At 37.9% G+C, this 72,089-nt stretch overlaps 4 protein-coding genes and 1 long non-coding RNA gene across 8 annotated transcripts in view; 3 read left to right on the forward strand and 2 right to left on the reverse strand.

The window, feature by feature from the left end:
- Positions 1-9,366: 9,366 nt before the first annotated feature.
- LOC103716584 (E3 ubiquitin protein ligase DRIP2-like) lies at positions 9,367-30,508 on the forward strand. The gene is made up of 7 exons (XM_039129575.1): positions 9,367-9,511; positions 10,672-10,771; positions 12,769-12,967; positions 13,105-13,343; positions 13,431-13,481; positions 16,309-16,381; positions 29,705-30,508. Exons 1-7 carry the CDS (start codon positions 9,367-9,369, stop codon positions 29,873-29,875), a joined length of 978 nt encoding a protein of 325 aa, XP_038985503.1. The 3' UTR covers positions 29,876-30,508.
- A 6,033-nt stretch (positions 30,509-36,541) lies between these two features.
- Positions 36,542-37,710, reverse strand: LOC103716577 (PRA1 family protein F3-like). Its single transcript, XM_008804621.4, has one exon. It carries the CDS (start codon positions 37,606-37,608, stop codon positions 36,973-36,975), a length of 636 nt encoding a protein of 211 aa, XP_008802843.1. The 5' UTR covers positions 37,609-37,710; the 3' UTR covers positions 36,542-36,972.
- A 1,606-nt stretch (positions 37,711-39,316) lies between these two features.
- LOC120111714 (zinc finger BED domain-containing protein RICESLEEPER 2-like) lies at positions 39,317-40,855 on the forward strand. Its single transcript, XM_039129576.1, has one exon. It carries the CDS (start codon positions 39,317-39,319, stop codon positions 40,853-40,855), a length of 1,539 nt encoding a protein of 512 aa, XP_038985504.1.
- A 9-nt stretch (positions 40,856-40,864) lies between these two features.
- On the forward strand, positions 40,865-43,788 carry LOC120111576. 4 transcript variants are annotated; one of them, XR_005512795.1, is made up of 5 exons: positions 40,865-41,017; positions 41,109-41,358; positions 41,457-42,139; positions 42,258-42,979; positions 43,224-43,788. It is a non-coding gene; the product is annotated as an uncharacterized LOC120111576 (long non-coding RNA). The 4 variants fall into 4 exon arrangements; XR_005512794.1 differs by having other exon boundaries at positions 41,457-41,791; positions 41,869-42,979; XR_005512793.1 differs by having other exon boundaries at positions 41,457-41,539; positions 41,658-42,979.
- Positions 43,789-66,839: 23,051 nt separating this feature from the next.
- Positions 66,840-72,089, reverse strand: part of LOC103716576 (DNA-directed RNA polymerase V subunit 7-like) — a 6,449-nt gene continuing 1,199 nt past the window's right edge. The window contains exon 3 of the mRNA XM_008804620.3: positions 66,840-67,677. Coding sequence (XP_008802842.1) covers positions 67,139-67,669 — 531 coding nt within the window. The 5' untranslated portion in view covers positions 67,670-67,677 and the 3' untranslated portion in view covers positions 66,840-67,138. The remainder of the gene's footprint in view (positions 67,678-72,089) is intronic.

Genomic DNA, 72,089 nt, shown 5'->3' on the forward strand with positions numbered 1-72,089 from the left:
AAAGTCATTTAAAAGTAGACTTACAAAATTTCAAAATAACATTTGCCAACATAATTCAAATGTCCAAGCTAATCTAACTAAAGGACCATTAACTGAATAATTCGTCGGAAAATCTAACGCACTCCCCAATTCCGTGCGTTCAAGCCTCTAGATCTGAAAAATAGAAAAAAATAAAATGATGAGCTACACTAGCCCAGTAAGCAACAAAATATCCCAAAGTAGGGTCAGAGCATATCAGATCAAAATACAGGATAGTGAATGGAATAAATCATAAATAACATTGTTATACTGTTTTCAAAACTTATAATTACTTTTCCAAAATCTCTGATACCAGAATCCCAACATAATAGGCTACGGCCACGTAACCCAGTGGCAAGGGTTGCACAAGGTGCCAAATTCACTATTTTTATCCACTGATGGCAATGGTGTTGCACAAAAGTGTCAAATCTACTATATTTATCCATCGATAGTAGCCGGTGTCCCAATCCACTATTCTAATCACCGGTGGCGCGGTGTCGAAACCGGTTCCTCACAGATTACAAGTCGATAGGTCCAACGTATAATCCCCATTGGCAGGGCCAGAATAGAACATAACAGATCATAGCCATGTTGAGAATACATATATATAAAAACAGATTTCATAAATTGCCCAGTCATAGTTTACGGATTCCAGAGCATATAACAAAATTTTCAAATAAAATTTAACATGACAGACCCATTTTACTAATTACAAAATATATTTCGAAATTCAATCAATTTATCAAATAATTTAGAAAATGCACATTGAAGCATTAAGTTACTTACCTCTTCTCGCTTAACTCCTACTTCAGGTAGGCGGATCAGGTTCACCTGTTTAAATTTAATTAATTTCTTTGTTAATTTCAGAGCTAAGCAAAAATCAAAAATAATACTATTGGGTTTCGGGTTTGGGTTTCAGATTTCGTGTTCCAGATTTCGGTTTCCGGGTTCGGATCTGAACTGGGCCCAAGTTGGGCCCACAAGGGTACTACCCAACTAGGCCCAACTGGACTGGACTGGGCCCAAGTTGGGCCTGCAATGGAACAGGGCCCATCAGCCCATCATTCTGCTCACAGCCCACAGTGGCCTTCTTCTTCACCGAGCTCCCCATGAACAGGGGAGATGGGAGAACAGGAGAGGAAGAAGAAGGGGCCGGCTGGGGGGGGGGGTCCGCCAAGGCGGCCAGGGGTTGTTGCCCGGCCGACGGCCGGCCGACTGCAGTGGCGGCCGGCCGCTTCTGCGGCGACGGGCGTCGAGGGAAAACCGAGTGATCTCGGTTTGGGGCCAAAACAAAGGAAAGGAAATCAAGCATGTTCCGGCTAGATTGAAGAGCAAAAAGGGAAGACGGCTTACCGGCGGTCGACGGAGGCGGCGGATCCCAGCCGCAGGTGGCTTGATCCGGCAGCTAGCCGCAGCGACGGCGGTGGGGTTTCCAATGGCCAAACTAGATCGAAAAACAGGGGACTAAGAGAATCAAAGGAGCTAGGCTCCCGGGGTGGCTGAACTTGATTGGAGTGGTGCATGCGGTCACCGGAGAAGAAGGGAGAAGAGGGAGGAGAGGGTCGGTGGTGGAGCAATCACAGAGGAAGAAGAATGGGGGGTTTTTAGTAGGCCCCCAATTCGATCGGTGGACCGCCATGATTCTCGCGGCGGCCGTGATCAGCGGCCGCTCGTGCGGACGCGGAGCGGCCACAAAACGGCCGCGGGGCTGCCGCGGATTGTCCGCAGCGCCTCCGTTCCCGTCGCGCCCGGAGAAGGCGGAGGGGGATCACGTTTGCGATCCCCTACTCTGCCCCTTCCAAAAGGGGCGTTGGGCTGAAGTCGGCTGGGGCTACCGACTTCAGCTCAGTATCTCACAGTATAAACCATCATTTCTAGAGGACTTCACATCATTTTTTCTAGGAGAGCTTAAAATCCTTCTATATTGTCAATATACCAACAATTGAAGGCCTATAGAGGACCCCATCAAGGGCTTCAGTGGGGTTTTAGTGACATTCCATCCCAACAAGTAGTGAGAACAACGATTGTCATGGTGTTGGGAAACAATCCAATGACTGAAATATAGACAGGCGACACCGATCTTTAAAGTCTTCAACAATGGTCCCTATGAAACTAAATAAAATAATTTTTAGTCATTATGTAACCAACATTATACACAATTCGAACGACGCATGATTTTGAGTTTAACAATAATGTTCATTATAAATGCTATTTTATGTTTAGTTCATCCATACCATTTATATTTAGCCCCTGAACAAAGTTAAGAATGTGCTTTGTACATAGTTAGGCATGTTTCCGTACACAACAAACCGTGTTCATTATACACATGAATAGTCTAGAGATTAAACATAAAATGGCCATCAAAATAATTCACATAGAGAATTTTCAATCCCAAGGGATTAAACATAAAATGGCAGTCAATCTAAGGAGTGGACCTCAATGACTTCTATACCTTATCTGTATACACTATTGCAATGAATGACCAAATGAAAGGTACAACATGGTTAGATACTCTGTTGCAAGGATTATAGCTTCAATAGAACCAATATACTTTGATCGAGAACAAACTGAAAACTGTCCTCAGTTTTGAATTTTTTATCAAGGCCTGGTGGTTTCGCATGATTTCTGCCAAAACCAAACAAATTAACCTAACCACATATACTTGCTTGAGTTGCTTCAATATTTATTCTATTGCTTGCTATCATATTATAGTGATTTATTTATTTATTTAAGCTCATAGGCTATATATTAACCATCAATGTTTTTTCATTCTTTTTCTTTAGTCAAAAGAGGGGATACATCATCAACATAAGCCTTGATGGCCTAGGGCCTGTAAATAGCCCTTGTTATGTTACTTCAAATTATTATTGAAACACAATTAAATCCAATACGCTTCACAAGAAATACATATTTTAGAAGAAATAAATATGACATTCCATAGCTGCATGTGATCAGATAGCCTCTTGACCTCGATATATGAGGAAAAATTGCTTAAATTAAATATATTTCTGTGTCATATCAAAAATTGAAGAAAGGATTTAAATGAGCTCACTCCTGAAAAGCTTAAAAATGGCTGCATATAATGAAGTTTTGAACAAATGTTTTTCAAGAAGCATATAATATGTATCTGTGTTCAATACGCAAGGTATTAGAATACTTTAATTTCACTTACATGCGACACTAACTTCAATTTAAAGTTGTCGAAACTACACAATGAAACTTATATACTCTAAAATGTGGCCTTATATTCTTATCGTTATGATATGTTTACTTGGTATCTTTACTTTCTTTATTAATAGAAAACAATACATGAACTTGTATGCACAAACCTTACATTATTTTGTGTGATAATAGTGGAACGTTTGTGAAAAGATGCAGTTTAATTCCATGCTCCTAGCTTTTGCGAACAAAGTAGACTAGTACATTCGGCTTATCAAGCATTAGATTTGATCTGCTATAGATGCCCAATTTAGTGCGTACATATATGTAATTTTGACTAACCTGCAATCCAGTCGTGCTCAGTGTGTAAATGTTCCAGTCTGATTGACTGAACTATCTTGTAACAGGTGGAGATCATGTGCCAAGGTCAAACAGTGAGCCCAGTGATGACCCTGCAAAATGTAGCCGATCTGTGGTTCCAAACTCTATCATCAGATATAATCCAGGCTCCAGTTGGATCTTCAAGCGAGGACCTTGTCATTGTGTTAGTTTATCGCCGCAAGGTTCCAGCCTCTTGACTGTCTCATTCTTTCAAATCTCCAAGAACTTCAATGTCTTTAAGTGCCCCTTGCAATTGGGCCCTTGAGCTTCGTAGTTGGTCAGCCTATGCCATTGCTGAGCTGCTGTATGTGCAAACCTTGGTTAATTACAGTCTGTATTTGTGCCATTTTGTAACTGTTAATTTATGTTTACAAATTATCATATTCAATCATTAGACCATATCTTCGTTTGTCATTCTATATCCTCACCGATATGAGCTATTGTAGTTACCCCAAGCAGGGAATTTATAGATCAGCTAAGTGATGAATTTGATACCGCTAACTTATCTCATAGGTGCCATCATAAGTCCATGGTTTGAAGTTTCATTTGAAACTATAGATCTGGAAAAAAGAAGCGTCAGTTCTAGCTGCAAGCAATCCAAAGCTCCAACTTGAGTCCTTGCACTGTCTAGGCATTTCAACATTTTGCATTTCTTCCCTTTTTTAACTTGAACAACGAAAAATATTTTTCTACAATGAACTTAAGACCTGCAAGCATCACGATGTTAGATTTCAGAGTAAATTGCTGACACTGGTTGGCTATCTTAGGGCTTAAATTACATTGCCACTTCTACAATCTATTCTTAGATCGTCAATGACCTGGCACCCTATAAATATGATTTTTGGTTTTCTTTTTCTGTAGAATGTTGAATGGATGGATTGCCTCCAATCATTTTAGAGAAGTGAGGCATGAATTATCCATATCAAATACTTGGAAAAGACCTTCCGTGGTTTGAACGTGGGACCTGCTCCATTAGAAAGGGAGGTGAAACCACGAGGTGAATGACATTTGCACTCTGTGATTCTGAACATTCATTTTTGAAAAACATATTTTTGGTTGTTACAGTAAAAAAGTACGAAATTGGTATGGGCTGGCATGCAGATGGACAAGTGGGACCTTGGTCACTCATGTAATTTTAGATGCTTGATGGTGCATCATAATTGAGCAGGCAAGGCCTAGGTGTTCGTTCATTTGAGATGCTTGATTTTTGATAGGTGGTAGAAGCTTTTGCAATGCTGCTGAAGGCTGTCCTTGCTTTATAGACAGATGTAGATGGAAGAATACAAGGGCTGATTCAAGGGAGTGCATCCCTTTTGAGTCAAATTATTAGCTTAACAAGCAAATAGCTTGGAGATCAAATACCATGTGCCCGTACAATTTACTTGAAGGAAGTTCCATTCTAGAGACAGAAAATCTTGCTTTAGGCCTTTTTTCCTATCTTCAATTGAAGATAATGTATTTTGGTAGTCCTGGTACTTATGTATTTTACAAATAACTCTGTTTGAATTAATAGCATCAGGCATAACGCATTTCTTTTTGGTGATTTCAACTTGGTTGTTGATTTCAAGGAGCAAAATAGGGATAAATTGGTTGTATCATGAAGAATGATGTTGGGAAACAGATTTTAATCCGTTCTGCTCAGATAAAGGTGATCAAAGTTCAAATTACAAATTTTCAAGCAGTTCATATCATTATCCATTAGGCTCTGAGGATGACATGAGAAGATTTTGACCAACAGCTTTTCAAGTATGCAACCATACAAGATTTAACAGAAGATTTGTCTGGGCCTCACAGCTTGATTTTCTTTTTGGTGGAGTTCGTTCTTCATATCTCATTATCCCAACTGGAAGATCACCCATATAGCGAAGGAAATTATGCTGTCAACTCGTTCTGCAGTGGCAAAGAACCTGCGCCTAGGCTGAAGATTTTTCCTAGAAGCTGTTATGAAGTTATATTCAATGGAGTTCATCTTGGTAATAATGTTAGGAGTCTTCTTGGCTCGGAGAGGAAGACGGCATTACAAAACAAGGTGGCATAGGTGGTCAATTTTCCAATGATATTAGCATTGCTAGATTTTGTCCCAAACCATATGTTTAATGATTTTTTTCAATTCATGTAACTAACCTCGTCTCTTTGGTTTTCTCTTATTTTCATGCTTGGATAAGTTTATGTGTTTAACATCTCTATTAATGAGATCGTGAAATCTCAGATATCAAGAGCTTGTGCAATGCAGCTTAGCTTGGTCTGAAATCCTCTTATTTCATCCATATAAACTCCAAAATTAATATTGCAGAGTCTTATCCATCTTGTTGTGATAATATGTAACATGGTTGTAGTAAGTTGGTAGATGTGTACATGCTTATATAGATAAGGTTGCAAATGAGCTGAGCTCAAGCAAGTCAAGCATAGCTCAACTTGTTTTGTAATCAGACAAAAAGAAAGGAAGAAAAAAAAAGGTCAACTTCTTTCATGGTGGATCAGAGCTTGAGCTGGTTAATATTAAGCAAGACTCAAGCTGTTCACGAACAAAACCTTGAAGGATCTAGTGTGACCAACAGGTTTCCTGGATCTCTCATGTATATATTTTGAGCTATTTCTTTTATTTATATCTAAATATTATGGTTGAAATATAATATAGTTTATATAAATTATATTAAATTATATAAAATAAGCAAATATAAAAACATTTTTTATGGAGAAAATTATAAGAAAACTAATTTATCATATTCAAAAATTATTAATATTATCATGTTTTGAGTTTAACTGAGCCGAGTTCAAGCAAGCTTAGTCTAGCTCTATCTCAGCTGGTGCTTTTCGGTGAGTTGAGCTTCTAAATATCGAGCTGAGCATAAGTTGGCTCACAAATAGCTTCCTCATTTGACAGCCCACCCTCAATGCCTAGTGCATCTTGTGTATGCATGTGAGGATTTGTTGATATCCTTTTGAACTAAAAGATACTGTTCTAAAGATTATCGTTTCTTTTCACAGCTAGGCCCATTTCTTCTTCTTTTTTTTTTTTTTAAAGCGAGAGCGTGGTTGGTTTAGCAGATGTTTTGGTTTTGTGGTCTTTAGTATTATGTGAGGACGATAATGAAATGTTAATATTTGCTTACCTTTTCTGAACACAAAGTTGATTATCTTTCCTTTTCTCACCAAAGTTCCTTTCTGAACACAGTTTATCGTATAGTAGTCCATAGTATTACATGCAACGACAGTGGAACATTAATATATGCTTTCCTTTCGAACACAAATATTGTATTCTGAAAATTATCTTTTTCTCGCCTATATTCCTTTCACTTTTTTTAACTGAGAATTTGTTGGGTTTAGCTAGTGCCTATGTTTTAGCACCCCCTAATATTACATGCAATGATAAGAATCAAAAAATTAATATACGCTGACCTCCTTTTGAACTGAAAGATGTTATTCTGAAAATTATCTTTCCTTTTCTCTCTTACGCTCCATTCATTTTTTTTAAATGAGAGTTTGGTTAGTTTGGTAACCATTTTTGGCTTTGTAGTCTTTAGTATTGATTGCAATGACAACAACAGAAAGTTAATATGTGCTTATCTTCTTTTAAACTCAAAATTACTATTCTAGAGGCATCTTTCCTTTTTCTCACCAGTTCTCCTTTCCTTTTTCCTTTGAGAATCTGATTGGTTAGCAGTTGTTTGTAGTTTTGCAATTTTTATTATTATATGCAACGACAAAAATAAAAAAATTGAAATAAACTCTTCTTCTTTTTTTTTGAATTGGAAGTTACTATTCTAGAGATTTTGTTTCTTTCCCTTTCCTAGGTTCTTTTTCTTTGAAGTGAGAATTGGTGGGTGTTACTAATGTTTATGGTTTAGTAGTCCTCAATATTACATGCAATGACAATAATAGAAGTTAATATATGCTGATATATATATGTTGATATCCTTCTGAATTGAAAGATATTATTCTAGAGATTATCATTCCTTCTCTTAGCTAGGCTCCTTTCTTCTTCTTTAAAAAAAAATAAATGAGAGTTTGGTTGGTTTAGTTGTTGTTTTGGTTTTGCAGTCCTTAGTATTCTATGTAAGGACAATAATGAAATGTTAATATATGCTTCCCTTTTTTTAACTCAAAGTTGATTACCTTTTCTTTTATTACCAAGTTTCCTTTCCTTTTTCTCAAATGAGAATTTGGCAGATTTAGCCGCTGTTTATGATTTAGCAGTCCACAGTATTACATGCAATGACAGTAAAACATTAATATATACTTATCTCCTTTTGAACTCAAATATGGTATTTTGGAGATTATCTTTCCTTTTCTCACCAAGATTTCTTTCTTTTTTTTTAAGTGAGAATTTGTGGGCTTAGCTGTTGTTTATAGTTTAGCAATCCCAGTACTACATGCAATTATAATAGTAAAAATTTAATATATGCTTATCTTTTTTGCATTGAAAGATACTGTTCTAGAGATTGTCTTTCCTTTTCATACATAGACTCCTTTCTTTTTTTATTACTGTGTGATAATTTGATTGGTTTGGCCGTTGTTTGTGGTTTAGCAGTTTCTAATATTATATGTGACGACAGTAATAAAAAGTAAATATATGCATATCTCTTCTGGTACTCTGAAGATTATTTGTCATTTTCTTACATAGGATCCATTTATTTTTTTCTAAATGTGGATTTGGTTGCTTTAGCTAGCATTTATGGTTTAGTAAATCTGCAATGTTATACGCAAAAACAACAACAAAAATTTAATATATACTTATCTCCTTCTGAACTCAAAGTTATTATTTCTGAATATTATCTTTCCTTTTTTCGCCTAAGCTCATACCTTTCTCTTTTTGAGCGAGAATTTTCTTAAATATGTAAGCAACAATTATAGACAATTAAGGTAGTAATAGTATTATAAAAAAATTTTACAGCAGCACGTTATAATATTTATCATTTGGTTGACTAGAAAAGATATCCTTTGAATATCGTGAAGTTTCCCATACTAAATTTAATTAATCTTCTTTAGAATGTTTTGGAATGCTATTTATTACCTTTTGTTTTGCATAAACATCCTTCAACAAAATTATCCTAGTGTAATATTTTATACTTCTAAAATGACAAATAGATTTCTTAATTTGTATCCTAACACATATATATAATATTTTAAATAACAAATAAACATGCACAATTAAGGAGATTGTTTTTGGAGTTTGGACGTCTAGAGCATAACTTCTTTTAAAACACAAGTTACAAAAACATTTAATTGTTAATATATTTTAATTAATTTTATGGCAAAATAAATTTTGAGATAAGTTGCAGCACAAACAGTCCAAAACCTCCCTAAAACAGCCTACCCATACAATAATAATCTCTGGATTAGACCATCCCTAAAAAATTAAACAGGTTAGAGGATCTATTACAAGCTGGGTCGGATTCAAACCAAGTTGTCAAGATCTCAGCCGTCAATAACCGCCAGTCCACTTGCTGTCCTCCGAGGGCATTTCAACCCACCTTGATGCCACATCATTTTATTTTGTCGCAATAACTCCAAAAAGAAACAAGAAAAAAAACCACACACTCCCCCCCCCCCCCTCCTCCTCCACTCCCCAAGACCAATTCGCACTCCCAATCCCACCCAAAACCCCTTCCTTCCCCTCCTCGGCTGCTTTTCTCGACGTTCTACGCCTGCTACCCACTATAAGGAATCCCACCTTTCCTCCTCTCCTTCTGCCCGCTCACACTCTCCCCCTCTTCGGTGCCCCACGATTAACGTGCGCCTCTTGACGCCCCCAGACCGCATCCTCCGGCGAGTCAAAGAGAGACAATCGTCCAACATACGCAAAAGATGGCGAGCGTTGCTCCTGAGACGGGATCTTCTTCGATGGGAGTTCTCAAGATCAGGCGGGACCTTTTGGAGGCTTGCATGATGTGCCAAATCTGCCACAAGCTTGTCACGGACGCCACCGCTATCTCTGAATGTCTCCATATTTGTGAGTCTCCCACCTCTCTCCCAAGCTTCTCTAATCAAAAGCCGTCTCATTTTTTGGATCTGTTTTCTTTTCTCTCCTATTGATCGGTATTTTTTTGGATTTTGGAATATCGGATTGCTGATGCTTTTGGTTCGTTGATCTCATCTCTCTCCTATCGGTGGATTCTACTGTTTTCTTAATTCTTCTTTAGTTTTGTGCGATTCAAGGCTCTATTTTCTCGTCTAAATTTGGATAGAAAAAGCTTTTTTTATGATATATTGTTCCATAACACTTCTGCATAAGCTTACAGGATCATATGCATTGATTTTTTTGTCTCTGTTCTTCAGTTATATTGTATTTGATCTATCAAGTTGCCGCATTTATGCTTTGAGATTTATCATGAGCTTTTGGTTCGAAATGAAAAAAAGAAGTTTTATTCATGTGTTGGTTGACAGTTTTTAAAACACATTATCTCAGACAAGTTTTTTTCTCGACATAACACTGACTGCCGGAAGTCATTTGACTAGCTTTCTTTTCTCCATAACAAATATAGATCTGATTATCTTAAACTTGCAGCCATTTTCCATCCCAAATAATAGATCAGTGGGTTTTTTTTTTATTTGATGATTTCATTCTATAACCAGCCTCTGTAAGTGGTGTCATCATTGATGAATTTTAGTAAAGATTCAATACTTGGTGTTCTTCTAAGTGATTTTGGAACATCTGTAGACCTTGAATTATTTGTTGTTTACTAAGAGGGTCTTTCTATGCATTTTGTCACAGTGTTCTATTTTTTTCGCTTCAAATTTAGTTTAAATCAAATCAAATGCCAATTAATATCAGTACTTAAACTTCAGTTTTATCTTCTTGTTGAGTTTGGTTAGCATTGCCAATTCATGTATCTTTGTTCCATTTCAAGAAGTTCTTACATAGAACATTAGACCAAATATTACATTTGGCTTTGTTATTCTGGTTTTCCTTTGTTCATTCAAGATATAAATTGACAAATATTATAATCAATCTCTCTTTATCTCTCTCTGTTTTGTTTTTAATATAAACTTGTGCCATCCTTCAAGAAATTTCTATTACACATTAACAGAAAAATTTTCCTTACAAACGTATGTATATATGCATGTATGCATGTATGTAAATGATTCCTCTTATTTCTGTCCTTCAAGCAGTTTGCAGAAAGTGTATATTTGAGAGGCTTACAGAAGGGGAGGTAGCTTGTTGCCCTATATGTAATATTGATCTTGGTTGCAATCCATTCGAAAAGCTCAGGTAAACCTTTTATCTATTGGCATGTTGGTGTACTTGCAATTTATGTCATCCTTGTAATGTTAATTGGTGCAGTGACATCCTTTTGTTATTTTGGCTTTCTTCTTTTGCATTAAGCAATGAACTATTGATGTCATGGTCGTTCTGCAAAATAAAGTTAATCTAATTACTTCCCATTAGGCTCTAGTTAATTTGATGATCTGATTATATGAGCTTCGCAATGTAAGCTTTCGAGATTAAACCTCTCCTGTAATATTACTGCCGAAGCTCTAATGAGTGTTTTGCATACTTTCTTAACTTCTGAGAATGAGGCAGCGCAAGATCCTCTTCCCTAGGCTTAGCTCAGTTAGAAAAGGTGCAAGCTCAAACAATTTTGAGTGTTGGCTTGCTTACCTCAACAAAAACTGCTTGCAAAAGTACAGAAAGTTCATCTCATAGCATATATGAACTGAGCTTGAACAACTTATGCTTGGCTCGAGCTCAAACTGAGCTTAAGAAACCCTAGTATATACTGAGCTGAGACTGAGCAGCCTGATAGCTCGCTCAGCCCCTTTGCACTCTGAATATAGGAAATGGAATCTAGTACCATGAAAATATTTGATTTCCAAACAAGAAGTAGAATGCCTGGAAAGGAGAATAATAGAACTTAGTTGCCAAAACAAGTAAAGTATGGAAGCTCTTAGGAAGCAGTGCGGGTTCGAGATTGCAGGAAAATCCTGAAGCAGGTGTATTAACCTAAGTAGAAAATTCTGTTATAGTGTTAGAACTGCAACTAATAATGATCACCTGCTTTTCTTCTCCATCAAATAATCTCCAATACAGACTAGAGTGCTGCAAGAATGAAAGTCCTTAGATTCATGATATCATAAGTTACTACAAAATTTGTATGCTTAGATTATCAGATTTTAATGCTCATTCTATTGTTTATTCTTTAATATGGTTAACTACAAGAGCTTTGCCTATTTCCTAGCAGATCAAAACATTAATCGAAACCAAAGCAATTTCTATTTCAGCATATTATTTCTAATACTATGATCAAAGTTGAACCAGAAATTCCTTAATATTCAGATAGATGTTGCCAGACAATAGCACAAAAAACAAGAGACCATCAATGGAACATAGCATAATAGCATATTTGATAATGACAAACAACAAAACGACATATTTGTTCTGAGCAGATCATCTTGGCCATTAAATAAACATTTGGAAAAAGGATTTAGATGATGAAGGGGCCGAAAGTTAAGAGGTCCACTTGTATTGATCATAAGAGATTGTAAAGAACTCCAAAAATACAGGGCCGCCATGGTCCCTTGTTGCTATGTGATTCCTAATGGACGTTGCAAGAGTTGTTAGAATTTACCTTGCTCTCTATGTTTCAATCATGGCAACATCATAAATATGTTATTGTAGCTGTAGGCAAATATGATATCAACAAGGATCAAACTTGTGATAGGCAATAATTTTTTGAGACAATAGCAAAGACAAATATTGCAATGAAAAATATAATACTATTATGCCGTCAAAAAACTCTGGATCTGGCATTTATGGACTCCAGTTTAGCTGTACTGATTAAGTGTCGTGCTTGTTTTCCAGACCTAAAACTTGCTTATTTAAGTTCTGCACAATTTGTCCTATGTAAATAACATTGTTGCTTTTTAATGAACCTTTCTCTGCTTTACCTTTTATGTCCAAAATATTGGCAATTATCCTTTTTCAGCTTGTCAATTGCATTGATAAACAGTAAAGTCATCTGATCATCCTATTAGTATATTCGTTTTACATGAAGGGATATCTTGTTTATTATTATCTGGGAAATGTGGGAATGTACTAAAACCTTGTGGATATTGGTAACATATTCAAGCAACTCTAGGCTATGTATCCAAATTTTTTTATGATGCTATTTCGTCCTTCACTGCTATGTGGTGCAATTTGTTGAACTTCATTTATAAATTTGTGCTGATATGTAACTTTAAGCTCATTTACTAGTTGATCATATGCAGGCCTGATCACAATATAAAGGACATAAGGGAAAAAATATTTCCATCTAAAAAGGAAAAGGAAGATGCTGGGACTCTTGAAGTCCCTTCTGTTGCACTCTTGGTAGCAGAAACTCCTCGACTCGCAAGCCAAGGTGAATTCCAATCTGAAAGCTCAAATTCATTTGCGACTCGAAGAAAGACAACTCAAACTAGGAGGCAGGTAAAGGATATAAAATCACGAGTTCGTTGTAATAAGTAATTTCGAAATCTTTAGACACTCCTTTGCCCTGGTTTTGATTACTACCACCTATTTGGCTCTTTGCATTGATTCTGAAGAGTGACTCTGTTTCGATACAGAATAATTGTGATGCTGAAGACAAAGAGAATGAAGAATCATATCCGGACAGGCCTGAGCAAAGGACTCCTGTTGTTGAAGCAGATCAGGTCAGTGGTCCTGACGCTGAAGTCCCCATTTCTTCGGCGGTGGCCAGAGCTCGAAGGTTAGAAGGAGCTAGCCAAAGAAGAAGGGAGCCGGGAACCTCAGCTCTAGAACAGCTAAACCAGTATTGGTTTTCTTTAGTTGCTGCAGCTGACCTGTGAGATACTGTTACTTTGCTATAAACCATGCTTATGATCATGTTTTAGTCTCTATCATCTTTCTGATCTGTTCAAAATGGTTTTAGGGAAGGATGCTCCTCGCTGAACCAGTCACCTGCAAGATACTTGAGGCTTACGTGAGTACACTTTCTCCCATTACAGAGTCGAGCATATGTTTCCAATGTCCCTTTTGCATCCTTGACTGTTATTTTTACTGATCATTTTTTTCTTTTGATATTTAAATACTTATCTTTTGCCTAACCTTTGTTGATAATTTCCTATTGGCTTGTTTATGTACTGTGCAATGGCATGTTTAGTTATAGCATATAATGTAATTAATGAACCTAATTATACCTTCTGGATAAGTACTTTGAGATCTGTCTACCTGATGCCAGACTCCTAAACATGAGGATCTATGTAAATCTCTTTTTGTTACAGCCATTCAAGTGATCTTCCATCCCACCCTTTTTTTAACCTCTCGACCCGTATTCAAGAATCCTCGTCCCTTAGGCCTACTATATCTGACATTAATGTGCCTAAAACATTGCCAATGGTTAACTCTCTCTTTACTCTTTTGTGTTAAACAGCTCCATAATGCATAGTAACAAAGTTCAGTTCTAAAAATTCTTTTCTTCATTCTTTCCTTGGCTTAATGATTCTTTGAATTATTATGGCATTAACAAATTAATTATGCATAGTTCAATGAATCACAAATTTAATTCATGAACTATTCAGTACTCGTGCAAGAAGCAATTATGGTTTACAAATAAATTTACATACTATTTTTGTTGCTGCCATTTGTTTCCGTGCTTGTTTTAGCCTTTTCCATGATTGTTTTGAAAACTTTTTTTTTAAGTTCTTTTCATTTTTTGAATTATTTGAGTTGTTTCAAAACTGTTGGAAAATTCTCCACCTTTGGAATTTCAAAATTTTCCTCCTAGCAATATTGTTTCCTAATGCTGGAATAATGATTAAGATATCATGTAGGCATTTATGACATTCCTTCCTTACCACACACTAAATACACCTACACTAAAGTTCTCCTTTTGATTGCCCTTTTTGAGCTTCTTGTCATCCTCTTGACCGGATTATCATTTTACTTCCTATTTTCACGAAAACTGTATTACAGGTTGAGTTACCTGGATCCTGCAATTTAGCATAAAGTACCACATTTTACCCTGTTTATAAATTTCATGTCACCTTATTTTGAACCCGATCTATCATATAAATTATCACACCATTTTACATTGCTGCTATGAAATGAATAAATTCTAATGAGATGCTTAAGCAGCAAATTAAAAAATCTCAAGATTGTTTATTATTATTTGGCTTCTTTCCATAATATTAATTTGTAGAACTTTGATGGTACCCATTTAATGTTCTCTGGCACCTAAGACTCATCAACCATCACCAAAAGAATCTTAAGTATCATTCATGATCGAGCCTTAACCTAACCATTGACTATTAATAATCTAAATTAGAGGCTAAAGGTTGGTCTCGGTAAGCAGCTTTTATATTCTCATCAATATCTAAAAGCCTTATTTAAAATGTCTCAGCCTCGAGGTAAATATCGGCAATAAATTATATAAACCACTAAAGGTGGTCTCCATTAGCTGATTTCATATCCTCGTGACTATATAAAAGTGCAGATTTAAATGTATCAGCAATTTGTTTATTTTGAATTATTTGGGCTGGCTGGATAATTCTATAAAGACAGTAGTTAATAAAGAATTAGAAAATCTTATTATGAATGGAAATAAAGTAGTGTCGAACTTCAAAGGCATCCTCAAAATTAAATGATTTGGGACAAATTGGAGCCAATATTTTTCATAAGCTATCCTCAAAATTAAAAATTTGGGACAAATTGGTCCCAATATTTTTCATAAGCTTCTTGTTAAGATTCATACATAGCTCGTTGCATAACTTATAGTACTTTGTATCCACAAGCATTAATTATGAATTATGTTGACTAAGCATAACCATAAAGTAAGATCAAATTCAAATGGTTTTACTTGAAACACATCACAAACAACGTGTTTGCAGAACAAATGATTTTACTTTGATCTGTGACACATCAAAATGAGGCAAAAAGATATCCAATTATTTTTTGGCCTCTCCTTTTATTCGTTTAGGCTAAAATTTATGTTGTTTTCTGACACCTACAGTGTTGTTGGAACAATGACCTCCATAGGGAATCAACTAAAGGAGAGAGAGAAAGGAAGCCCAACCACCACCTGTAACACACCCTCTAAGAAGGATAGGATGAAAAAGTAAATGAAAAGATGCCAATTCTTGATTCAAATCCAACTACCTACATTTCCTTCCATATATTTCCACATATATAGACATCAATGTCATTTGGTATGCCTGTAATCTATGAATCTAAAAAACAAGAAAAAGAAGTTCCTGAATCTTGATGAAGATTACATCTCCCTAACAAACTTTTCATATTTTGGGTTTTCCGAAACCTATATTTATTGACAAAAAATGACATTATTGAAACATCCCAATACTTAAACTTTATCAGGATATTTTCTGCTGTCCCATAATGCTCTAGCATCAGGCATTTCCACTTCAAACTACTCATTTTGGAGGTCACAAAAATTTCTGTGACCATCAAAATCTGCCATATGCGCCCCTAAAACCCATCTTTCACAACTTCTTATAGGAATTGCGCCATGCATGAACAGGTCAATTGCCTCCAAAAGTATATTCATGGAACCAAGATACTGCAGCCATGGAGACTACTATATGATGTTCTAGATAATACATTTGTCTGTTCGTAAGCAATGATATTGTTTATTTATTTCTTAAATTATTTTTTTATTATTTTCTAGCTGTCATGTTTGATTTCTTAAATCATATTTTAACCTAAGATACCTAGTACATACTAATTTAGTGCAGTCATGAAGACATGTCAATGATTTGTAACACAACTCATCCCTTATCTTTTTTCTATTGCAGAGATGGCAATCTACCTGTTTCTTGTATCCAAAAGTATCTGGCGAGGAAACTTGATATTGCAAATGAATCTGAGGTGAGTTTTCAATTTTCTTCTTAAAGCAATACATCATGCTTATTCTAATTTTAGGTACTTACATTATAGATAGTGGTTACAAATTTTGTCCTAAAATGATCATTGGATTTTTGAATTTTGGGTCGTTTTGCTTCCATTAACAAACAAAAGTACATAAGAATTCTCTACTAAATATAGAAGTGAGAATACTGGATGAATATGTTCATGAAATGCTATTTCAGGTAGCATATCAGCTAGTTTAGTTTTATCTATATTGTCGGAGAAAAAATTGTAAGTTTTACTGAAAGCATCATCCACGTATATCAATTGTCATTTACTCATTGACTTTATTTTATTTCACCTAATTTTATAACGTTCCTGACTTACTGTTAGTAAATACCTCAGGAGCATTTATTAAGAAGAATGCCCTAACTATCTAAAATGATGCATCAAAAATTTAATTAGAGAACAAACCAGTTTTCTATAAACAATCTGTATCTCCTAATATAAATTATCCACAATTAAATCTCCTAATTTAACAACTTTATATCTGCAACGGGTTAGGCGGTTGTTATGCGGGTTGTCTCCAAAGCTAGTGTTGATGATGTTCAGCAGGGTGGCATCTATCCCGAGGTGGAGATGGACCCTGAGGGCCAGGAAGTGGACGTGCTTGTGGCCGACCTCTCAGTTTTTTCTCCATTAAGATTCTAGCATGGAATTACAGAGGAGCGGCAAAGCCGCCCTTCATGTCGTCTTTCAGGAGGTTGGTGCAGAACCACGAACCAGAGATCTACTTCTTCTATGAAAAACATATGTCCGACAGTGGGCTTCACCGAGTATAGCGGCATCTAGCGGCAGACTGGAAGATCTATGTAGTAGAATCCCAAGGGTTGTCCGGCGGTATTTTGGCTATGTGGAAGCAGGGTGTGGCGTCAGTAGACATTTTCCACAACTGCTCCCAACAGGTTATTATGGTCATCTCAAAACCTAATACAGCACCATGGGTTTTAAGCGGCGTGTATGCGAGTACTGACCATAGGACTAGGAGAGTCCTGTGGGACGAAATCACCCATTTAGTTGCCTAGGGGTTTCCGTTAGCGGTGGTGGGAGATTTCAATTGTATCCAGGACGCTAGTGAGAAGAGAGGTGGAAGGGCTTTTACCGTTATAGTAGATAAGAGGGAGTTTCGAGACTTCCTATCGCGAAACGGCCTAGTGGACCTGGGCTTCTCCGGACCGCGGTTTACCTGATGTAGCAACCAGTCCAGTAGAGCCAAGGTTTGGAAGAGGCTTGACAGGGCCATGGCGTCCACTAATTGGATTATCCGGTTCCCTTCCTGTCGAGTCAGCTATTTATCTCGAATTGCCTCGGATCATTGTCCACTACTGATCTCAACGGCATCCGACTCTAGTCACCATTGCCCCTTCTGCTTTGAGAAGGTTAGGTTATCTTACCCTCAGTCCTGGGACATTGTCCGAGAAGCTTGGAGCTTGCCGGTGCGTGGCGATGCCATACAGAGTGTTTCTCGAAAATTAAAGCTGACCAAGAGATGGCTGCACCGCTAGAACCGTGAGGTTGTAGGCGATATTTTTAAGAAGCTGGAGGGAGTGGAGGTCGCGATAGCTAACCTTCAAAGAAAAGAAGATCCTAAGGGTGCACTCTCGGAGGCCAACATGGTATGCCTTTGGGAGCTTCCTGTGACTCATCACTCGATCTTGCGACAACATGAGATATTCTGGAGACAGAAGTCCAAAATCCAATGGGTCAGGGAGGGTGATCGGAACACTAGTTTCTTCCATCGGACCACGGTTATTAGAAAACAGAGGAATATGATCCGATCCCTGCGAGATGGGACGGGTCAGCAGGTGGAGGAGGACCTGGCGATTAGACAGGTCTTGCTTGATTTCTTCCGCTGTAGATGGTTAGAGGATAGTGAGGGTGACGAGGTCGACCTACTCCCAAGGGCCAACATGGGTATTGGAACTACAAAGAATGCGTTATTGGTTCTACCGGTGGTGGAGGTGCGGAGGCGGTCTGGGCCCTACGAGAGGATAGGGTTAAGGCTCCTGGTCCAGATGGGTTCCTACCCTTCTTTTTTTGAAAATACTGGTGCATTGTCCGGACGGTTGTGGTTGAAGCAGTTCTGTGTTTCTTCAGTCGGGCAGGAATGCCTGATGAATGGAAGGCCAAATTCATCATGCTGATACCGAAGCGTCAGGACGCGGCAGAACCGAGCCACTTTAAGCCTATCAGCTTGTGCACCGCCTTATATAAAGTGGTGGCTAGAATACTAGTGGAGTGGATGAAGCCCTTGCTTTCCGAAATTATCTATCAGGAGCAAGGAGCTTTAATGAGAGGTAGGAGCATCTTCGATAATATCATGTTGGCTCAAGAGATGATGTGGGATCTTCAGCGGACCCCGATACGGCGAAACCTGTTGGTTGTCAAACTAGACATGGAACGAGCTTATGATAGAATTCGGTAGAGCTTTCTTAGGCGAGCCTTGGAGAGTCTTGGCTTCCACGAGATTTGGATTGATTGGGTGCTGGGGTGTGTTTCGGGCTTCGGCAGGGATGTCCTTTATACCCATACTTGTTTATCATTTGCTCTGATGTCTTGTCTCGGGCACCACGGGCTGCATGTGCCGCCGGAGAGCTGGAGGCTTACGTCCCAGCTCTAGGGGCCCAACCGATATCTCACTTACTCTTCACCGATGACTGTCTCCTCTTGACGAGGGTGCAAGTAGAGGATGCACGGGCCCTCAGGAGGGTGTTGGACGACTATTGCTCGGGGCAGAGAGTGAATGCCCAAAAGTCAACCATCTCCTTCAACCTTAGCACGATGCCAGGGGTTCGACAGGGGATCTGATGAATTCTGGAAATGTCAGAGCAGGACGGGACCTAGAGCTACCTAGCGTACCGATCACAGGTGGGAGAGTGCGGATATCTGAGTGCACCGAGCTGGTACAACGGGTTCAGAGTAGGCTGGAGGAATGGCAGGCAGCGTCTCTATCTATAATGGGTAGATTGACGCTGATCAGATCTGTACTTGGATCTATGCTCATCTATCTTATGGCAAATATGGTGGTGCCAAGGACAGTGCTACTAAAGATTGGACGGCTACTTCGGAGCTTCTTATGGGGCTCGTATGGAGGTGATCGAAGGGTGCACTTAGTGGCATGGAAGAGCATCTGCCTTCCAGTCCATGAGGGTGGCCTCGGGGTTCTGTCTCTCCTGGAGAGGTGGAAGGTGCTCATTGCCCGGCATGCAATCCGGTTCTTTTTGGAGCCACAAGGAATCTGGAGCTGGACCATGGCAGCCCGCTATGGGCGGCTGGGCCCTAAGGCACGAGCACGAGGGTGGAGAATTATCTTTCTATGGCGAGAGATTGCGAAGTACTTGCCTACTACTTTGGTGCACGCTAGATGGCTGATAGGTGATGTACGCAGTATTGATGTGGCTGGAGACTCGTGGGTAGATGCCCTCCCCTTGTGGCATTGGCCGACTATGGTCAGTGTCGAGGTTGCGAAGGGTCTGTGGGTCTGTGACTTCCTTGTCTCTGGGGGGCTGCATGGGACGAGACTAAGTTGGTTCAGCTTTTCGAAGGGCATCTGGCGAAAAGAGTCCGATCCCTCCCGCTACCTGGGTGTGCAGGTCCTGACGTGCAAGTTTGGAGCACCTCTACCAGGACTAGCGTCAGGGTAGGCGATCTCTCTTGCATTCTCCGACGGCAGTATGAGCCGGGGCCTGACTGCACCTGGATCTGGCACTTGGGACTCCATCCAAGGGTAGCCCTATTTCTTTGGAAGGTGATCTGAGACTGTCTTCCGACAAGAGCAGTTCTTAGCAGACGACGACTGAGGATTCTCCCTGTATGTGGGGATTATGGTGTGAACAAGATGGTGGATCATGCCTTGTTTCAGTGCACATGGGTTAGGGCGACTTGGCGACTGGCAGGGATCCTGCAGGAGGTTTGGAGCTAGAGGAACCAGTTTTTATAGGCTATATGCCGATGCTCGGAGTCCCCACTGCTTCGCCAGGAGGCAACCCGAGCGATTTGCACGTCCTACCAGATTTGGCTGGCTAGGAACGCTCGTACCTTTGGCGAACGTAGTATGTCCCCAAGACTTGTGGTGGAGAGCGCCCGTGTGCAGGCGGCGGAGCTCAGTCACATCTTATCCGTCGAAGGGACCTTGATAGCTCAGAACATCTGGAGTTTCCATTTTGCTTCAGTAGCATTCCGTATGGTGTTTTTCACCTGAAAGCCTCCACCTCCAAATTTCTCAAGGTCAACTTCGATGGGTCCATCTTGGACGGAGGTACGCGGGGCGGGGCACATTTTGTTATTCGGAAACCGTCTGCGAGGGTCGTGGCTGCAAGGGGTAGTCAGCTCTTCGACATTTCGATTTCGGGTGCGGAGTTGAAGGCCGCTTGGGCGGGCCTTCGTCATGCTCGGTATGTTTTACGGGCCAGTTCCATTATCCTGGAGGAGGACTCAGCCACGATCATTAGTTGGATCCAGGGGGCCAAGGGGTAATGTTTGTGTCCGCCCTTTGCTCCGAGATACTGGGCAATGATGAGGGATGGAGAGGCATTCTAGGCCAAGCATGTTTTCTGTCAAGCTAATAGGGCTGCGAACTGGGTGGCTAGTTATGTAGCCAGTCACTCCGGTAGTACCCTATGGGCTGGAGATAAGGAGTTGCCCCTGGCACTCCGAGGTATTTTATTTTTTTATTTTATTGGGTGTATCTGTACTCGTCAAGTATGATCCAACCATCTTAGCAAAAAATAAATAAATAAATAAATTTTAGTAAAATGCTATGGGGTGCCCATTATGTGCACACAGAAAATTCCTTGGGGCCACTTATAGTGGCTTGGCAACTCCACATCTGACTACCCCTGTGTATTCTGCTAATTTGTAGAATATACACCAATCTCCTCATGCAACATGGTAGAACTTTTGGTGTACATGAAAAAGGATTCTTGGAGCAATACTCAAAATTTCAACCACTCATGGTGACAAAGAGAAGGAATGAGTGCAAGAAAGGGAATGAGTACAATACATGAATTGATTGGAGTGATTTTTTAGGATAGTTTAGAAATCAAATCTGAAAAGGTTAATTGATAACTAAAATAGCATATTTGAATTGTAGTTAAATTATTAATGGAAATATTATGCATCATCACCACTTAGCAAGGGCGATGACTTCAAGTAATGTTCCCAAGGCATCTATTAACAATTCATGTTTCATAAATTGGTTGATATTCTATTCAAATAGACAAAAGTTTTCTTAGGGTTCATTAGGATGGCAAAGATCTTATCAATTCAATAAGATCTTCCAACGACACTTCCACTAAGAGATGTAGTTAAAAAACTATGTAGTTTGTGAATGAAATCGGAACCACTAAAGGAGAGTTTATGCTGGGAATTAATTCTTCTTTTCTTTAGGAGAACCAATTTGATTTTAGAGGTGATTATTATAACTGCTTAAAACCCAAAACAAAGTTCTTGTATTTGGAAAAAAAAAAAAGACCCCTCTCCAACATTATCTCTTCACCCAACGTCTTGCTAGCTTGCACCAAATATGGCATATTGGGCAAGTAGCTTACCGAGGCACCCAAAAAGGCCATTATGTATGCTTCTACTACTTGTTAAATATCAACAACATGTTGACTATGGACTCCTTTGTTAATCTTGAGATCCTTTAGTATCTTGTTCCTACTATCCTAACTTTTCATGGAAATTCTATTAGATTTTATCCTAGTCTAATCTTTTAAATTCATGCACACCATGGAATGTTGTACCTCCCCGAACCACTTGGTTTGAGGTATACCAAGCCGTATCGAGAGGGGACCAGCACGTTTCACCCCTCGATTCGAGAAATCCAGCAAAACAGAGGAGAGGGAGGAGTGAGGAAAAGGGAAAAAAAGAGGGAGGGAGGGAGAAAAAGGGAGGGAAAAGGGGAGAGGGAGAGAGGCCGAGAGAGGGAGAGAGAGAGATAGGGAGGGAGTGCTGATTTCACTTAAAAAATTCAATAAAAATAGGAGAAGAGCCCCTATTTCATTTCGAAACAAGGACTACGTCCTTGTTCTTGTGCTGCAGGAGGAGAGGGGACTCGAAAGCCCCCACTCTCCCCTTCTCCTGGCCTGTCTCTCCCCACCTCCCTCTCCCTCTCTCTCTCTCTTCCGTCCTTCCTCTGCCTCCCTCTCTCTCTCTTTTTCTCTCTTTCCTTCTCCCTGTCCCCCTTCTTCGCTGGCTCTCGCTATGTCTATATGGACCCAAAATGGAATAGCATGGTACCATACCATATCGTACCATTGGGTAACCGTTATGAGTCTCGATACCGGCAGGTAACCGATACGGATCTCAGTACCAGCACAACTTACCTTGACCCATAAAAAGGCTGTCCCAATTGCTCCTACATCACTTTCATTTTGTCATAGTATGTTATTCTATTGCTTTTCCGAAGTTGTTTTCCATTTAACTTGATGTAAAGAGACTAACCTTTTTCCTCATCACAATAAGGTTATAGCCTAAATATAGGTGATGGGTTCACCTGAACTACTTCTGTATCAATTATTTTATATAATGCCATGTCTTTTAACATTATTAACACCTTCATGTTAAGTTCAGCCATCCTCATTCAAATTTGTTTATTTATTTCATCCTTTTCTTTGATTTGTTGATTGATAAGTGTACCATTGAGGTTAGCAATGCAAGCGGATTGTATATAATCATTTTGATTTGTTTCCATATCCTAATTTATCTAGATATGGATACAAGTTTTAGCATCCAACTAATATCCACATATATATTCATTTCTATCAAGAAAAAGCAGATATAGATATGGATACATAACTCTCTGATTGAAATTTCAATAGCAGATTCTGTTTGCAATCCTATTTAGTCTTATATAGCTCATAAACTTTAAAGAGATATAAGCTACAATATGAACATGTTTTTTTATCTTCCAAACTGTAATAAATTTGATTTGGTGGCTCATAATGTTTAGTTATCTCCATTTATATCTGTATTTTCAACATCCAATTTATATCCTATCCATTTAAAACAAGCATGGATATGAATTTTAGCATCCCTTCATATTTGTGTTCCTATCCATATCTATCAAATAAAAACAGAAATGGATATGGATACATTGATATTTGATATATATCCTATCCATTTTCAGCCTTAATTTACATTATGATAAATAATATTTTTGTAAGGACTTGACTTTTAATCATGTCATGGATGTCAATGTTTTGTTTCAAATACTTAAAGATAGAAGGCATAATACAGTGAAGTATTTCTTAGGATATTCATAGGCAGGGTGAACATGTCACTAGGAGTCTAGGAGGAATGAAAATGATAGTGAGTTCAATAGAAAAAAAAAAAAGGCAACAAATGTCATGAAATAAAAACGAAGGATAAATCAACAGGTTTTTGCACCATATGATTTACAAGCATTCTTGACAGTTACTTGTGTATGTACAAGGTGCTAAGGGTTTGCTAGCTTGGAGTTGCCATGATATGTAGCTGCCATAACGAGCCATGCTAGCTAGGGTGCATCAGGATGATACGATGCAATGGGATGGTTGAATTCCAAACTCTGACAAGCAGCCAATGTCATGCGAGTGTTGTGTTGTTAAGACATTGGCATGACACGTACATTGCATGCTATGTTGTGTCGTTTGCTGCTGATATCCTTTTTTTTTTTTTGTTAAAATCCTTTCCTTCTAACATGGTATAACATACAACCACCTCACAAGCTACTATGTGAATCTTAATGGTTTTTAAGGTTTTATAAGAGCTTCAAGTGAATTTTAAATTTTATCCTATGTGGATTTTTGCATTCTTAATATTCACAATGTCTCGCATATTGTTTATCTTGTTTCTACCAAATTATGCTTAGCATGGTATGACTTATCATACCCTGTGTTTTCACATGCGCCAATAGAGAAATAAAAGGACATTGTCCGCATACATGCAGAAAAAATGAAGGCATCAAGCATGTTGAATATGTATGGTCTCATACCAATTTTTAGAGACCCAGGCAGGTTGAACGATTTGGTCCTGATACCTGGTACATAGTAAGAAAGACGTATCGACACTCGGTATACCAAAAAGACTCCATGCCATACCATACCGACACAGTGCTAGTGTGGCACCGGTACAAAGTCCGGTACTGGGACGGTGAACCTTGATTGTAATTTTATGTGTTTGACAAATTTGTACATTCAACTTTTTGGCTTTTTCTCCTATATATCTATTCGCAAAGTCTCTAGTAGCTTCGAGTTTGTATTCAAATGTTTCAGGAATGCCCCAACATGGAAAGCCAATGCCCTCTCCTCTCTTGAAATTCTCCTTTTCTGATACCAACACCCTAACCATGTTGTTAATTTTGCCAATAATGTTGGTTGCATCAAACTTAATTAGGTTTATGGCCATGACTGGTTTGTGAATTTGATGCATTTCATGTTTTTCTGTAGTTCTTTCTTCCCATCTCCATGTTCTAAAGAAGTTTCTCCTTTCCTTCTAGTCCTTTCTCTAATCTTATAAAACTTGAGGTATTTAGAATTATGCAAACTAGCGAAGATAATTTTGTTGATAAATCCCCCATTTTTTGGGGTCTCGAGGAAGAAGCAATTATGCATGTTTTATAATCTACAATCTATAACCTCCCTCGCCGTTCCTATCCCTCAAACTCATAATGGGTCATCATACGAGTTTGTTGGGAGACTGGCAGTCTAAGAAATTGTAGCGGACCAACATGAGATGATATAATAGCATGTATGAATAGTGAAAGGTGACTTAGCGCTCAATGTAGAGTTCAATAAATGAGCTCTTGATGACCCTAATGATACACTACCATCAAGGAAAAGATCATAAAAACAATGCACCAACATAACTGATCAATCAAAACAATGACAACATGATGTTGTGACAACTAAGTCTAAAGTGAGCTAAGATACTACTAGAAGAAGGCAAAATGACATTTTACGCGGGAAAAAAAGAGCAGCTGATGGTAGGATCTAATTGACGCATGAATTCTCAAACTACAAAAGTTGTTTGACAAAAGAATTTGAGTGCAATTTTGATGCCAATGATAAATCTTGGAAGTTGGACAGGTGGATATAGGCTGACAAACCTGATAAAGTCAGTGGTACTCCCATGCTTGATGGTTGTTGCCATTTGTCCATCTTCTCCATTGACCTAGCGATGGAAGGGCGGTCGCAATTTCTGCATATTTGAGAAATCATGTTCTAGGAGATGATTGGTTGTTGTTTTCCTTGCTAGATCACACATGCCTTATCATGTGGCCCTGACTAGAGGTAACAGCAAAAAAGGGATCCCAATGCATGAGGCTCCCGCCACTACAAGGTCTACAAAGTGTCAAATAGCTTTATCTCCATGTGTGAAGAGGGTGTTTCCGTATTACACCTAGGTCATATTGGAGCAACCTTACCATTATGCCAAGTCTTACCATAAAAATAAAAAAAAGAAATTAAAGAGAATCAAGAAAAAATAGGCGTGTGGCATAGATTCTTCTATCAATTACAAACTAAATCAGGAAGTCAATTCATATCCAGTTGTCAATAGATGAAGAAGATGGTTGATGATGTTATCTCTTGCCAGAAATAGATGAAAATGTTGAACCTGCAATGGAGATTTTGGTGCACTTACAAAGGAAATACAAATTGATATTTAAAACAAGGGTATAATAAAGAAAAGGATTTTTATGCATCAAAGTCAAACATTTGAAAGCAACAAAAGTAGATCAAAACACAAAGATGTGTGGGACTTGAAATGATGGCTTCTTGCAAACTCAAATGTTCGAACCAACTTGGCATGCAACATTGAAATCCAAAAAAGTCCTTGTATTCCATAAGAAAATGGTGAGAGGTGTGACACTATAACATGCACATAACTTTGTAAAGCATCTTAAAAATATAGTTTCTACTAATTGCCTCTCCTTGACTACTTTTATGGAATGGAGAATCAATCAACTCAAAATACAACTAAAGATAGCTTCCTAAGTTATTTATCAAAGAAGTGGCGCTCTATATTGTGTGGAAGTGTACTTGCAAATAAGGTTCTCAGCACTAGTATTGGGATCTATGGAGATTAGCGACCAACATGGTATGGTATGGATCCGTACCGTACCATATTGAGGGTGTTTCAGCCTTTTTTTATTTTCTAATTTTGATCTGAGGTCAGCAAAGGAAATGCCAACTTCAAATCAAAATCCAAAAATAAAAAAAAAATGAAAGAAAAAGGATTCGAACTGGATAGTGTGAAGCCTAAATTTTTAGAAGCAAATGCTGCATAAATATTTTAAATCATTATAAAGCTAGAAAGTACTCAAATCTCAATCACCCAAGGTTCGCCTTCTTGGTACCAGATTCTGTACCAATACCGTGGTGGTACAATATTCGAATGCTCGGTACAGATTTTGGTTTAGTATACCAACACCTGGTACATAGTTCAGTCCGGTACAATATGTTACACCTAGTACGGGGCCGTACGCATTGGAATGGCAAACCTTTCGATCACCTCTCTCCTCTCTCTCTCTCTCAATCAAAACCATATACATGCATTTCACATGTCAAGATCTTGCACACTTAAAGAAAAAAATTTAAAAAAAGGCAACATTGGAGCAATACATGAAGGACATTAAATGTGGTGATATTTGAAGGCAAATGGAGATGCTTACAAAAGGCACTTAGCCTAGATCTAGCCTAGAGAAAACATAATCAAATCCCTAAAACTCGTAATGCCTTGGGTCCATATCTAAGTCTTGGATCCAAAAATGTCAGTGAACAAAAGATCTAACTAGTAAGGGGATTCGCAAGAACCAACAAAATTAATGGAAAAAGGAGTCATGCATCATGATTCAAAAAAAGACCTATCACTTGCAAGGTGCCAAGGAACATTATGAGTTAACGATGGGAAGACAGTCTACCTCGGAATTATGGGCAAAGTGATCCCTACTTGGGTTTTGACACAAACCAAGATAAAAATTTTCATAAAATTGGCAGGAAAGGCACAGAAGAAAACGTTGTAACATTTTATGTTATTGGTTGGAGAATAGAAAAAAGTTGATGCAATAGTGTGCGAGCAAATTCGCATACATCACGGACACTATAAACAAGGTTACAAGTTGCTAGAAGAAAATAATGCAAAAATAGCAAGAAAAAGATATATGGACAAAATTTTGGGCTTAAATTGTTCCCATTGGATTTAGAGAAAATTGAAGCAAATACCTATCATGTTGTTCATTTGCCATACTCTAAAGAGGCAAAGAGATGGAACTGAAAAGGGCAAACAAAACCAACAGTTGGCAGTGGAAATGTTGGCAAAAATGGCTTGTAAGGCTAAAGATAGCATATTGGAGGATTCAAATGCCAAAGAGAAGGTTTTAACAAAGATCGAGTTAAGTCAGGGTAATTTGGGCTTACTATCATGCTGCTAATCACCAAATCCTGTAAGGGGACCAAAAAATTCCAAAATACAATCAAGAGAAGATTTAGAAGGTCCAGTAGACCCTTGCATAAGTGGTTGAGGCAGAACAATGGCTGGAAAGAAAAGGATGAACTACAAAGATTGCTTGTAGGCAATATAAACCAGCATTTCTAGAGGACTTCACATCATTTTTTTTCTAGGAGAGCTTCAAATCCTTATAAAATTGTCAATTTACCAACAAATGAAGGCCTATGAAGGTAACCCCTTCAAGGGCTTAAGTGGGGTTTTAGTGAGATTCCATCCCAACTAGTAGTAAGAACAATGATTGTCATGGTGTTGGGATCCAATCCAGTGATTGAAAAGTTGACAGGTGACACCAATCTACCACTGTAGGTCTTTAAAGTCTTCAACAAAGCTCCTATAAAACTAAAGAAAATAATTTTTAGTCAATATGCAACCAACATCATACACAGTTCGAACGATGCATCATTTTGAGTTTAACAATAATGTTCACTATAAATGCTATTTTATGTTTAGTGCATACTTCATACATAGCATTTACATTTATCCCCTGAACACATAGTCAGGCATCATTCTGTACACAACAAACTATGTTCTTTATATACATGAATACGCTAGGGACTAAACATAAAATGGCCATCAAATTAATCCACATATAGAATTTTCAATCCCCAGGAAGTAAACATAAAATGGCAGTCAATCTAAGGAGTGGACCTCAATGACTTCTATACCTTATCTGTATACACTTTTGCAATGAATAAGCAAATGAAAGGTACATCATGGTTAGATACTCTGTTGCATGAATTAAAGTTTCGATAGAACCAATGTACATTGACCAAGAACAAACTGAAACCTATCCTTAGTTTTGAATTTTTATCAAGGACCGGTAGTTTTGCATTATTTCTGCCAAAACTGAACAAACCTAACCATATATACTTGCTTGAGTTACTTCAACATTTGTTTTGTTGCTTGCTATCATATTATAGAGATTTATTTATTTATCTAAGCACATAGGTTATATATTACCAATTAATGTTTTTCCTTTCTTTTTCTTTAGTCAAAAGAGGGGATACATCATCAACATAAGCCTTGATTGCCTAGGGCCTGTAAATAGCCCTTCTTATGGTACTTCAAAAGATTATTGAAACACGATTAAAATCAATACGTTTCACAAGAAATACATATTTTAGAAAAAATAAATGTAACATTCCATAGCTGCATGTGATCAGATAGCCTCTTGACCTCGATATATGAGGAAAAATTGCTTAAATTAAATATATTTCTGTGTCATATCAAAAATTGAAGAAAGGATTTAAATGAGCTCACTCCTGAAAAGCTTAAAAATGGCTGCATATAATGAAGTTTTGAACAAATGGTTTTCAAGAAGCAAATAATATATATCTATGTTCAATATGCAAGGTATTAGAATACTTGAATTTCACTTACATGCGATACTAACTTCAATCTAAAGTTGTCGAAACTACACAACGAAACTTATATACTCTAAAATGTAGCCTTATATTCTCATCATTATGATATGTTTACTTTGTATCTTTACTTTCTTTATTAGAAAATTGAAGATGACATGCAAAAAACCATTCATGAACTTGAATGCACAAACCTTGCATTATTTCATGTGAAATAGTGGAACGTTTGGGAAAAGATAGCAGTTTTAAGTTCCATGCTCCTAGCTTTTGCGAACAAAGTAGACTAGTACATTCTGCTTATCAAGCATTAGATTTGATCTGCTATAGATGCCCAATTTAGTGCATACGTATATGTAATTTTGACTAATCTATAATCCAGTCATGCTCAGTGTGTAAATGTTCCTGTCTGATTGACTGAACTCTCCTGTAACAGGTGGAGATCATGTGCCAAGGTCAAACAGTGAGCTCAGTGATGACCCTGCAAAATGTAGCTGATCTGTGGTTCCAAACTCTATCATCAGATATAATCCAGGCACCGGTTGGATCTTCAGGCAAGGACCTTGTCATTGTGTTAGTTTATCGCCACAAGGTTCCAGCCTCTTGACTGTCTCATTCTTTCAAATCTCCAAGAACTTCAGTGTCTTTAAGTGCCCCTTGAGCTTCGTAGTTGTCAGCCTATGCCATTTCTGAGCTGCTGTATGGGCAAACCTTGGTTAATTACAGTCCGTATTTCTGCCCTTTTGTAACTGTTAATATATGTTTACAAGTTATCATGTTCAGTCATTAGACCATATATTCGTTTGTCATTCTATATCCTCACCAATATGAGCTATTGTGGCAGGGAATTTATGGTTTTTTCAATGATAGCAATTAAAGCATCATCTTTTTCAGCACTCTTCAAGAATATATAGTAGGGCTACATGTTGAATATTTCCATCCCTTTCACTTCATCCATTATTATTACGGATCGTGGCCGTGGTTGTGGACATAGGTATGAGTGCAAGAGGAATGCATTACAAGAGCTTGTGGGCTTTACTGCATTAATTCATATGGAACATTCTACAGTTGAATTGCCCCAGTATTCTGAATTATGCCTGCCTGAACTAAACCACAACGCTAACCTGCATCTGAGTAGAACTGCCTTTGTTTATCAGCACTTCATCACTATCAAAATTCTTGGTGAACCATGGGATTCCATGCAACACCAGATTTACGACAATTGCCACCACCAGCCCCATTGGCAGGGCTTATTGCTTCCAGTGAACAAGAGACCAACAAGAAATATTCGATGCGAACATTTTTTCCTTGTTTAATACTTCAGCTGTGATAAATCTGCTTATCCGTTCCAAGAGATATCAGGCCAGTTATGCATTACATCACTAGGTTGGATCAAGTCACAAGAGAGCATCTGACAAGAGTTAAACTGTGTGTGCGTCACGGATGCCAAAACCACATTAAACCATGCAAAAAATGCATTAAACTGTCTGCTTGGACCAAAATGTGCTAGATAGTTCCCCATTCCCCTGGATAATCTGAATCATGCGACGACCTGTGCTATTCATAACCTTTGTCAACATGCAGTGAACACTTCAAGACTTGAATGTAGTGTCTCTTCACATGTTGAAGCATGCAGTGCTAATGTGCTCCAAGTGGCTACTCTGTTGGCAGTTTGAGAAAGTTTGTCCAGGCAACAGATCCGCCTTACGGTTGTTGAACCTGAATGCTTACGTAGAAAACCAACGGACCCTTGACTGCTTCAGGCAAAATAGGAACAAATAAATGCTCAACAAAGAATGAAAAAATAAATACAGAGAAACGGAAAGCAGACACATTATAGCAGGAGCATGGGATATCCAACTTTGCCTACTACTCGTATGTGAAGAAATGATAGATTATCAGACACAAAAATTAAGCTTTCAGCAGCGAGCGATGGAACTTGATGCCACCAGCTTCACTAACAATAGGCATGTAGCAAAAGGAATGATATCATGTAGTTACCAAAAGAGTAGTTAAGCAGCAGCAACACATCATAAGAGGAAAGTCAAAGTTCAACTTTATGTCATACACACATGAAGCTTAGCAGTAAGTATGTCACTATCATATTTTCCATGCTTTTCAGTGCATATACATGCATAAACATTATGCATATACATCTACATATACATACCATACACACACAAAATGGACTCAGAGCATGCATGGTTGAGTCTATCTTGCAAACCTAAATCATATAAGCAACAAATTAGATGCTTTCTGAAATTAAAAGAAGTAATGTAGATGTTTGCATAACAATCTTTTCAAGCTTACATGTTATTTTTTAAACTAACTATTTGAGCACTGGATATTGATGAAACACCTGAAAGGAGGAGCCCAACCTTATGCTATGTGATAAGTTTTAAACATTTTTCTTTTCAAAACTACAATTCTAACACAAATGCCTCAAGTAAATATGTTGAATTTTCATAAGTTTTCATTATAACTTACGATCAATTATAACTTATGCTAATATTTCCCCTTCTCCATGTGAATTTGAATGTACATTTTCATTATTATGATGAAATGCATAAGAAAACATATCATTTCCAAAGTCACAAAGTCTTGTCCGAACTATTCAGTAACATAAGAAAATTTATGCAAACATACTTTGTCGCTTTCATAATCAAAGACGCCAACGAAAAATATGGAAAAAAATCAGAAAAAGAAAAGCAAAATTAAAAGCTATAACGCTTCAAGTTTGCCAAGGAACCACAAATATAGCAACTGAAATAAACTGGCCAGCGTTATTGGCTTGTCAACCTGATAATGTTGAGACATCTATCCTTAACCAGCTACAGGTGTTGTGTGAGATCTGGTGAAAGCAGGGAATTCAGTGGTTGAGACAATAATAGTGAGACAATAATAGAAGATAAACACTAAAACCTTATAGAGAAAATTTATAAAGATAACAGTGCAATAATCTGCTGAGATGTTAAGGAGTACAAGTAACACATCTTTAATTGGATACAATCAAAAAGAGTGACAAAAGCTGTATATCAGGATATCATAAGAAGGCCCAATAAAGCAAAGTGCTCATTCACAGAAAATGCATATAAAGTTAACTATTTAAAGAAAATAAATCCAAAAATTATATACATTGAATTGTAAAGGAATCATGCAATAAATGAAAAACTTGATTCCACAGAACTACTATCTATTTGGTGAAGTTCAATAAAATCTGGTCAGTTATTATCCATTTCAATAACCGATTAATTTTTGCCCCAAAGTTTGCCCATGTAATAGAAAGGCAGGAAATTAGAAAAGGGCCTTATTTCATCAGAAAATAAGGACATTACATGCCTCATTGAAGATATGCCAAAGATCTCTCCCACCAAAACAATATTCTCCACTCACGCTACAAAGGTTGCAAAGAAGGTTTGTCTTCCATCTCATATAGGGCACTCAGGCGATCTCTGTCTCTTCATGGGTTCACAAATAAAGATTTTGACATGACAAATAGTGGAAGCAACGTCGGCGGAACCGACCCGAACCGGACAGTTCCGCCAATTTCGAACTGTACCGATGGCTCACCGGTACGGTTCCGGCTCCAAAAATGGGACGCATTTCCGAAACCGGAAAAGAAGAAGGAAGGAGAGAGCAAGCGGGGGAGGGAAGGAGGGGGAACCCGGTGGAGCCTTATAGAGCCCACGAGGGGGCCGGCGGAGCCCAGAGGAGCCCGCCAGGGGGCTGGCGGAGCCCAGCGAAGCCCGCGAGGGGGCCGGCACCAGGGAAGAAGGGCGGCTTAAGCAAAACGACCCTTGTTTCGTTCCAAACAGGGGTCGGCCGCTTAAGCGAGCCTTCTTCCCTGGCGTTGGCCCCCTCACGGCCTCTGCCAGGCTCCGCCGGCGTCCCTCCCTCCCTCCCCCGCTCTCTCTCTCTCTCTTTTCCTCTCTCATTCTCCCTCTCTCCTGTCTATTTCGCTGTGTCGGTATGGGTCCGATACCAATTCCTCCGACCTTGAGTAGAACCATAATGAAAGTTGTTAAGAAGAATGCAAGAACCCATGGGATGAACATGCACAATTCATAAAGCAGACTACGTACATCAAGTGGTAAGGCTTGTCATTTTGTCTTATGCTTATATGTTAGCTAATGCTTAAGTTAAATCAGAATTTAGCTTTCAGTACTCAAGAAAGAATCTTCAATGTCACTGGGGTAAAAAAGACCATGCAGCATCTATACACATCCAAATACTTGAGAGAGGAGCCAATCATGTCAGAATTCAAGGTAGCATCTTCGTAGAAACAAAAATTTATGAAGAAACTTGTAAAGAATATGATATAACCTGATCGAGAACAAACAATTTGAAAAATCAAAGCATAATATTCAGTTACCTAGAAGAAAAATGACATGACAGCCAAAGCCTCACAAAGTCACAAGGAGGAGAAAGAACACTAGATACAAAAGATAATTATTGAATGGAGAGAAAAACTAGACCATGTCCATTCAATGAAGAATATAGGTACAGCATACAAGACTATGACATTTCAGAAGTTCAAAATTAGTATTGCTCAATTTGGTCCAAAGCAGGAGAAAGGAGCCAACTATGTTTGTCAGCCAAAGAGCCAAAAATAAGATGCTCAAGAACCATAACTATAATTAAAATGCAATATGAAAAAAGAAAAAAGGTGAGAGTCATCAAAGTTTCATGAGATTGGAAGCTTTTAGCATTATAAACAAATGAATTCAAAATAGGTGCTTCCACTGAATGGTTTCATTAGAACATTACAAAGTTCAGACCAATGCATTGATTGAGTTCCTCAAAACATCAAGGCTACCAACTCATAATTTATGAAACCTAATTGAACGTAATATTGAAGACAAATTTGATATTCATGGAACGAAAGTAGACTCAATATTCATTAGTAATAGAAAAGAAATTCACGGGCAACCTCTTCACAATCTGAAATATAAACCTAGAGATAGATGATACGTTTCAAAGCAAGGTCTGTCGTACCGCCCGTACTGCCCCGTACGGGTGTACTATACCGTACCAGAAGAAAACTAGTACGAAACACGCATTCAAGTTGGTACAAACCTCGTACTATCCGTACTGAAGCGTACCGTCCTATACCAAGGCATAGTGAGGCGTATACCGGTCCGTATCAAGGTACGTATAAGGCGTACTGAAATGAAAATTAAAAAACTGTTAGACAGCTATGTCAGCATAGAGATATACTGTACTGTATCGTACGGAGTTGATAAGGTACCGATATGATACCCGGTACCGAGATTGCATACCTTGTTTCAAAGCCCATCTTCTTTGACATAGCTACTTCAGGAACTGTAGTAAACAACGATTCTTATTCCATCAATATGGCATAAGATTCTTTACCTTGTTTTAAATAAATTAGCTAGGTTTGTTGATTATGTTTATCCCGTCAATACTTAAACATCATATGATAACCTATCAGATAGGTTCTTACTCTGAAATGAATAATTAAACATTTATATGGAGAATCTTGTTAAAGGAGAGAATCAAGATAACATGGCCACCAAAATAAGGGATACCAATGGATTGGAAAGGGGGAAAGGGGGAAACGAAAAGCAAATGAAAAAAATCCTAGAGTGCTTGTGAAAAGAAACAAAAAAATTGGCCGGTGGTTATTGGCTTGTAACATCTGTTAAGCAAATGATGTTGAAACATTAGGTGAAAGCTGTGAACAAGGTCCGCCATACCGGTACCGACCGGTATAGCATACCATGGCTGTGAATTCCACAAGCATTTTTCTTTTAATTTTGTCAATAATGAACAATAAGTAAGGTTAGGGTCTAATTTATTCATGAAAAGTGTAAGGTAAAACGATTAGACAACTATAGAAGATAAAAAATAAAATGACATCATGGGGAAAATCTTTAAAAAGATATCATTACAATAATCAGTCAGAGTAACAAAGAGGATAGGAAAAGAACCTTTAATTGGAATACACTCGAAAAAATTAACAGGGGCTGATTGAGAAAGTGTATATTCTTGAAAAGTGCATAAAAAGTAACTATTTGGAGCAAATACATCCAATTTTTTTAGCAAACAAATTATGAAGGGTCATATAAATATACAATATACCAATAGAACCACCATCCATTTGCTGAAGTCCAACCAATATCTTTTCCATGATCAAATATTCTTGACTCAAAATTGCTCATAAAATAGAAAAGAGAACAATTAGGAAGGGACCTTATTCCATCAAAAAAGAAGATCTTACAAGCCTCAATAAAGAGATGCCCAAGATATTTCCCACCATGACATATTTTCTATGCATCATCATACAAGGTTAGAAAGGAAGTTAGCTGGTCTTCACTTCCCAAAAGGAGACGCAGCCCAGGAGATCTCCAATTCTCTTCTTCAGGTGATCACAGGTGAAGACTTTCCCTGGGATGACAAGCATTATAACTTTTTGATAGAAGTTGTCAAGAAGGATGTGGAATTTGGTGTTGCTGCACATGATCCCCATGGAATGAGCTTCTATGATTTATAAAGCAAAACCCATTTACATGAGCATGGGCTGGTAAGCCTTGTTATATTGGCTTATGCTAAGTTAAAACAGAATTTAGCATTCAGCACTAACAGGAATTTCTTCAATATCATTGGAAAACAAAGACTATGATACTTGTATAGATCCAAAAATTTGCATGAGAACAATCAAGTTAATGTTGAAATTTGAGGTAGTATACTTGTAGAAACAAAAAAATCGGGAAGGAACTTACAAAGAAATTGGTAGCATCTTTTACCATGATGTAGCAATTAAAAAAGCAAATTATATCATTCAATTACCTTGAAAAAGCAATGTGCAACTAAAGCCTTAGAAACTAATTTTAAAAAAAACATCTAGACGGGGATAGTTATAAAAGGAGAGAAAACTATACTATATCTGGTCAACAAAGAACATAAGTAGAATATATGAGTATGGCATTTCGTAATCAATATAAGTATTGATTAAGTTGGGTGAAAGTAGGCATAAGAGACCATCTGCTTATAAAGCTCAGAAACAATAAGATGATCAAGAACTATAGCTATTGTTAAAATGCAAGATAATGAACAGATAAATAAAAGTTTTAAAAGCGAGAGTCACCAAAAAGTTTCATGACAATGAGTGCTTTTATGAACCTAATACATGAATTCAAACTAGATGTGTTCAATGAATGGTTTCATCAAAATATCATAGAATTTCCAAAAGTTCATTAAACCAAGCTATGCATGAAGTTAATCCGAGCATGAATACTTTGAAATTTCATAATTCTCATGTAACCTAATTCAACATGATATTCAAAACAAAAATGCTGATAGTCATGATACAAAATTATAATTGAAACTCATACATAGTGTGGTCTTACCACCATAAGAGCTGTTACTTATTACAAGTAATCCCACCAATGCATTTACAGAGAATCATAAAAAATTAACATCCAATGGAAAGCAGCAATCATAATCTGGAGGAGTAAGCACAAACGTCGGTCTCCTCAAGCCAAGAAATCACATCAATAAGCCATCAGCACTCCACGAACAGAAAGAATGCAGACCAACCAAAATCATTTAATCCAAACCATCAACAGATAACTGACCCGAAATCTCGAAGAAACAACCACTCCTATCCTATTCCCCTCCAATCCTTCAAGACATGGATCGAGAAAACACTAATTCCAGCCCAAGCTAAAGCAATCAATCGCATCACACCACCCGGACGGAGGCCTGCCGCACCGGGCTTCCGGCCACCGAGAGCAATCCACCACTGGCGGCCGCGTGCTCGTCGAGGAACAGATCGTCCGTGGTCCTCAAGACCGCGTGGATCCCGATGATGGCGACCCCGACCATGATTGACGCGAGGACGTTCGACGCGACGTCGGTGACGATGAGGGCGACGACGGTGACCACGGAGAGGGCGATGAGGACGGCGCCGTCGTCGATCGCTCGGCCGAAGAGGACGAGGGGCCCGTTGCGGGAGAAGTAGAGGAAAAGCCAGGCGGCGGAGAGGGCGACGAAAGCGATCAGGGAGGAGGGGTGCCAGATGAGGCTGAGGAAGACAGCAACGAGGACGACGATTGTGTAATTGGCGCGGAAATAAGCGAGGTTGCGGTGAAGACGGGCAGAGGCTTCGCCGGTGGTGGAGGGGCGGGCGAAGGCCCCCGAGTTGAGGAGCTCCTGCCACGGCCGCCGCGCAGCGATCAGGGCCTGGCCCTGCTCCTTGAATCCGGTGATCAGATCGGTGGCGCGGGAGGCGGCGGACGGCGCCGGCGGCGCCTCCGAAGGCGGAGGGGGGACGGCGGTGGGGATGGTGCCGTAGCCGGAGGGCGAGACGGTCTTCATCGCGAGAACCGTAAAAGACGGAGAGGAAAAGAATTATATCTCAAGATCTACGAATAAGGGAAAGACGTTGGCTACGGCTCGGCAGGCCTATCTGATGGGGGGAGTGATTCTGGTTAGGGCTGCAAATGGGTTGGGTCGACCCGTGACCCGACCCGACCCAACCCGCTTAAGACCCGACCCGACCCGCATTTTAGGACCCGCGGGGCCGGGTCGGGTCCTAAATTTGGACCCGTTCTATTTTTCAGGTCGGGTCGGGTCTGTCCAATTTCGACCCGCACCCCGACCCGACCCGACCCAATTTTTTGGATCATTTTTTTAAGACATGCAGCCCATTGGGCCGCAGGCCCGCAGTGCTACAACAGGTCACAGGTGTGCTCTGGCCTCTGTGCTTTGCCCGCAGCCCGCAACGGTCCAACGGATGATATATAAATCATCCGCTGGACCGCTTCACCTGTTGGAACTTGGACGGTCCGTTCCTCCCTTTTTCTCTCCCGTGCGGCGCAGCGGCTGTGCCCTAGCCCTAGATCTCCCGAGTCCCGTGCGGCGGAGGATCATCTGGAGGAGACGAGGACGTCGAGGAGTAGACCACTTCCGTGCTCGGTGCCCTAGATCTCCCGTGCGGCTGTGCCCTAGATCTTGAGCTGCGGCGGAGGATCATTTGGAGAAGAGTAGCCCGCTTCCGTGCTCGGTGCCCTAGATCTTTCGACTTCCGACTCCCCATTCCGCGGATCTCCCTCTTTCCATTCTTCGGCGTCCCAAGGTATGTCCCTCCTCCAGTCCTCCGTATTTTTTTTAGCATAGGCCGGGAGATGGTTCCGGCGAAGGGGGCTTACATTGTAACAGGGCAACGACGCCGGACTTGAGGGAGAGGGAGAGGGAGAGGTGGGGGTCGTCGGGGTCCTCGGGGATAGTCGGAAGATTTGGAGGAGGGGCGTGCCACACTTGGGGAGCATCATTTCGGCCTACTTGTTTTATTTTCTACCAATCTGTGAGATCTAACCTAGTTTGCACAATTTTTTTGAGATTTAATCATAGTTTTCAAGATTTTATATGCACGACATTCTCTCTGCTAAAGTCTTCCTTGATCTGGTTTTGAACAGTGCTGTGGTTTTTGTTTTTTTTTGCATAACTTGTGATATTCTGCAAGAGGTTTTGAACAGTGCTGTGGTCTTCCTCGATCTACTTTCTCTGCTTGGGTCTTGACTGGAGGATCCATACAGTAGGGATTTCTATAGTTGGCTTTGCATGCTGTAATTCTGTAAATTATGAAAAAACATGGATGGTGGAGAATGAAATTCAATGAATACGCTATAAGCCTATGAAATAGGTTAATGTCCGTATGCCTGTATATTAATTAGCTCCTGTATATTAATTAGCTCACAATAAGTTTAGATTGTCCGTATGCCTGTATATTAATTAGCTCCTGCTAGTGTAACTGTGTAACAGTGTAAGTGTGTAACTATTCAATTGAAATCTGTACTCTCAAGTTGAAGTTTCTACTCTAAAGAAGGAATTTATTTATTTATATTTTTGGTGGCAAATTTTTGTCCTTATATAAATTTAAAATATTTGTTACTTATTCAGTTATTTGTCATAGATATACATCGTTATTAAGCCGTTAATTTTTTTGTTTTCATTGTATAAAGTTGCATTTTATGCTCATACATCTATATTTAATGCTTGCATGCAAAATAGGTTAATGTCCGAGATGGATAGCAATGAAAACATGGCTGAAGTTTCAAGTGTACTTCGTTGTAGTGGTTCTCAAGTAATGGAGCCTTCTAATACAGATAGCTCTAAAATGAACAGAAAAAGGAGGTCGGAGATATGGAATCATTATTGTGAGGTAGAAAATCAAAAAGACAAGGCTAGATGCAATTATTGTCATTTTATTTTTTCAGCTGATCCTAAAAATGGGACAAGCCATCTTCACAAACATGCAAATATTTGTAAGGCAAAAAAATATAATGATAAGAAACAGAAAATATTAATAGGCACCGTGACTTCAAAAGATGGTGTTCCATTGAACGAGTTAGTTCCCTATTCATTTGATCAGGAAAGAAGTCGTGAGGACCTTGCAAAGATGGTAATTCTACAAGAGATGCCATTTACAACAGTTGAACATCCAGCATTTCAGACCTTTGTTAGGAACCTTAGACCAGAATTTCATATTGTTTCAAGGACAACATTGTCTTCTGATTGCTTTAAAATTTATGAAAAGGAAATACGAAGACTTGAAGATTTGTTCAAGATGAACTGTGGAAGAATCAGCTTAACATCGGACATGTGGACATCAAATCAAACATTGGGATACATGTGTCTCACTGCACATTATATCACTAATGATTGGAAACTGAAAAAGCATATTATCAATTTTAAGTTGGTTCCTTCACCACATACAGGCTTAGTCATTAGTGATGCTATAGCTAACTGTATTTTATCTTGGAATATTGAGAAAAGGTTGGGTTCAATCACTCTTGATAATTTGTCAGCAAATACAGTTGTAGCAACAGAACTTCAAAAACAATTTAAAAAAGATTTACTTTTGGATGGTAAATTCTTTCATGTGCGTTGCTGTGCACATATTCTTAATTTGATTGTGAAGGATGGGTTGAAGGTAGCGGAGGGTGCTATTCATAGGATCCGCGAGGCTGTTAAATATATAAAATCATCTCAAGGAAGGTTGGAATTATTTATGGGAATTGTGAAACAATTCAAGATGAATGGTAAAAAACGGATATGCTTAGATGTACCTACTCGTTGGAATTCTACATATCTCATGTTAAATGATGCTATACAATTCAAGGATGTATTTATGCGACTTGTGGCCCGGGATCCTAATTTTGAAGGTGCGCCAACTGAGGAAGATTGGTCTCAAGGCATCATTATTTGTGACTTCTTAAAGGTTTTTCATCTTATAACTGAAGTTTTTTCACAAACAAAAAATCCAACTGCAAATTTGTATTTCTATGAGATTTGGAGAATAAATATGCTCTTGATTGAAGAATCTAGGAGTTCAAATGCAGTTGTGATGATGATGGCTTTAAAGATGCAAGAAAAATTTGACAAGTATTGGAAGGAATGCTCTCACATTCTTGCTGTAGGGGTTGTCCTTGATCCAAGACATAAGATGAATCTTATTAGATATTGCTTTCAGACAATCCATGGTAATGATGATCGTGCTTCATTTGAGATCAACAAAGTGCATGATGTTCTTCAAACTTTGTATGATAATTATGCAATTTGATATGGCACAAATGTCTTTCTTAATCAAGTGGATGAGAGGGTGTCTACATCCCATGGTGGAAGAGATGAGAATCGTTTTCTGCATGGCTATAAAGAATTCATCCATGGAGTACAAGTTACCCAACCATCTAAGTCAGAATTAGAGACTTATTTGGAAGAGAAGGTATTTTACGATCTCTAATTTGGATGCTTACATTAAAATATTAGTCAATAATACTAATAAAAATGACATGCCATTTAATTTTTTGGAGCAGATTCATCCATTAGAAGATCAAAATTTTGACATTCTACAGTATTGGAAATTCAATGAATCAAAATATCCAATATTGTCTAGGATGGTACGTGATATCTTGGCAATTCCCATTTCTACTGTTGCATCTGAGTCTGCCTTTAGCACTGCTGGCAGGGTTTTGGATGATTTTCGTAGTAGTCTATCTCCAAATACGGTTGAGATATTGGTGTGCACACAGGATTGGCTTCGAGACAGCTTGCCTCATCTTGCAGGTTCAATTTCTATAACATTCATAAATTTTATCATGCATCAGTTGTACTAGTGCTTTAAAACTTTGAGATTTTTAATTTCATATTTTCTTCATTTGTAGATGATCCACCTTCTCATACAAAATACAAGATTGAAGATTACGAAACTGTTGTTGATATTAATATCGATGATTAACTTATGCTGGTAAGTAGTAGAGTTCATCTTCATTATTATGCTTACATTTGAATTCTCCGATTTGCATCATTTCATGTGACATGACCACCTACTTGCATCATTGATTCATTATATATGTTGCTATCAGATGTAGGTGCAAGCAAAGAGAAATTTATGATTCCATGTGTTCAAGTTAGAAGGATGTATACATTGCATGACAAACCTGTTTACATAACCAGCAAAGACAGCATAACTTCAAAGCTCCTGCACAAACATAAAAGTGTACTCATTGATGCTTAAACTTTATAATTTTATAGTATAATGATCGTAAACTGATGTTGCTTCTTTGCTTTATGCAGGATGGTGGTAATCTATCTTAACTAATGGGACAAGTCATCTTCACTGAATTTTGATGTTGATGTTGATGTTGATGTTAATTGCATGATGTTGATGTTGTGATGCATCCTTTTGGATTGTCATATGGGGTAGAATTTTGCTGTGATGTAGTAAATTGTAATGTTGTGATCCTAAAACTGTGACCCAGGTTGTAATGCTGTTGTTTGGATTGTCCTTTGTCATATGGGGTTGAATTTTATTGTTGATATTAATATCGATGATTAACTTATGCTGGTAAGTAGTAGAGTTCATCTTCATTATTATGCTTACATTTGAATTCTCCGATTTGCATCATTTCATGTGACATGACCACCTACTTGCATCATTGATTCATTATATATGTTGCTATCAGATGTAGGTGCAAGCAAAGAGAAATTTATGATTCCATGTGTTCAAGTTAGAAGGATGTATACATTGCATGACAAACCTGTTTACATAACCAGCAAAGACAGCATAACTTCAAAGCTCCTGCACAAACATAAAAGTGTACTCATTGATGCTTAAACTTTATAATTTTATAGTATAATGATCGTAAACTGATGTTGCTTCTTTGCTTTATGCAGGATGGTGGTAATCTATCTTAACTAATGGGACAAGTCATCTTCACTGAATTTTGATGTTGATGTTGATGTTGATGTTGATGTTAATTGCATGATGTTGATGTTGTGATGCATCCTTTTGGATTGTCATATGGGGTAGAATTTTGCTGTGATGTAGTAAATTGTAATGTTGTGATCCTAAAACTGTGACTCAGGTTGTAATGCTGTTGTTTGGATTGTCCTTTGTCATATGGGGTTGAATTTTACTTTGAAAAATCCTGTGATGCTAATACTGTAACCAGCTTTGATTATAAACTTACATCTTAGTGCATAGGTGGTGGAATTGAAGTGTCTATTGGCCTTTGTCCTGTATGTCTCATGTTTACTAGTGGATATCAATAATTGGAATGGTTTGAGAAAGAAGTTGTTATAATTCTTTAGGTGTTTGATTCCTCCTGACAAGTGTGTTTTTTGTTTCTTCTTTTCTTCATGCAGACGAAGTGAACCAAGAAGGCTGGAATTGTTGGCAAATATGGTAACCAAATTCTTCATAGCTGTTTTCCTTTGCTTGTCTATTTCTACCATTGCAGTAGCTGTTGCCTATTTTCTCCGATTCATTGTCATGTCTTGGGATCGGAGACTTCATAGCTGTTCGGCCATGACTCTGGCAGATTGAGAGAGAAAACCTGACGAAGCAAAATCTTCTTGAGAAATTAAATATATATTTTGTATTTTACTCCCAGTTGTGAAATCTCATGAACTGTCTTTTGACGTAACAGGTCTGACATATATACCAGAGCAGTCCTTGAAGATATATGCAACTTCCAGCATTGCAACAGGGATTTTGTAGTGCATGTAACCCTGCTTTATGCCCCTTCTTGTTTGTCTCAACTTTCTTCGTGGATCAAAACGCTGCCTGCGAGGTTATGTATGATATTGGAAAGATGGAGGTCCATACCATGAGATTGTCGGCACCCAATGGCGCCATCTCTGCCTATTTCAGGACCAATGTGGATTGAAGAATGTTCGGCTTGATTCCACATTCGTAGCTGATGACGTGGCTTATAATTCCAGTGCTGACGACATGGTTCTAATGTCCAAAGCTGTACTTCATCCACTTTACAGTGTCCTATTCAGCTCTCCCATATTTGAGCATGTGACATTTGTATACTGTTCCTATCAGGTGATTGTGATTGTTCTTCCTTGAATCTCAGAAGAAATCCAAGTTTACTGCTTACGTGGATGCCATTTATTTTTTTCATGTCCAGCGTGCTCCCAGATTTTGCATGTATTGGTGGAAACTTCTTTTACCATGACATATATTTGAATTCCTGTGGTTGTGTGCACAGAATGCTTGAATCATGGACTGATGTAATAATCCAATGTGTGCAATATGAGCCTGCCATTGATGGGTCACAAGGTCTTGATCAAAACACTATAGACTTCAAAATTGGATAATGGATGTCATTCAACATACAAAGATAAGTGGTTGTGATAAAAATGGTCATGTTGATGTTGGTGAAGTCTTTATTTTCACGCTTCCAGCCTTTCAGGAGGAATTGTTGAGCTTGCAAAAGGCTTCACCTGATGGTGAATTGGTGAATCGGTGATGGAGTATTGGAGTTGACAAAATATTGAATTAAAAATGCAAATCTGACCCGGACCCGACCCGGACCCGACCAGATCCGGACCCGACCCGACCCGAATGACCCATTGGGGTAGGTATGGACCCGACCCGACCCGATCCGTTTTTCAACCGGGTCGGGTCTGGGTCCAAAATTAGGACCCGAACATGCAACCGGGTCGGATCGGGGTCACCTAGGACCCGACCCAACCCGACCCATTTGCAGCCCTAATTCTGGTAAGTCGGTCTTGTCCTCTATATTATTCCACCTAAGTTTCATTCTATTGTTCTGAAGGTGCTCCCAAGGATCGCGCGACTTTTCCAAAGAAATCCCTCGGTGGGAGCCACAAGGTGCACCTTAAAGAGTCTGTCAGCCAAACCGCTCTAATAGACTGGGAGTGCAGTCTCTTTTGACGAAGAGAGAGTCTTTGATAGTTCGGTATGTGACCAGATTCATCCTAGAGCTCCAAATACTTTTAGAGTCAGGTGACGATTGCTTGGTATGGTCTGATTCGGGCAGGTCAAACATTGGCTATGGGTCAACACTGCTCCCCCTTGTGGCAGAAAATCGGCAGGTATGTGTCTCTCGTTTTGTCTAATTGCATATGGCTTATGAGCGATGGGCAGAACGTGGACGCAATGGAAGACGCTTGGGTGGACTCGCCACCCTTGGGGCGTTGGCCGACTATGGTCAACATCGGTGCCCTGGGAGGACTACAAGTCTGCGACCTCCTCCTTCCCAGAGGAGCTAGTTGGGATTCTACCTGTGTAGCCCAGCTGGTTGGAGACCAGCTTGCTGAGAGAATCCGATCAGTGCCAGTCCCCGGATCTGCCAACCTTGACGTGAGGGTATGAATCTCTTCTTGCAGATCCTCGGTGAGGGTGGGCGATGTCTACGGCCTCCTCCATAGTGGGCAGCACCCGAAAGTGGATTGTGCGCGGGTTCGGCGCTTTGGTCTGCTTCCTAGTGTAGCTTTATTCCTTTGAAAGATTGCTTGGGGATGGCTCCTAACGAGGTTCATCCTGAGTACAAAGGGGCTAGATATATATCCCCAATGCCTCTTGTGCCTGGTGGCTGTGGACCATGTCTTTTTCCAGTGCCGGTGTGCAAGGATGATTTAGGACTTTGCCATGATCCCATTTGGGGTTCGGTGCGACACGGCGTCATTCCTGCAAGAAGTCAGACAGTGGGTGACCTCCCCACGATCCAGGCAAGCGGCAACTGTGGTGACCTATACAGCACATCAAATCTGGCTATCCAGAAATGCTTGGACGTTCGATGATAGCTACTCCCTCCAAGGTTCGTTGCCGAAAGTGCCGAGAGCCAGCAGCTAAGATTACTCGGTCACATATGTTTAATGGTACCTTGACTGCTCGGGACATCTGGAGCTCCTCTTTTACTCTTGGAGCATCTTGCCCTGTGTTCTTCACCTGAGAGTCCCCACCTCCGAGATTCCTCAAGGTTAAATTTGACGGATGTGTACTGGATGGCAGCAGCAAGAGAAGAGCGGGCTTCATCATTAGCGGTCCGGACTCTAGGGTGGTTGCCAGATCTTTGATACCTCCGTTCCGAGGGCGGAGTTGTGGACAGCTTGGATCGGCCTAAGGTATGCTTGGCATATGTTGCAAGCCAATACCTTAGTCCGCGAGGGCGACTTGGCTACTATTATTGGTTGGATCCAGCAGAGTATAAGAGGGGTGGGTGGTTACCATCCTCTCTTTAGGGATATTTGGGCGATGGTGAGGGTTGGGATGGCCTTGCAGGCTAAGCATGTATATTGAGAGGCCAACGAGACAACAGATTGAGTAGCCTCCTATGTGGCTAACCATTCTAGGGAGATCTTATGGTTGGGAGAGAGGGGACTACTCGGTGCCCTCCGAGACTTATCATCTTTTGATTTCTTTGGATGTATTCATACTTGCTATGTATAATACATATGTTTCAGCAAAAAAAAAACAAAGAAAAGAAAAAGGAACAGGATAAGGCGAAACACGAGAAATGTAACAACCGAGAATCTCATTTAAATACTCAAGATTTTCTCGACGAATAACTAATATGGGACCAAATATATGTCTGCATCGTTTCTCTATTTAAGCTCCGATATCTTCATCAGGCTAAGGGTTCAAATCCATTCAAATCTAATTACAAGCACCACAATCGGTTTGTGGTCAGCCTCTATGAACTCGTGTTGTAGTGTCTCCTAGCCTACATAGAATATGGGCCAAATTCGCTCTGATACCATTTGTAACAATGTAGGACCTTATCCAAAAAGACTAGCGAGAAGGTATTTTTTTGGTTTCTTGGTTCTATATAAGTACCCAAGATCTTCTCGGCTAATAATCGATGTAGGACCAAACATATGCCCGCACAGTCCTCACATATAAAATACCTAGGACTTTTAGCCTGACAAAGATGTCGAGGCTTAAATGCGAGATGTATGTGAGGATCCATGTAGGCGTGTGTATCAAGAAACCCAAATAATACCTTCCAGCTAGCTATTTTGGGTGAGGACCTGGGTTGTGACAAATGGTATCAACTGACCATGGGCCAATTATAGTGCATGTGATTAGATTTGAATGGATTTTAATTCTTAGCATGACGAGAACGTCAGAGCTTATTCGCTCGGTAGACCACTCATAGAAGCTTCTGGGTTTCTTCCCCTTCCTTTCCGTCAAGGATGGGGAATGTATCTAGGAACGATGCAAAGAAATAATAGGTAGTCACATGCATACATGTGGATTTGTTGGTGTTTATAATGGGGACCGATAATTACAACAAACTTAAATGTTAATAAGAGAGTCAATTACTATGCTACGATGGGTGGCCTTTTGTTTTGATGTTTTAATTAGTGTTTTCTCGGCCCAACCATATATGCTTGAAGAAAAGAACCAAACAAAAAGTCTATGCATTGCACCAATATCCCAATGCTTTTTTTTTTCCTGAAATATAGTTTGGTATGAAACTGGAATGATTGGTCCAACCAGGTTGGTCTTATAGAGGAATTAGGGTGGAGAGATAGAAAAGGAGAAAGAGGACATGAGGACTTCATTGTGTTAAAATTTTGGTATTCTTTTGTGCATGTCATAGCTCTTCCTCTCCGAGAAGACCTACCATGCAGCCAACTTTAGGCTATATCAGTTATTAAGCCGATCTCAGAGGACCACAACCTCGACTACATAACCTTCCACAGGCAGACGAACTGACCTTTCGGAAGCCGACGAGCTAACCTCCCATAGGCCAAAGAGGTAGTCTTCTATTCAAACTCAGACTCTGAAGAATCCCATCTTAGTGGGACAATGACTCCTCCTCTATAAAAGGGGGTTCAATGCATCAAGTATACAGATCAGATTATTCTACCCCATACTCTCTTCTCCCATACTATTATCAAAGATAACCAAAAGTCTCTCATTCCCTCATTGTTATGAATTTCCTTCTCTTTCGCACTCCAAATATTCTCTCTCTGAGTTAAGCAATGGAGGGCTAGTCGAAGTCAATCTAGTGAGTTCTCTAACCTCTTGTTGTCATGTAGATCAACAGAATCGCTCCACATCAACAATTCGGAGATCCATAGAAACAGATTGGAACCGTCTATGGAAAACCAAATGAAAAGCCATACCACCTAAGACAAGAAATCACTCCAACATGTCTCCCATTAGATCCCATCAAGAAGATGAAGACCTGGTTGGGCTAACATTGCAGCCCTACGAGGTTTGGGGTCCAAGAGATCCGTCTACTGTAGCTATCAACCAGGAAGGCAGTTTGACTACTGAAAAGATAAAACTCTGGTTGGAACAACTTTATCGCCTCCAGAGGTTTGGGATCCGGGAGATCTATCTCCCGTAGCTTTAACCAGAGTAGCAGCATAACCATTGTGGCAACCTAACGATGCTGAAATAGGGGGAAAAAGGTCTGATCTGGAAACAAAAACTTCAAACCTCTCAGAGCCTACTCTTAACACCTTGCCTCACTAAGCCAACCTCAAATACAGACATCTCAAAAGAAATAAGATATGAGGAGAAATAAAATTGCTTTCATTAACATATAAAATATTCAATTTTAAAACTAGTTAATGAGCAATCTTAATACTTCTTTTGCCTGAGTTAGAAATAAAGCTCGGACTTAGAAGTATGGGGTATGTTATGTGGCCTAAAATCAACCTGCTTATCATGGGCCGACACGAGGCATGCAGGAAGACCAATTTCAAACAAATTTGAATTCTGGATGAATTAAGAGGAACGGTTACAACTCCACGCGATTAATAAGATCCAGATAAGGAAGGACGGTTAGAGCCCATTCTTTGATTTCCACCTCCAATTGTAACAGAACCATGCCTTCTTCTCTATATAAACAGGGCCAAGAAACCCAAGTACAATATCTCATAGCTCATCTATCAGCTTGTACTATCATTCTACTCTTCTTTCGTGCAGGTCAAAGCTCTTCCTCTCTTGCCTTCTTTCTTTGGTTCTTTCCAGAACTCTCTTTTCTCTCTTTTCCAGATTTAGAAAGCAGAGGAAGCAGAACCCAGCCTTATTTGTTCTTCTCTTTTTCTCGAAGAAATATCCAAGTCCTTCCTCGAGCACCAAGTCGAAGAGCTAACCTCCCATAGGCCGAAGAGCTAACCTCCCATAGGCCGACGAGCTGACCTTCCGTAGGTCGATGAAATAGTCTTTTACTTAGACTCGGACTCTGAAGAATCCCATCTTAGTGGGATAACAACTCCTCTAGAAAAGGGGGTCTAAGGCACCAAGTATGCAAATATGGTTACTCTATCTCATAGTTTTTTCTCCCACACCATTGTTAGAAACATAAGTCTCTCATTCCCTCACTATTGTGAATTTTCATCTCTTTCCCACTCCAAATATTTACTCTCTAACTTGCACTGGTGGCCCCGACTAGAGCCCATCTGATGAGTACTTTGCCCTCTTGTTGTCTTGCAAATCAATGAAAGCACTCCATGTTAGCAATCCAAAAATCACCAGCAGCAGTTGTGCTTAAAGAACCAGCCCTCTCTAATTCAAGTCCGAACTATAGAGGACTTGCACTTTCATTAAACTGGCTGAATATGTTAAAAGACTAATAACCTATTTTGACATACTAATAAAACAAAAAAAAAGTGCCCTAAACTAAAAACTCGATAATTTATCATGTGTTCAAATCTTTCCTTTTTTTATTATTGGTCAACTCCACAAATTATTTATCTTGAGCAAATGCCAATAAGTGGATCTACCTTGACCACTTTGCTTCTTTTTCCTTCTGGGGTTTAATGAAGCTTCATTTTCCAAATTCTTCTTTAAAGAATCCATATTAATTGATTTCATTTCAAGAAACATATAATTATTGATGTCCAACAAGTTTTTAATAATCCTTTGTTTTGTTTAAAAATTATAAGAATCTTTTTAGTATTCTCTTGCATAGGAATTTGAAAAGCCATAAAAGTATTAGTACATATCTTGATAACTAAGTCATTTACAAAAGAAAATATCTATCTTTTTCTTTTTAGGCATTAGCAATGTATGCATATCTAAAAATTGAACAAACCTTCCAATAATTTAGTGTTCAAAAATTTGATCAACATTACCCTCTTTTTTATGTATGATCAAATTTAAAATCAAAATAAATTTCCAAAGTATCAGAATTTTAATTAACAAGTGATGTGCTAAAATTTTTGTGTCGGATTGAGCTGTTGCAATAAATGTATTTAGAGCTACTACCTTGGCTAACATAAGGATCTTGATAACATAACTCAAGATAAAAATTATCTTGTGATATTCTTCTTTCATGCTTATCTACGCTATCTGTGAAACCCATTTTTTCAAGTTCCTTTCCTAAGTGCAATATCTAACATATTTTATGCTGCTTTAACAAGTTCATTCTCTGATATTGAAAGATGACATTTATACCTCTATATCTTAAATTGATCCACAAATTCTGTTATCATTTTCTTTGGTTGTTGTCCAATCTTGGCATATCAGCCATGGAAAACATCAAGTTTAGTTTTGAAGAACAATTATTAAAGCTGCTCTCATTTTGGGATGGACTAATGTATCATGTCAAATATTGTCTTTGGTTGTGAATTTAGAAACAAGAATAATTTTAAGAAGAAAAAGAGTACATTTCATTAGCATGTTTGGACTTTATTTCTTTCATTCTCTTTATTACTTCAATAGATAGTTCATTTTAGCTAATAGTTTTTGAAACTCAATTCTGCATCATCTCTCTACCTTATGCCCCTTGTGCCAGAACTCTAGTGCAAGATGTTTTCTCTCTCTATATTCAGGATTTGTTGCACATCATACCTTAGGCTGTGCGAGTTCTTTGCAAGTTGGAGCTTTTCTTCTTTTTGGGGGTTAGGTTCTGAGCTTTACTGTATGGGCTTAGTAGTTTTGAGGGGCATATTCCCAACTAATTTATTAGCTCGTTCTTTTTCTTTTCTCAATTATATTTTATTGTCCTTGATAATATTCTTTTGGAGTCAAGAATTCTTTCTTTCAAGGAAAGTTTTTGAAAGTTTTTTATCTTATTATCTAATAATTTCGCTTTTTTTTTGTTAGAATAGTTGTAACCCGAGCAAATTCTATGTTATATCATAACCATTGAAGAATCAAGATTTTTTTCCTTTCAACTTTTTTTATTTTATTTTCTCATAAAATGATTTGATGCTTTTCTATTTTCAAAAAGTCAATTACCCAGCTATGATCATTGACTTTTTTGCACAAAGAGATTATCCAAGGACCTACGCATGTCAATCCAAGCCTTATCATTGCACCAAGCAACAACCACTCATGGCTCCTCATCTCTCTCTCAAAAGCAAAAGTGTTCGACCAATCAAATACATTCCTCTCCTCAACTGAAACCACTTCAAAGTTAGAAGGGAAAAATAACAAAGTACCACCTCACATTTCACATTAGCCATTGATTGAAAAATCACATCACTTCCCAGCACAACTTGATCAAATCATTTGTGAGCCTAGATGAATTCCTGTTGGAAGTCCATATTACTTTTCGTGCTTATACTGCGATTGTAGTCCTAGTTTATCTTAATTCCTTATTCGAATTCTAATTGAAATTTTTTGTCTTTTAGTGCTAGTACAAATTAAGTTAGCTTCAAACCCAATATATACAAGAGTGTCTTTCAATAGAGTAAGAAAGAGAGTATTTTTTTTTACGTATCGGGCAGTGAGACTTCGAGTCAAACTCTTTGTTTCATCTTTTATTTTTTTAAAAATAATTTTTTTTTCTTCCAAATTTTTTCTTCTATTATTTTTGTTTAATTTAATTAATATTTATTTAGGAACTTAGATCGGCAAGTTTGACCTACACCGAGTAGCATGTTGTTCTACAAATTCTACTTTTGCTCACCATTCAAACTCCAATCAAAGGGGAAACCATCCCTTTGCAGTCCCCACCTTGCCTCGACCTCCTCCTCCGCTATTCGTGGGCGGCCAATATAATACGCATCAATATTTTGTTTATATATTATATAGCATTCTCGGTGACCTAGAGACAACCAATACAGCAGATACGGATCTATTATACCTCACAGATATGATTGTGATATATGAGCCTATTTGGTTTCTTTTTTCTTTTTATGTAATTGCCTTGGATATTTATGCATCCCTTTACTTAAGGGAGATTGGTTATTAAACGCACCATATGGTAAAAAAGAATATTAAATAAAAGATTCAATTAATTCATATAATTATTTATTTGTACTGTTGTGGGAATAAGGGGTTCTGAACTTAGTCCCACATCGACTAGATAGCGGAGAGATATGTTCCTTAAATGGAGGGGGACAACCCCTTTCTCTTCAGAGACGTCTTTTGTGAGGCAAAACTGTGAGAGTAGCGTATGACGCGCCAAAGGGGCTAGTACCTACGCGGACCTCCAAGGGTAGCGCACGATGCGCCCAAAGCGGACAATACCTCTGAGGAGAAGCAGTCGTCTCCGCTGTCTGAGCCCGGTGAGGACGAGGTCGAAGGGCGACAGATCCTCCTGTAGCGCTGGACGCGTGGGCCGAAGGCCGATCTCTCATGACCTCATCAATGGTGAGGTCAGAGGGTGGAAAATCCTCTCGTAGCGCTGGACGCGCGGGCCGGAGCCCCACCTCCCTTGACCTCATTAATGGTGAGGTCGGAGGACGGAAAATCCTCCCGTAGCACTGGACGCGCGGGCCGGAGCCCGACCTTACCTTGACCTCAACAAAAAAGAAACAAAGAAGAAGAAAAGGTAGGCCTCCGAGCAAACGTGAGAAGAAAACCTACCGTAGTCCTCGCCGAAAATACTAACGGCCGGAAATGAAGAATCGAGAAAAATCGCCAAAAAAACACCCCAAAGTACCTTGAGGGAAGACCAAACAACAATCACGGGAAGAAGAAAATGAAAGAAGAAGAAGATGAAGACTGTGGCAGCCAAATGAAGGTTTTTAGGGCTGGTTTGGGTTTTATATAGACTCTCCCAATGGATTGGATTGACAAAAGCAAGCTACGCCTCGCGTCCATATTATGCCACGTGTCGGTCTCGAAAATCGGCTCAGCGTATCAACCTAGATCACTGCTTTAAAAACGGAATGGGAGCAGCCGTCTCTTCGAACACTGGAGTCCCATTATGAAGTTGCAGCTCAAAATCACCTCAAAAAACAAAAAGTTGTCACCTCGTGCTCTCATTAAAAACACCCAAAAGTATCTTTTCCCCTTCTTTTGAAACGACAAAATGATTTGAAGCCGCCTAATCTCATCAGCATGACAAAATTAGCTACTTCCTTCGCCCGAGCTCGAAAATGGCTCGAACTCAGAAGTCGGAGGATAGTGATGGGGGGAAAATAGACCACCCAATACATGTGATTAAAGCATCCGAGTCCAACGACGAGCATAACCTCGGTAAGCACGGCTTCGGCAGGCATGATCTCGGCAAATATGATATCCGCAGGCATGACCTCGGCAGGCATGACCTCGGCAGGCATGGTCTCGGCTGAGCAAAGCCCGATTGACCTCCAGGCCAAGGAAGACCTAGTCAGAAGCTGAGACCGACCCCGACTCCACAAACAGTCAAGTCGGTTTGCCTAAAGAAGGTCTCACCAAATTCTCCATATTCAGGATCAAATTCCGCAATCTCTGCCATAATGGCTGTCAATATTTGAATCCATGCAATCTCAACCGATTGCTAGCTAGCCTAAAATTCCGTGCCATCTAAAGAGATTCATTTAACCCAAGATTTGCATAATCACATCTGATTATGAGTAACCGCTACACCTCCTCCTATAAAGAGGGGAGGACTCCGGGGAAAGAGGTATCTTCTCCCCTCGCCAGAAAACATCTCCATTAAAATATCTCAAGATCCCTCTCTGACTTAAGCATCGGCGGGTCTTCGTCGGATTCCCCGGTCCAGGCTTCTTGCAAGTTTGCTGGAGACAACCGTCCGCCACCGTACTGCAACAGAAGCTCCTCCTCCTTGGTTAGCGGTCACCCTCGGGTCTGATTTCTAGCAACATGTACAATATTAGATTAGGTTGGGAAAAAAGATGTTGCTATGGAAGCTGGAAGCTTATTTTTTAAGACCTAACTTCATTTAGTATGCACAATGATTAAACTTTTAGGGTTAATTATAGATATGAAAAGAATCTACTAGGGGGGTGTAAAAAACGGCCAAACTGCAAATCTAATCTAAATCAATATTTTTGGTTCGGTTTATATTGATTTTTTTAAATTGATTTGGTTTCAGTTTGAGAAAATTTTGAACCGAAATTCAGTTTGCTTTCAATTTGAGTTTTCAAAAAATTGATTCATTCGATCTGACCTAACCCAACCCAACCTACGTGTGTGTGTGTGTATTCAAACTGAATCAGCACAACCCGGCCTAATATGTCTATATATATGAATTTCAATTTTTTTATATATATAATAGATTATCAATTCGATAAACTGTCTCGAAATGAACTAATTTTTTTGAATTAGTTTCAAGTGGTTTTTGTAGATGACCAGTTTAATTTTCATTTGGGAAACACGTTTAAATCAATTGAGTTTTCGATTTAGCTCCAAATCGATTAGATACGACCCCTGCACTCCTTATGATATCTATGAGTAAAAATTTTCTGCCGTTAAATTATGTAGTATGGTATAATCATGTTATCCAGCACGTGAAAAGATGCCAAATCTTGTTAGATTGATGAATTCTGTCAGAATTATATGAATTTGTATTCTTTTTGTTCCTCTCTTTCCTCCATTGTTGTAGTTCATTTTTAATTTCTTGATGGATTTTGCATAGCTACTATATAATTATAATCAATTAATTATCACTTGTAACCTATATAAGCAATTATCATGGGCATATTACATTTTATTGTCTAATGTATGAAAATATTGATGCTTCTTAGTCTGACGGTAAAGCTGATCATGGGCTAGGTGACCTACCTAGCCCAGTGCAAAATTTAGCGGGCCTGGACACTGAAAATAGGCCTATGAGGCGAGCCCAAAAAATTTGAAAAATAGCCAGACCTGAAGGCCCGATATGTATATATGCACACACGTGCACACACAAATATCATAGAGAGTGATAGGTTAACTAAGGATGTAAATAAGCTGGCTGGCTTTGTGGGCCTAAATTTACTGCATTGTTTGAGCTGTTTATCAGGCCCATCTTTTGAGAAGAATTGGATATCTTCTGTTTGAATTTCAAACTTAAAACAGCTTGGGTCGATGGGCAGGCCTGGAACTGGCTCTGCAAAAATTGGATTGGACCTGGACAAAAATTTAAAACTGATGGTTAGGCCAGGCCGGGCTAGGCCGAACTTGGGCATAGCCATCAGATCTAGCTTCTGCCACAGACCCCGGCCAGGCCCAGGGTTTGCTCACCTCTAATCGATAGGTATAAATCAAAGCTATGAGCCGCTTCACCCCCATCCCCCCTCTATATTTATTCTGTCTTTTATTTTTTAAAAAATCTTATGAGATGTCAGATTCTCACTTTTTTTGATAGACGACGAGTTTTATTAGTTAATTAGCTTATATCGTAAATAAATACGGTGTTGCCCAAGGTGACAAGCCAAGAGGGGGGGGTGAATTGGTTTCTTTTAATTTTAACTATCTTACTTGTGTTAAATGATGAGTTAGTGAACTTAAACAAATCACAATACAAACAACAAGAAGTATAGTGGTTCGGTGCTCTCCTTAGCACCTACGTCCACTCTCCAAGCGACCCCTTGGGAATTCACTATAATCCCGCGGATTACAGTTGGATTGTTTTCCGGGCTCACAATCCAAAAACCTTTACACTTTGGTTTTCCGGGTTCACCAAAAACCTATGTTGGTTTTACGGGCTCACCAACGAACCTTTACACTTTGGTTTTTCGGGTTCACCAAAAACCTATGTTGGTTTTACGGGCTCACCAACGAACCTTTACACTTTGGTTTTCCGGGTTCACCAAAAACCTATGTTGGTTTTACGGGCTCACCAACGAACCTTTGCAATTGGTTTTCCGGGTTCACCAATCAACCTATGCCGTTGGTTTTGCGGGCTAACCAACCAACCTTTACAAGTAGTTTAATAAACAAAGGAAGAAGATTTAAACTCCTAGATGAGCAAATATAACAATATAATCTACAAAGAAGAGTTTAGAGAATATTTATCGCTTGATGTGACTTCTCTCTTCTTTGTCAAGGATGCTTCACTCTTCAAGGGTGGATGGAGCTCTTGATGACTCTTTGAATCTGCTCAACCACTTTCTTTTGATTCTTGAATGAAGCACTTGGATGAAGCTTGCCTTGCTAGGGTTCTTTCTTGAATGCACTTGATGTATTTTTCAAAGCTTGCTTCCTCTAATGAATACTCCCTCTTAAATACTTCTCCAACCTCCAAATAGTCCTTCCTGACCGTTGGATTGAAGAAACTAGCCGTTTATAGCCGTTGGGAGTCCAAAAAGCACTTCTGCACAACTAGCCGTTATGCTTCTGCCCGTGCTTGGGTCGACCCAAACCTTTCTTGGGTCGACCCAAACCTTGGGTCAGCTCAAACTTTTTCTTGGGTCGACCCAACCTTCAGAAACACAGAAACTTGGAATTCAGCTTTCCTTCACTTGGGTCGACCCAACCTTTCCTTGGGTCGACTCAAGGTTCAGTTGGGTCGACTCAACTTCTTCTTGGGTCGACCCTAACAGGGTTTCCAGAGAACCTTTTCTGTCTTCTGTTCTGTCTTGCCTTTGGGTCGACCCACACAGGGTTTGGGTCGACTCAAGCTTGGGTCGACTCAACTTCATCTTGGGTCGACCCTCTCAGTAAATCCAGAGAACCATTTTCTGAGTTGTTTTGAGGATCTTGATGTTTGGGTCGACTCATGCTTTCCTTGGGTCGACCCAACACACTGTTCATCTGTGCCATTTTTGCAGAAGTGTGCCAAATGATTTCTTGATGTGCCGGGGTCGACCCAATCATCCTTTGGGTCGACTCAATCCACACTTTGCTGCATCTCAAGGTTAGATTCATTCAAATAAACAATGAAATGTATCTATATTAATTTAAACAAATATACTGAGAGTAACAGACTTAAGAATGTAGTATCGATTTAACTTATAACATACTCTAGATAATTGCTTGTTAATCATCAAAATAACACTATCATCCTCAATCTCCCCCTTTTTGATGATTACAAAATAAAGAGTATGAGCCTATTGATACTTGTCTCTAAAATCAGTTTTTTTGAAAGGGCTTAACTTGTTGAATTTCAGCTTTTCATATATAAGAGTGAAGTCTCCCCCTATATCATTCAAATGTTGCCAATTTGACTTTTTGAATTACTCCCCCTTTCATTTATAATTCATTAAAGATGAAACTCCAAAAATTTGAGATAAAACATGAGTTTCAGGTTATGTATCGAGGTGTGAAAGGTGCGTGCCAAATTCTGAAATTATATGTGCCAAATTCTGAAATTTGATATAAATTTTTGACTTGATCATTTTTATTGTTGCAAATTGCTCCCCCTTGGATGTATATGCTTTCCTATATGATTTTCAATTTGTTTTACAAATTATTTCTCTTTCTTTCTTTACTTCTCCTCTTATTACTCTATCTTTACTTCTCCCCTATTACTCTTTCTTTACTTCTCCCCCTTTTTGTTACTCTATTTACTCTATCTTTACTTCTCCCCTATTACTCTTTCTTTACTTCTCCCCCTTTTTGTTATCATCAAATAGGTACATGGGAAAAGACACAATAAATAACAAACATTCAAACTTCATTGATCAAAATAGAAACATTTTAGTACAATCATGCCAAAAACAAAAGCAAATACAATGTTCCTCAATCAAGGTTCAAAATACATGATCAACACAAAATACATATGAGAACTAGATACATATCCTAGGCTCTAAACAAGATCGTGAGACTCTCCCGGATCGCTTGGCTACGACTCTCTTGGGTCCCATTTCTCCAAGATATTGAAGTAATCTACTATTTGGAGATGATTGGAGAAGATTTAAGAGTGGAAAATAGGGTTTTCGGAAGAGGACAAAGGGTAAACAGTGCCCTAGATAGCTCACGGGTCCCCCTTTTAACAGTGGGGTCTCGACGTTGGGTCGACTCAACGTTGGGTCGACCCTATTCTGGGTTGGGTCGACCCAAGTTCAGAATTTTTCCTTTCTCTTCCTTTTCGCTTCTAAAAATTTTCCTTGCTTCCAATCCTTACAAATTCTTTCTGGGACAATGATACATGAGTAAGGAATCTATAGATTACAAGTTTGACTCATGTTTCATGGGTTTTTAGAAATGGGAGGAATGTATCATGAGACTGCTTGCTCCCTTTTGTATCTCTTCAATAAAAAAGGATCACATATGCCTAATTTCCTCCTTAGCGTGCAGAATCTATCTTCACTCAAGGGTTTTGTGAATATGTCAGCTAATTGTTTTTCAGTACATATATGCTCAATACATATGTTTCCATTTTGCACATGATCCCTAATAAAATGATATCTTATTTCTATGTGTTTGGCTTTAGAAATGAGACATTTAAGATGTGAGCCAAAAGAGATCTCTAACTATAGATTCCAAAGATATTTTTCAAATCAAGTGTAGATGGAATCTTTTTCAAGTTATTTCAAGAAGTATCAAGAATAATATTCAAAGAAGGCACGAATGAAAATTCAACACCTTTATATATATATATATTAAGTATATAGCAAGATGAGAGCAATCTAATTAATTTTCAGAGTATAGTATAAGAGCAAATAAAGATCAAACCTTATATACTCGAAAAACATAAGATTATGTTGAATCCTTAATTCTTAATGACTTCAAAGTTCTTTCATGATATAAAAGTATTGGGGCATAGATACCAAAACATGAATTTATACAGTGTAGGATACATAAAATTCAAGGCTTTGAAAGTTCTTTTAGAGCTCTCTTAAAGACTTTCTTTTACTCCTTTAAAGATCATAGCATCAAAATCAATTAAAATGAATTGGCTCAGGATTGAAACACTAAAGTGCAAGCCAATAAGAACTCATAAGTAGATTCCAAGATAAATTTTCGAAACTAAGACAAATGGAATCCTTTTCAATTAAATTTTCAGAAATAAATGATTTACCGATGAATACAGATGGAAATCCAACTTTCAAAAAATATTCAATGAAGCACAAAGTTTAATACCACTTTACATTTAGTATTCTTTGTCTCATCTTTAGATGCGAATTTATACGATTAAGTTCTATATGATCTCTCACTCTGAAATTTTCTTTCTTCTCCTTAATTAATCATTCCATTTGAGAGTTTAGAGTTTGAAGATAATTTTCAATAAAGAGATTGAGTATTTAAAGCTCCCCCTCAAAAGATGCATTTTCTTTCAAACCTTTTTTTTTTGTTCTTCTATAATATCAAGAATGTAGAGTGATCTAGAATTTTTCAAAATTTATAGCAATCACTCTTTTTAATCTTTCAAGAATAAATTATATTTCCTCTTATTTTTTTTTGAATATGTATGAAAATATTAATCAGAAAATAATTCTTTTGAAGCTCAAATTTCTTTCAAAAGTAATTACATTTTCTTTCCTATAAGAATTATTGAAGTGAGTTGAAATATTCTAAGCTTTAGGATCATTAACTCTTTTCTTAAAAATAGCTTTTCTTTTTAATGATAGAAGCATTTAATTATGTAGGAGTGTATATTCAAAATATTAATTTTTTAGTCATAGTTTTTCAGCAATGTATATATGAAGCACCATAAATCTTTTTAATATCAAAATAATATCATATGTTTAGAACCATTTATTTGCAATCAAGATCATTGAAAAACGCATCATTTAGACTAATTTTAATAAACTTATAAGATAGAAAATGATATGTTTCAGATGCGTATCGGAGCAAACAATTAAGGCATCAAAATTAATTCTATTTTTCTTAGACCGTAGTTTTCATCCAGGAATCATATTGAGTTATTCCTCAAAATGATGCAATCATTGAAGCATATAATAAAAGTTACAAAAATGCAATGATAGAAGCATTTTTTAAATTAAGTTTAAGCTTTTATACAAAATCAGATTCTGAATTTCATAAAAAATTTCAAGGAAGCTTTCAGGATTATAATTTGAGATATGCATCTTCTACATTGTAGCTCATCTTAAGTTATTAAGATTGAAAACACACATTTCAAAAGTATTAGAACACATTCAGAATCTTTGTAATTAACATTTAATTTTGGCACAAATTGGAGCAATTTAACAAGTATCAGGATATTATGTACCAATGTTAGGTAAGATAAAAGATAAATCAGAATCAATTCATTTTGCCTAATTTGCAAATTCAAATTATTCTTTTTTTTTATTTTTTCAAAATATATTTACTAAAACAAAATGATGTTGTTGTTGGTAATAACATGTTTCAATCAAATTTTATAGGCATGAAGCATTACAAGTTATATTTAGGAAAGATCTTTGTTATTTGAATATTGAAAACACATAATTCATAACATCATGTCACATGCAAAACATAATATGCATTAAGTCATAACATCATGTATTAAAACATTAAGAGCAAGCATGTCAAGGATCAAAATTTATTCTTTTCAAATAAACTCTCCCTATTTATATATAATTCTACACTGATTTTATCTTTAAGGTGTGTTTTCAAGTGATCGAAACTTCATTTGGCTTTTCACAAGCTTTTTATATACTTTCATTTATCTTGTCATTCATTTCCTCATTTTTGAATTTCTTCCTTTAACCACTTAGTGAACATTCTAATCTTCATTTCTTTTGGTTTTACTTTTCTATGCTCTATACTCTATTTGCTCCCTATCCGGTGGAGTTGGAAGGGGCACGAGGTACTACCACTAGCCTCCCTCTTGTGCCGTCCCTAATATGCCCTACACCGAATAGTTGGGTCAAATAGTGTCGGGTACTACCACTAGCCTTCCCATTGACACCATCCCTATGATGAGCAATATAGAAGGGTTAAAATGTTCACTTCAAACTTTTCCTGTAATTAATTACGGATTTTATCTCTTCCAAAAAGAATGTTCATATTAGTCTCACAAATGTGCCAAATATATTATGCTTGTTTTGCTTTTCCTAAAGATTGGAGTATTTGCCTTTACTTATTACTTCCCTTGAATAATTGTTCATTTTCTTTTCTTTATCTCTCTTTCTTTTTATTATTTTCAAGTAATTACATGAAAGAGCAGAATAAAAAAAAAAATTAATCTAATATGCTGCATATAAATGTATATCATGCAAACAGCATTTTCATTATGCCCAATGATTCATAGCTTATCACAAGTTATTTTGAATTAGAGATTTGAGGCATAAACTTGTGTATTTCATGGTTATGCATTACATAGGAAAAAGTGAACTTCAATTTAATCACACCATGAAACAATTATCACTAGCATGAGAATGAAGCATGATATCAAGATGATCAGCAATTAAAGGTTTAATCATGCTACCATATAATTTCAGACTATTGATTTTGCTCAACTAACTCACAAGAGAAGAGTTTAGATTACCAGTGCATTTAGCATTCTTCAAGCCAAATACCTTTTAGATTCTTTACACCCTTGGCTGAAGAAAATCTCTCCTTTTTTTATTTGCAAGGGAATGTTTATTGTATCTTTCATCGAGGTGTCCTTCAAGTTGAAATTTCTTGCTCATAAATCCTGTATCATTAGCAAAATCTTTTTCTTTTCTTGAAGGCAATTCATTAGGTTCTCTAGGATACAAAAACATTCATACAACATATTTCTTAACAAGATGACTCAACATGAGACATGACAATAATTGAATTTGAGTCACTTTACTCAAGAGATTGCCTAAATATAAGCAAGCACAAGTCACTTGAACTAAAGAGATAACTTCATTAAGTAAAATGGTTCAAGGACAAGCATGTGAGGCAATAGAAAGATTCATTAAAGTTAAATCAATTTTTTTGTTTTCAGAATCAATTTAACTTAGATTCAATTTGCATAAGATAATTATCAATAAAATATACAAGTTGAATTTTAATCAGATTATCTTAAGTAGTTGTTTCTATCAAAATTCTGATTATGATTTAGCTTTCAACACAGATACTCTTGTTTCAGGAAGACAAGCAATCTTCTTTTAGAAAAAAATAAGAAATATTTTTGATTTATGAGAGATAGCTCAAGAAAATTAATATTCATGCTTTAACAGATTTTTATGCTCAGATTAAATATGATGAGTTAAAATTAATCAGTGGAATTTGAGATCATTTTAGGAAAAGATATTAATCATGGATACAATGATTATGCTCAATGAAATATTTTAATGATCAGATTTATTGATTTTGAATTTTAAAATAGTCTTGAGCATTACTTGTAAGAGGGAAGACGATTTGTTATTATAGAAACTTTTAAGTAAGTTTCTTATTATGATCATAACACATTAATCATTTATGATTGAACCAATTTGAAATGATTATGATTTAACCTATGATGCATATATGAGACTTATAAAGCAAATCATAATACATTTCAGATAATCATATAAGGAATGAATGGTATAATAACATGATGAATTATATTCATACCTTCACGAAGGATAACCTAAGATTTCATAAGTATTATGCTCAATAAAGTTTTAGCATGAAATCAGCATCAACCATTTATATTAGAGAAGAAATTTAGATTTTGAAAAACTTAAAGGAGAAGGTTATACATATTCATTCATTGTTTTCTTATTATCATGCAAGCACTAGAAAAATTTTATGCTAAGATCGTTGAGATAAAAATTCAACATATGAGGCATTTAAGAACTTTGATGCAGAGAGTATCGTAATTTCATAAAAAGATAATTTTGATACACGATGTAGAATGTTAAACCTTATACTAGATTTAATGAATAAATTGAGACTTATTTTTAATTATGTGTCAACGCACCCATTTGTATGAAAGTTTCATTTGTTCCATGGGTAGCTTGGCACACTTATATCTACACCCTCATATTTTCATTTTGGGTACCCAAGCTTGCTTGGGTCCTTGAGGGTTAGTGCATATGGTTCCTTTTGGAACCCAAATCTGTTTAAACGTAATAACTTTATCATTTGATTTATTCGTATTAGAACCATAGGTAAAGTTTTTATGCCCAATCTTTTTATGTTTGAAATAAGTTATCTTATTTAATGGTTTGCTTGGCGAATTGATAACCTTTTTCTTTAGGGGTTTATTGTTGAGCAAAGAAATCCAGCCAAGTTTTGATTTATCAAAAACAGCATGTTGACTTTCAAACATCGTTTTTAATCTTTCTGAACTTACAGTGAATTTGTTAATAAAAGATTTCAATTGGTTAACTTCTTCACTTAAGTTTTGATTTTCTTTAATTAAATTCTGATTTTTCTGAATCAATTCTTCTGAATTTACTCTTAAGCGTTCATTCTCAGAATTTAATTTGTCTTTCATTTCAACAGTAGAATTTCTTTCCTCTGATATTTTCAGATGTAGCCTTTTATTCTTTAAACTAAGCTTCTTATTCTTTAAATTAAGCTTCTTGTATTCTAAGTATAAATCAGAAAATGCATCATGAAGTTCATCAAATGTAAAATCAGATTGAGCTTCAGTATGTACTTGATTTTTGAATGAGAAATCACTTTGTATTCAAGTACATACCTCATCTTCATGTGCCACAAAGCATAGATTTTCAATTTCAGTTTGCTGCTCTTCTTCTTCGGAGCTAGTTTCAAATTCACTAGAAATGTTAGTACATTCATATTTAACTTCAAGCATACTCCATATTTCCTTAGCAGTCATGCAAAAAGATATGTTATTAAGTTCACTATCATCCAATGCACAATATAGAATATTCATGGCTTTTGCATTTTGCTGAGCCATTTTCTTATCATGATTAGCATTTGTATGTAGCCCATTGACTATGATACTCCATAAATCGTAGTCATGTGCTTGAATGAAAATGCGCATGCGTGCTTTCCAATGTGTGTAGTTTATACCATTAAATAGTGGAGGTCTATCAATTAATTGTCCCTCACTCATAGAACATCCCACTTGGGTTGTCATGATCTTTAACTCTTGATTGTGAGATCAATGAGTACTATTGGAGCACCTTGCTCTGATACCACTTGTTGCCCAAGGTGACAAGCCAAGAGGGGGGGGTGAATTGGTTTCTTTTAATTTTAACTATCTTACTTGTGTTAAATGATGAGTTAGTGAACTTAAACAAATCACAATACAAACAACAAGAAGTATAGTGGTTCGGTGCTCTCCTTAGCACCTACGTCCACTCCCCAAGCGACCCCTTGGGAATTCACTATAATCCCGCGGATTACAGTTGGATTGTTTTCCGGGCTCACAATCCAAAAACCTTTACACTTTGGTTTTCCGGGTTCACCAAAAACTTATGTTGGTTTTACGGGCTCACCAACGAACCTTTACACTTTGGTTTTCCGGATTCACCAAAAACCTATGTTGGTTTTACGGGCTCACCAACGAACCTTTACACTTTGGTTTTCTGGGTTCACCAAAAACCTATGTTGGTTTTACGGGCTCACCAACGAACCTTTACAATTGGTTTTCCGGATTCACCAATCAACCTATGCCGTTGGTTTTGCGGGCTAACCAACCAACCTTTACAAGTAGTTTAATAAACAAAGGAAGAAGATTTAAACTCCTAGATGAGCAAATATAACAATATAATCTACAAAGAAGAGTTTAGAGAATATTTATCGCTTGATGTGACTTCTCTCTTCTTTGTCAAGGATGCTTCACTCTTCAAGGGTGGATGGAGCTCTTGATGACTCTTTGAATCTGCTCAACCACTTTCTTTTGATTCTTGAATGAAGCACTTGGATGAAGCTTGCCTTGCTAGGGTTCTCTCTTGAATGCACTTGATGTATTTTTCAAAGCTTGCTTCCTCTAATGAATACTCCCTCTTAAATACTTCTCCAACCTCCAAATAGTCCTTCCTGACCGTTGGATTGAAGAAACTAGCTGTTTATAGCCGTTGGGAGTCCAAAAAGCACTTCTGCACAACTAGCCGTTATGCTTCTGCCCGTGCTTGGGTCGACCCAAACTTTTCTTGGGTCGACCCAAACCTTGGGTCAGCTCAAATTTTTTCTTGGGTCGACCCAACCTTCAGAAACACAGAAACTTGGAATTCAGCTTTCCTTCACTTGGGTCGACCCAACCTTTCCTTGGGTCGACTCAAGGTTCAGTTGGGTCGACTCAACTTCTTCTTGGGTCGACCCTAACAGGGTTTCCAGAGAACCTTTTCTGTCTTCTGTTCTGTCTTGCCTTTGGGTCGACCCACACAGGGTTTGGGTCGACTCAAGCTTGGGTCGACTCAACTTCATCTTGGGTCGACCCTCTCAGTAAATCCAGAGAACCATTTTCTGAGTTGTTTTGAGGATCTTGATGTTTGGGTCGACTCATGCTTTCCTTGGGTCGACCCAACACACTGTTCATCTGTGCCATTTTTGCAGAAGTATGCCAAATGATTTCTTGATGTGCCGGGGTCGACCCAATCATCCTTTGGGTCGACTCAATCCACACTTTGCTGCATCTCAAGGTTAGATACATTTAAATAAACAATGAAATGTATCTATATCAATTTAAATAAATATATTGAGAGTAACAGACTTAAGAATGTAGTATCGATTTAACTTATAACATACTCTAGATAATTGCTTGTTAATCATCAAAATAACACTATCATCCTCATACGGCATATTCATTGATATTTGTGAAGCTATCTATAATATGTCATTGGCCTGATCATGCTAATAGAAAGCACAATCAGAAATAATTTGATGTAAAAGTGTCATTGCACAAGGGCACAGTTTTCATATTCAAAGAGATTTAGGACAGGATATACAGTGTCCAAAATGCTCACTAAGATACTTACAAGATTATTATCCTTTTTACAAACATTTTTACTGAGTCCTAATTGCTACAGCTTCTGCAGTCCATTGGTGCAACAAGGATTTGTCTTGCACTCTGAAGTGTTCTTGGCATTATTCTCTTTGTTTTTTCTTTATTTGGCCAGAAAATATGAGAAGTTACGATGCCCTACTTGGTTTGTAAATCTATGCAACTTAATAATTTCAGGAATTGCAATATAAAGCATATCTAGCTCACTGTCAGGAATCTGTGAGTGGTGATATTTTAACTGCCTGCCAACAGTAATCTTAAAAGGACATTCCAGAAAAACTGAAATTTTACTTTGTGATCTTGTTATCATTATTGGCTTTCGGATTATAACGGTTTTTTGCATGGATTATGGAGCATGATAGTTTCAGACTGTTTTGTTCTGATATCTAGATTGGATTCTTTGGCTCTCCTATCAGCAGAAAAGTGGAATACAATTCTATCAAGAAATAATTTTGCCTTCTGGAATGTAAATTTTCCATCTGGACAGTTGCATCACTTTCGCTGTGGCAGTCAGGGGAGAAAAAAATGATCAAAGCAGTTGATTATACCTTCATTCAAAGTTATATATGCTGTTGGTGAAAGCTGGAACCTCTCTAATGAAAGAATCCAACAATGAAGAGAGATGAGGAGGAAGAAAACCAAAAGTTGCACTTCTTTTATCTATCATCTTGAGGACAAAATTTGAACTGTTTTGCTTTTCTTTGTTTACCACACTGAAGATTTTCTTCCTTTCCACTAGAAAAAGTGAAGAAAAATAGACAGAAATTTGAAAGATGATGGCTGCCATTGCCAATAGGATTGTCATATACTATAATCATATTTCCGTAATTCAACAAAATGCCACAATTATGTAAAACTCTGGAAATGACTCAAAAGAAGGATTTATCATTATTTTGTTCTAGCAAAGTCCAAATCCTCGTAACATTTATATCATTAATCTCAAACTCATTACTTACTAATTAACGCATGCATAGAACGATGTTATTACTGAGGAAACAAGCCCTGATTTCTTAATCATCCTCCCTCTTTGCTGCACCAAAGGCTAATACAATCAATAAACTCCCAAATGGGGGGAAACAAGTACTCTCAGCCTTTAATGACATCTCCCGTGAAAGCTCTGATTACACTTGTATGGGTGATCCACAACCTTCAAACACTACTCTTTGCTCCCCTACACCGAACAGGGTCAGCATCATCTTACAAAAAGATGTAGGTTAAGATAACTAAATTAAAAATAATGCAACAAGGTCAACATGACTAGGATGGTTGCAGCTGTTCGGTAGCGATACCATTCATATGGTTGAACAATTTAGCCATATTGATTTGCAGAACAGCATTGCATAAATTTACAAGCAAATACAAGCTGTCACCAAAATTGTTGTGCAATCCATGTAGTCCTAATTAGAATGGTTAAGCCTGACTCAATTTTTACTTCACAACAACTCAACCTACAAGCATTCTAGGATTTTTAGAACTGCCAAGAACATAAATATATTTGCGGTACAGTCAAGTCCAGATCAAGTTTAACATACATCAGCCCACAGATTTACAAGTAGGCTAAGTTCATCAAAACATACAGCATCTACCAGCACATATAGAAGGTTGGAACCTGAAAACAAACCTCTTATCACATAATTGCCAGCTTCTGCCTAACAAAAAGACCCTAAGCTATCATAAGCAGGTCCATTAATGCCAGCTAATCAAATAGGTCCAAGGAAATCACCTGCTAAAGTTGCTAGTAACTGAAATTGCCTATCATATTCCAACCACTTGAACCCAAGAACCTTGAACCGCACAATGGTGTCCTTCTCCAGCTTCGAATGCTTATCATTCAGAAACACGGGGTTCTCCCCAGCAACATAACGGTAGTCTTTCATCGTCTTTTCAGGCAGAAATATACTTTCCATTGGTCCAGATTTCAGAAAGATGCCATGTTTAAGAATTTTTTCCACTGACCCTTGTAAGATCTCACCCTTGGCAGGTTTCTGGGTGATGCAGCTGAATGTTACAGGGAAAAGAACATCTCCTGTGAGACCTCGGACCTTCCCTTCGCCTACCGAGTTCAGAGAAGTTACTGCAACATAGTATCCATGCTCCTTAGATGCCTTTCTGTTTGCAAATTCCTCCATAAGGTGTACAATAATCGCTTTCTGGAGCAGAAGCCCTTTTGCATCCAGCTCGTTGGGAGAAATTAAAACATTCCATTGCATTTCTACCTCAAAAAACACCATGTTTTGATCTACCAGAACCCAATAAAGAAAAATATGAGCTTTAATTTCACAACTTTTAATTGGAATCGATCCATAAATGGATATATATATATATATAACAATTTGAATGGATTTCATAACATTTCATTTTAATGAATCCTTCCAAATAACATATCTCCATATGCTTAAATGCTCTTCTGTGTCCTTAGAATAACATGTCAATGAGAGGGAAATATGCATTTAAATCTCCATAGATGCATCTTAACATCAAGAATTTCATCAAAGCTAGAACATGATATGAAATTTTGAAGAATGCAGATCTCAACACCAGCAATTAAATCCTGTGAAGTTATTAGAATTTATATCACAGATTTTCTACATAAACTCAAATAAAGTTTTTTTTTTTTTTTGTTTTAGAATCCATTATCACGGGTAATGACTACCTTACAATTATGAAGTGGCATGACCTTCTAGGGAAAAGGATAAACAGAGCAAATCAAACAATACTCAGTGGCTCTCCTATTGTCAATTCTACAACTTTTCCTCAGTTTCATTTGGCTTCTTTTCAAACAAAGTTGCCTGATTCTTTTAAAGCTTCGATGAATCTCACCATTTAAGCATTTCAAATAAAAAATAAGATCAAAATAATAATTTAGAAAACTCACGACATGACTTGAAACAATTAAGTAATCATGATTACCAATATGTTCACAATAATTTCATTATTTTATTAAAGATGTTGATAAGCCATAAAACATACTGTTCAAATGCATAATGATATAAAAATAATTAAAAAAAATGTAAAAAGGTTATTTGGGATGTTCTTTAACCTCAAAATTTTATCAACATCACAGGTTCTAAAAAATATCATTCAGTAATATGAATTGGAATTTCACCTGACGATCAATATTCCATTAAGCCAAAACATGGAATCAATAAAAGAGCATGAAGCAATTACATTGTAATTAGATTTCAGCATGTACGCTGCAGAGGTAAGGCAATCAGTTTAAAGTATTTAAGAATAAAATTAAGTATAACAACTAACTTTTTCAAAGAGATATCATAATGCCACAAAGCATAATTTCATGCTCAAGAACAAAGATGCATAATCTTTGATCAATATGAGCATAAACACCCCTAGGAATTCCCTCTGCTTTCTTGATCATATACAAACTTGAATGCTTCAAATCCTGTAAGGTTGGATCTAGCCAAACCCTAGTTAAACTGTAATTTTCACCCTTCTCCACCCCACCACGTTCACTTTCCAAACCTAACAAGCCTATTTAGGGTTCAATTTTGATTCATACATTTTTCCCCAATTTTTCAGCCAATTTTCTGCATTTCTTGGCCTTATTTTGGAGCCAGTACGACTGGCTCGACTCCTGGTGAAATTTAAGTGCACCTACTTTTGTGTTCTGCTTTTATGACTCGCTAATCCAGTATAGTTTTTAGACCTCATCCATTGGATCATTTTGTGGTTTCTCTCCTTTGATCTCCTTTGATCTAAGCCCTCCATGGGCATGATCCATGGCTTCACCTCCTACCAGTAACCTAGGGACATTTGGACCAACGTAAACCTTAGGATCCTAGAAACCCTCTAGAACCTTAGATGTAAATGCTTCATCAAATTCTAAGAGCCTATAAATACCCCTTAATTTAGACTTGAGAGAACCTTTTGAAACCTTAGGAAACGTTTGCTATTTAGATCTCAGATTTCTCCCTTAGGGTTAAATATAGGGTTTGAGAGGAGAGAGAAGGAAAGCTCCCATCCATGGAGTCTTCTCCTCTTTGATCCTTCTTCCCTCATCAACTTAGATCCACCCTGGTTCCACTTCAAAGAAGGCATCAAGCTTGAACTTTTCCACACCTAGGAGCAAGAGAGCAAGAAAGGGCCTCCTAAGGGGTCCTCTCCAAAAGGAGAGGTCCTCAATCAGCCAGCATATCTGATTGCACTTCCTTTCTCCTTGTTTTCTTTTCTTTATGCCACAAATTCTATTAAAATTTGGCATAGATGCTTTGATCCACCATGTAACGCTGCTCCTTTCCTTTGTTTTAAATTCTAATTTATTTTTCTTTTCTTATACTTTCTTTAAGATTTGGACTTAACAAGATGGATTAGGGTTTACCCATTTTACACCACTCTCCTAGACCAAAGATCAACAAATCCAAGGCCCTCACAATCCCCCAAGAACATGTAAGGAGGATGACTTAGATGTCTCTGTTCGCTGAATTTGCTCTAGTGAGCACCACTGTAAGTGACATTCACTGTAATAGTCCAACAATCCTAGGTATAGAGTAACTATGGACCTAGCTCTTTCAGAGGGCACTTTGGGGGTGCCTGACCCCTTCCTACATAGTATCTTTGGTGCTTACCAAGCTTTGGTTCGAAGACTGAGTCATTATTTTAGAATCTTTGAGGATTTTCCAATTTTTCCTTAGAAAGATGATGGTGACTCTGCACACCACCCTCTCCCTGTGGACACCCTAATGGGACTGTCTACAATGAGGTTCGCTATTACTATTAATCTTATTGGGTTGTTTTATCAGCAAGTTTTATGAAAATAAGTTTGCTCAAAACATAAGTAAAGAAATTGTGCGAAAAAACTAAATTGGTACTCTTCAACAAATCCAAATTGAAAAAAAAAATTATATTAGCTCATATATGTAAAGAAAAGAGTTTCATATTTGTTTACATAATCAAGTTTTATTTTTAAAATTGGTACAAACCAAAATATCCTCGAAACTAGAAATAGAGAAGAAAATTATATGCAGGTACAACAAACAATAACAACAACAAAATGAATTTGTAGAAAGAGGTGGAAACCAATATCCATATGGTAGGGGTGCGGGTGCGGGTACAAATGCAGGTGCAGGGAAGCAGATACTTTAGGAATACTTTTAATAAGAAAACACTTAGAAAACGGTGGGGGTTTGAGATTCCGGAAGATTACAAGTGGGTGAGTTATCTTAGGTAGAAGATTCCAGCTACCAAGGACCAAATGTAGCTAGATTATCGATGTGAAGAAATGTAGATGTCAAACTTAGAGTTTTTCAACTCCTTTGGGCTTGACAAATTACCCGATGCCTTTTTGCTGCTATATTGGCTAGTATAAGTGATCATTTGCCTATAATTCTTTCCTGAACTCTCCAATTCGTATTAAAAAAAAAAACTTTCAAGTACTCTAATGCTTGGTTCAGGCATGAGGATTTCTTGAAAGTGGTTTCAAAAGGATTGGCAAAACCTATTTTTTGAAGCCCCATGTATATTTGGTTTAGAAATTGAAAAGGGCGAGCAGGGTCTTAAAGGAGTTAAAATACCAATGTAAGAAAGGGCTGGAGATCATGCAGGACATGCTGACCTATCATCATTAATATTAAATATTAAGAACTAAAGAATTAAGAGATAAGGGTAAGGTATCTGAGAAGTGAGAGGAGGAAATGCTTGAGTAAAAGCCAAAGATTAACTACCTACTGAATTCAGACCAATTCAAAAGATTTTTTCATGCTTCCATCAAAGCAAGAGATGTTTCAAGAAAGAGCTGAGGTGTACATAGTGGACCCATCAAAAGTGAAAGTAAGGTCATCAGATATTTCTCTACTCTAATGTGAATTTCAATCAGGAGAACTGAGAAGACCGCAATGCTAGAAGACCCTATTCTAATGCAGAATGATTGCAGTTTTTTGGAGTAGCAGATGGGAGGTCAAAGATTAATGTTGTAGGTAGACGAAAAAAGGCACCACAACCTTACAGATTGTAGCCTAAAGACATAAAGCTTGGGGAATTAATCTCAAAGCCATATGTACATTCTTTGCTTGTTTGAAATGTATAAATGAAACCTCTTCTTTTTCTTGCTCTTATTTGTATTGGTCTCGATTTGCTGAAATATGGAATATATTATATTCTTATTAGAAGCTTGAAAGAAAAACTAAAAACCTTATAAACTTTCCCTAGAGATGATAAACCTATTGTGAACATGACTAGTTTGGGCGCTTGTGCTCTCAAGGAATTGTCAGATATTCTGGTAAGAAGTAATGACAAGATAAAAGGACTGAAGAAGATATAAAAAAACAAAAAATAAAAATAAACGTAAAAAAAAGAATTGGCAGATATAGATGGAGGAAAAGAACCCCGCAATTCAATTGGTCAATTGGAGGGAGTGTAGGGCCTTTTTCGCATGTAAGCTAAAAAGACAGGTTGAAAATTGTGAAAAGATGGAAGTTAAGTTGTGATATCACTGCCCATCCAAGAGGAGGATATTTGATAGATGACTGTGAACCCATCAACTGGTGAAAAACATGGGGCTTAAATTTTTCCACAAGCATTCTTTTAGTTAGAAATTGACAACTATATCTGTATGAAGGATTTTTATTTATAGAGATAATCACATGGTCATATGAACTCACCTTAACCATAGAAAGATAGCATCAAAGGAGCCCAAGA

Source organism: Phoenix dactylifera, chromosome 8 (assembly GCF_009389715.1).
Source record: "Phoenix dactylifera cultivar Barhee BC4 chromosome 8, palm_55x_up_171113_PBpolish2nd_filt_p, whole genome shotgun sequence".
Lineage (NCBI taxonomy): Eukaryota > Viridiplantae > Streptophyta > Magnoliopsida > Arecales > Arecaceae > Phoenix > Phoenix dactylifera.

Excerpts from the sequence above, each read along its gene's own strand:
- LOC120111714 (XM_039129576.1), top strand. The coding sequence starts at position 39,317 with ATGGATAGCAATGAAAACATGGCTGAAGTTTCAAGTGTACTTCGTTGT.
- LOC103716577 (XM_008804621.4), bottom strand. The coding sequence starts at position 37,608 with ATGAAGACCGTCTCGCCCTCCGGCTACGGCACCATCCCCACCGCCGTC.
- LOC103716584 (XM_039129575.1), top strand. The coding sequence starts at position 9,367 with ATGGCGAGCGTTGCTCCTGAGACGGGATCTTCTTCGATGGGAGTTCTC. Across the intron at positions 9,512-10,671 it reads CTCTGAATGTCTCCATATTT|TTTGCAGAAAGTGTATATTT; the intron begins GTGAGTCTCCCA and ends TCCTTCAAGCAG. Across the intron at positions 10,772-12,768 it reads AATCCATTCGAAAAGCTCAG|GCCTGATCACAATATAAAGG; the intron begins GTAAACCTTTTA and ends GATCATATGCAG.